This window comes from Eublepharis macularius, chromosome 6, assembly GCF_028583425.1.
Source record: "Eublepharis macularius isolate TG4126 chromosome 6, MPM_Emac_v1.0, whole genome shotgun sequence".
Classification (NCBI taxonomy): Eukaryota; Metazoa; Chordata; class Lepidosauria; order Squamata; family Eublepharidae; genus Eublepharis; species Eublepharis macularius.
In genome coordinates, this window is record NC_072795.1 from 2,141,182 (window position 1) to 2,199,250 (window position 58,069).

Genomic DNA, 58,069 nt, shown 5'->3' on the forward strand with positions numbered 1-58,069 from the left:
GGCCTGAAAAATACTGACAAGCTTTACCACTTGTTAGCTAAACAGTTATAAAAAACCGTCGCCCTGAATTTCATATTTGACAGATACACGTTTGTGGCCCACGCCTTATAGAATGGCCAGTCTGAGGTCCCGCTCTCCGGGATTTCTGCAAACTGTGCAGGAGGGCTTTGTTACTCAGGTAATAGGGCTGTTCTGCAAGGAAATGGTTCAGAGAGATGTGCTGATACAGGGATAGGGACTGTAGACTATTCTACTGTGTACTGTCTGTTGATGTAGATATGCGCCTATTGGGTAGTTTCCATGTTTTTAAAGATGTCTAATTTCTTATGCTTAGCTTCAGCAATGTTTCATGTTTGTGTTCAGATTTATGCTTGTTTTCACATTTCGGCAACCCATACTCTATTGTACTCGTTCATTGAATGCCCTTGCTATTGTTCATACAGACTTGCACTGTGTAATCCACCTTGGGTTTCAGTGAGAAAGGCAGATGATAAATAAATAAAAATAGTAAATTATGTTAACATAATTATTTGCAACTGGATTTTCTGTGTGCGCATGACAATCCAGTTGTCAGTGACTGCTGTTGTGTATTGATAGTGCAGTGTCTAATAATGTGTGGATGCAGCCCCAAATAGCTGAGTGTTTCTGTTGACACAGACTGCATTCCCCCCCTTACCAGATATTGCACTGTCTTTGACTCACAACACTCACTCACTCAGATTTACTTGCAGACGTGGGGAAATCCAGTCGTAAATGATGGCTATAGAGCAATATTGTTGGAAATTTCATTATGGCCATTATTTTCGACTAATTTTCCCCATGTCAACAAGCAAATCCCGGTGAATGACTGCTGTAACTCAAAGGCAGTGCAGTCTCCAAGGGTGAGGGAATGCAGCAATAGCCTTGTTGTTTATGTTGCAATTTTTGTGGGTGTATACACAACACTGAAGATTGTGTTGGGTAACCATAGATTTTTCCCTCTTGTCTGTTTCGTTCTGTACTGATGAGGTTATTGACCTTTATTAAGTATACAACATTCTATTTTTGGTTTTTGTTGATAGTGGTTGTATAAATTTTGTGGGGGGTCATTGCATTTTTAATTGATCTTTTTCTTGTATATGTAAAAATAAAACCTTTGGAAACTACAGGCTGGGAGCTTTCATGCAGGATATAAGCAATTTAACTAAATAACCGTGATTGTGCGTGCTCCAAGAACACGTCCTGAATTCTTCTAGCATCAGAGGCAAACGAGATGGAAAAATTGCCCTAATGAATGGAAAATCTGAATGTTCCTGCTCTGAAAAGGCCCCCCTTCTCTCTTTGCACAGATCTGGAAGAACTGTCTGTTCACCGCTAAGTTTCTGATGTTAACACTCGTTTCCAAAAATGTTTTCTTGGTCCTTTGTATGTTTATCATGAGTCCCCATCAACCATTAAGTATGAGAGACAATTTTTGTAAACCACACTTAAATTTCAAGATTTGTGATTTTTTTCCTATTAAGTATACATATAAGAAGAAAATATTAATAACAAGTTGTCACCTCCTCCTTCCCCTTTCAATGCTTTTATATGTAAGATATTTCTTTATAATTTCTTCCCCCCCTTAAAGAACTATAAACACTGCAAATGAATATATCCAAATAAAATTAGTTGCCAGTAACTCTCCACCTTATTGTGATAACCGCTTGTCTTTTGGTTGAGGCAAATTAAAATTACGGAAAGAAGTGCAAGAGTAATGATTTCCAAAAACGGAGTATTTAACCACTTGACCCGTGCAGCCCTCTATAACCTGGTGATGATGTAACTACACGCAGGTTACTGGCGTGTTTCCTTTGGGTAATCTCATTCCCCTTCCGTCCCCCAAACCTCAATCACTTGAATTTTATTTTTTTAAGTTTAACTGTATATATTTTAACCACAACTTTTCACATTTCTCTTATTTGCTCCATTCTTAATTTGTTGGCTGTAATGTTGCTTTAAAGAATGTTTTATGTCTCTGTGTATATGTTATGTGCTGTTAAGTTGCCTCTGACCTACGGCAACCCTATGAATGAAAGACCTCCAAAACGTCCTATCATTAACAGACCTGCTCAGATCCTGCAAACTGGAGGATGTGGCTTCTTTGATTGAGTCCAGCCATCTTGTTTTAGGTCTTCCTCTTTTCCTGCTGCCTTCCACTTTTCCCAGCATTATTGACTTTCCCAGAGAATCTTGTCTTCTCATGATGTGACCAAAGAACGATGACCTCAGTTTTGTCATTTTAAGGAGAATTCAGGCTTGATTTGATCTAGTACCCACTTATTTGTCTTTTTGGCCATCCATGGTATCCGCAAAACTCTCCTCCAGCACCGCATTTCAAATGAATCCGTTTTCGTCCTGTCAGCTTTCTTCACTGTCCAACTTTCACATCCATATGTAGTAACAAAACATTTTTTAAAAAAAGATTTGTGGCCCAAGAGTGGAGGCCGGAGTAGCTTCCGAGATTGCGGCAGGGCTGGGGCTCACTGCAAAAGGGCAGCCCTGCCTCCTAGTCCGAGGCGCCGAAAACTCCCCATTTGCTCATCCAACACTTTCTAACATCCTCTTCCCTCACCGTGAACTAGAAAGGCACGGCCATACATGGGCATATTCACAAACTGCAAGGCATAACAAGAGACACCCACCATTCGTAAAGAAATGCCAACACTTTATTTTTTTTGTTCCAGCGATGCAGTCTTAGAAAGAACACACACCCCGAAGCCTGTCCCAACAGAGCCCTCGCCAATCTCTCAGCACAGAATACAGCAAGATGAAGTCTACACGGCTACTTTGCTACGTTTAGTAGATTGGAAGAACAGAAGTTATTGGTGCAAAAAGCAAGACTCGAGGACCAAGCACAGGCCTTGGGGGGGGGGGGAGGGCCCTGCCGAGCCGGTCCCTGCATGGAGAGCCACCAGAGGGGCAAACCAAAAAGGAAGCTACATTCTTGATTCAGTGGAGGTGGGGGAGAATGTCAGCATTTTGCAGAGGGTGAGACTGGAACATCTTCTGTAACCAGGGCTTTTTTTCAGGGGGAACGCAGGGGAACGGAGTTCCGGAACCTCTTGAAAATGGTCACATGGCCGGTGGCCCCGCCCCCTGATCTCCAGACAGAGGGGAGTTGAGATTGCCCTCCGCGCCGCTGCAGCGGCGTGGAGGGCAATCTCAACTCCCCTCTGCCTGGAGATCAGGGGGCGGGGCCACCAACCATGTGACCACTTTCTCTGAGGGCAACCCACTGAGTCCCACCACCTCTTTCTGCAGAAAAAAAGCCCCGTCTGTAACTGGTTTCTTTGAAGCTAGAATGTTGATCTTTTCCAGATAACCCTGCTCAAGCTCAATTAAAGCGTGCACTGGTGGTACATGAGCAAGACGGGACATCTGCTTGGTGCTGCATTCATATCCTGGCTTTTCAGCGTCTAGACAACTCCGGTGTTTACAGACCACGCAGAAGTTATCCGGAGTGGGGGGGGGGGAAGAGGCTGCATCACAAAGCAACCCCCAACTTCAGTGTGCACATTTGCTTTGGCCCGCGTAACATGTTCCCATCCCAGAACCATACCGCTGAAGTTATTATCCTGGGGGAAATTGTAAATTAGAAGTTTTCCTCTCCCTCCAGGCTAAGTAGCAAACTTGCTTTAAGGCTAGGATGAGTTAAAAAGGATTCTCATGCCGGGAGAATCTTAAAGGCAAAATGGTCCGATGTTCCTTGCACAGCAAGGTGTCCTGCCCAAAGACTAACACAACTCATTCCAGCAGAGCCTCCAGGACTCTCTGTTCAAGCCATCAGATACCAGCAAGCTCTGACGGTCGAAGACGTTCACAGGAATAAATGTTGTTAGCCTTCAAGGTTCCCACTGGACCTCTGTTTAATTCTACTGCAACAGACTAACTAACAAAGCTACCCATCTGGAATTACTACCTATGGACTGTGTAGCATCCCCTTGGACATTTGTGAAAGATACCGCACTCTGTGAGGTAAGCTAAATCTGACCATTGCAGGAATTACGTTTTTTTTTAAAATTTTTGGGAAAACTTTGGTGAAATCAACTATCTGAAAGATCCTGTCAGGTTCGTGCTTCAAAGGCCTGCTTTAAATTTTGAGACGACGTTTCACAACTTTTTCCAACTTTTGCATGTTTACGTTATACTTCTCTCCCCTCTACTGTCACTTTCTGGGTTTCTTTAAACCTTGACTTTCAAAATCCTGCTTTAAGAATAAACTCACAAAACTTTTAGTCAGAGATGGATGTGGCAGACAACCCACTAGCAGGCCAAGATGGCATTCGCTTTAAAGAGTTTAGGACAGTTCAAGACTGTTAAAAAAAAAAGAGTTTAGGATGGGATGCTGAGGAGCAACCCAGGTGGGCCACTGTGAGAACAACAGCGAAGCCAGCTGACTGCATAGAGGGGCAGCTGCAAACACATGCAATTCACGCTCAGATGAGAGACTCTGGGCCAAGCTACACATGACAAATGACACTTGAACGGCAAGTGGATTGAGTGGAGGGCAAGTGAACAGGGAGAAATACACTTGCCGTTCAAGTGTCATTCGTCATGTGTAGCTTGGCCCTAAGTGGGGCAGAGAGCTCCAGAGAACTCTCAAAGGGTTCCAGAGAACTCCACAGAACTCTCAAAGAACTCTCAGTACCAGCCAAATCCCTACATGCTACACTTAGTAACAGCTTTCCCCGAAGAGAACATTAAGGCCTCCAAGGCTGCAGCTACACACAGGTGCTGCAACGCACCCATTCCAGAGGTAATCCCCATGGGATTTGCTGCCAGTCGACTTCAAAGCTGCCCTGAGACGGGACAGAGGATTTCGGTCACACCACCATTTGGCCACAACTGTGGAATGAAAGCTGCAGCTCTTAAGCTCAGGGAATGTTTTGATCAACAGGAGAAATGAAGACTTCTGTGCTTATAATGTGGGTGCAGCCCCCCCCCCCAAACTGGAACAGAGAAGCACACCACAAAGACTTCTATTGCCCTCCTGCAGCAGAGATTCAGAAATGCAGCACAGGGTTTCCCTGACACATTTGTAAAAGATACGGGCATCACTCCAGGTCTGGTGATGTCCCACGATGAAGGGGCCGAAACTCCCCTGTCTCTGCTACAGCACTGCAGTGACCCTACTGTGTGCAACAGAACACCAAAGCTACCCCAAGTGGGGTTTTACTGCACGCATTCATGCAAGCGCACGAGGGCTCCGTCCAGTGCCCACCCTGTGCCGACACAAGGTTGCCACGCCCAGCGGTGCATGCTGGTTGCAAGGTGTGGCACAGGATCTCTAGGAAACGACTGAAGGTGGGATTTATGTCTACTTGTTGAAACCAGTGGGGAAGGAGTCGTCTGTTAAAGACGCCTCAAGGGAGCCCAAAAATGGGCCAGCCAAAAGAAAGAGAGCATCTCAGGGAGGCGTTCTTACCCGTCTAATCCAGTTCAGAAGCCTCCTGCACAAAGACTGTCACAAGAAGAAACAGAAGAGCTCTGAGCTGCTGAGCACCCTGCTGTTGTCTGGCTGCATGGTGAACAACAGAGGCTAAAACATTTGCTCTGATCCAAAGCGAAACCATGCACAGAAATGCTCCCAGAACGAGCCCTACCCTTGGGTTGCAAGTCATGCCTTGCACGACGCTTGGGCAGGAGAGAGAGAAACTCCCTTTCTATACAAATCATCAACAGTCGATCAATCCAGGCTTTAAAAAATCCCAGCACTTAGTTCAGGCACCGCGAATGGCTTTTTCAAATCTTAACAATTCTGCCCCCATCGCTGGCCCTTATACAGTCCTTTGCAAAAGAGCAGCAGCTTCCTTCCCCTCCTCAGACTGTTTTGCGGGATTAAACTCCAGGGAATTCTCCCTCCTTGGCCCCTGAGAAGGGGTTTACCAGGAGAACAGAAGTGGCCAGAATCCTGGACCGTGTGCAGAGTCTTTTCCAAGCATCATTTGGGAAATCAGCAGTATCCTACCACTAGCGTCACTTAGCCCTGGTGCAAGGACAAAGGATGTGTGCGGCAGAATGTTCCCCACCCAGCAGCTTGCTCAGAAAGGAAGCTGACAAACTAGAAAGGGTTCCAAAGGAGAGCCAGAGACGAGAAAGCATGCAGAAGCTGAAGAGCAGCGAGGCTTGCCTGCAAATCTGGGTGGGTCAAGTGAGCAGATTGGTAATTTGCAAACATTTAAGAAAGAAGAGGGGCCACCCAAGGAATCCCTTTGAGCGGACCCAGATCGCGGCTCCTTGGAAGTGGGGCGTCTCCAATAGAAGCTGTTGAGAGACTTCCTAGCCAGAAGCAGACAGCAGGAGTTTTATCCAGGGCTTGCTAAGCGTGACCTGCAAGACACTGCTTTCTCCTTGCGATGTGATCAGTAGACATTGTCAGTTCTCATGATTGTTAATTGGTAAGATCTCATAGCCTGAATGGAGCTGCACAGAAAGGGAACCAACGGAGAAGGAACGAGCAAGCCTTTTTGGGTCAACTCTGCTCTCCGCCAGGAGGATTTGGGCCCCATGGGAAAGATCTCGGGCACTGCTGAAATCAAAAACAACAACTGGCATATTCTAGCTAGATCGCTCCATCCAGCTTCCCTCTTTGAAGAAGGGAGACAGCCGGAGTGCACACCAAACACAACCTCTTCAAAATGAAAACCAGCACACACACTCATCATATCCTGCCCAGAAAAGAAATAAAGTCTGATGAGGAAATGAAGATGCCGTTCTTTCAAAGGTATCGACATGGTGGTGGTGGGGGGGGGGTCCAGATTCCTCCTCTGCTCCCAAGACCACCACTGGAGAATATGGATTGGGCTACTTCGGGTGGCTGACTGCAGGCCTTTTTGGGGCAAGGGGCTCCTGACTAAACCGGAGTGGGGAAGGCAGGTCTGGGCTTAAGGCACAGTCATGTCCCCTTGCCCCACTCGGTCCTCCAAAGGCACCGGAAACATTGTGCTTTGAGGGGGGTGGCTCGCACCGCCCCAAGTAAGGACAGGAATTCAGCTATTTTGTTTCTTTCTAGTTCTAAGGCAGTGCTGTGGTGGTGGAGGGGGGCGTGAATTTAGGTAGACAGAACCAAAGGGAGTCCAGCAGCAGGGCTCTAATCTGGAGAGCCGGGATTGATTCCCCACTCCTCCACTTGAAGCTAGCTGGGCGACCTTGGGGCAGTTACAGCTCTCTCAGAGCTCTCTCAGCCCCACCCACCTCACAGGGTGATTGTTGTTGTGGGGATAATCATAACATACTTTGTAAATTGCTCTGAGGTGCAATCGCTGCCCCCTTTGTGCAAAAGGTCTCACGCGTTCTGGAGTTATTTCCAAACAAACAGCCACCCACTGCTCTTCAGCAAGGCACCCCTCCAGTTGGATCCTGTTCCTTGCTCTGAAACCGCAGGGCGCATTCTACTGAGCAAGACCTTTCTCTGGGAAGCACCAACTTTTATACTGGAAATCAAGTAGTTCTGGGTTGCCTGAAGGAGCGTTATCAGTGGAGGAGCCACCTTTTAACTGCTCTCCTAGTGAGCGTTGGCTGTGGTGCCTCCTACAAACTCTTTTCGCTGGACTCTCCCCAGGGACTAACAGTGACGTTGGTGAAAACTGGGCCTCTTTTATGGGGAAGTTCTCTTGCTTGAGCACCGGAGCGCACACAGTGGCCTCTCTCTGTACCCACCCATGAATGATTTCTGAGTCATAATTTAGACTAATCTACGCCTACAGTGAAGCACATGACAAGATACCAAGAGGGCTTTGTTCCAAAATCTTGTCTTCTATAGGAGTTTTTAAAGAGTTTCCTGGTCAGATCGGGGAACAGGCCAGTCACTGGGGGAGAGAGAACAAGAGCTTCCGGCTTCAACATCTCATGCCTGGCCACCAGAGGGCGCTTTTGCTCTGCCGTGACCCTCCTGGCCTACAGGGAGGGGAGACACTTGATATTTCTGCTAATTCCCCGTTCCTTCTCTGATCCTTCCCTTCCTGAGAGTAAACAGACCCGCAGTTTGCTCACCAGTGCAAAGCAAAACACGTAGAAAGTATTTGGATTCCCACCGGACCACTTTGCCCAGGGATGCGGCAAGACGGTGGCTGAACGCAAAGAGCGACAAGGCTCCAGGGTGCCGGGAGGCCTTCAGCACCCAAAACCACACGAGAACACCGAGCAAGAATAAATACAGTTTTGATGGGGGGCGGGCAACAGCAGAGGAGGGGAAATGGCAGCTTTGTTAATAAAAATAATTAACAACATTTGACTATTGCATGTCATATAAAAATAAACATATATAAAACCAAACTGTTAGATATGGCACCGCAGGAGATCTGAATAAGAGAGAAAGAAATGGGGGTGGTGAGAGAAGGGACATTGACACCGGGCATGTCGATTATTTTGTCAGAAAGAGAGAAAGGGAACACTTTAAAACATCGAAACAAGTAAAAAGAGCAAGAAGGCAGGGCAGTGAAATCTAGGCGAGGTTAAGGGCTGAAGTTTGAAAAAGGGGGATGTGAGAAATTCCTTTCTGGAGGTGCCATGGAAAGAGCCGTGCCGGCAGCATGAGTGAAAGGGGAGCCAGAGGGACTCTTTCCCACCCTGCTGGAGGCACTGCTGACCACTAGTCACCAACACGGCTCACAGAAAATATTTCTAGACCTCACGGTTTCAGAAACACACATGAAAAGATGAAGGCTCCTTCACCTCTAAAGGCAAGAAGCAGCAAACGTTAAACATGAATTCCGCCCTCGCCAGTTCCAAGATCCCCAGGCTGAGTTTAGCCTTTCCCAAAGAAGACTGACAGATGCCGCACAGCCACTGCGGAGGTCGGCAGCTCGACTGCAAATGACATGCTCATCCTGGTCAAGCTGGGATTGAATACAGACTATGAATGGTTATCTCATTATCAAAAGTAACTGACTTCCTTAACAGAAGCAAACTGATCTCCATATCAGAAGCTACTGTTTGCATCTACTCCGCCCTCCCCTCTCCACCTATATATCTGACCAGTTTCTGACAAAGAGAACTGTTATTCTCGAAAGCTTATGCTACAATAAAGTTGGTTAGTCTTAAAGGTGCTACTGGACTCTTTTTGATTTTGCTACTACAGACTAACACGGCTAACTCCTCTGCATCCTGGTGATTGTAAGTTCAGTTCCTTCATGTGCTGCTCGCCACTCTGGGCTGCTTTAGTTTACAAAGCTAGTTGAGTAGGATCCAAACCCACTTCCGGAGGGAACCTTCAATGAGATTTCAGCCGTGCAGGCGATTCACTCTACCGGAAGCACCTGCACCATTCAGCTCTATCTCGACAAAAGGCATGCACACGGGACCACCCAGGGCCATTTCCTATTCCACAGCAGCAGACTCCGGCTTTGCACTGCAGGTGAATCAGATCAGAAGCCACAGCTAACCTCAGCCGCTAGGTGAGTGTGCTGAGGCCAGGTGAAGCCGCCGTAGCCCAAGTCAGGCAGGGATTGCTTCGGCCCAGTACTCTGGCGGCAGCTCTCCACGCTCTTCCCAATTCCTGAAATTCTTTGACTGGAAATACCAGAGATTTCTCTGGTATCTCCAGATTCCTTCCGTGTGCAATGGCTGCAAGCGGCTGCTGCTTCAGGGCCCCTCCACGGCTCCTCCGATATGACACCATGTGTTGGCAAACACACCATACTCCACATACACTTCACTGGATGAACTGAAGCCACATTGCAAAATTCCTATGACAGCTCAGGTGATGAAAGCCCAGCAGGGAAGCCATTGGCTGATATGGGGGGGGGGAGGTTCCGGAGGCAAGTGGGGGCCACCCCGCCCCGGCTGCACCCAGTAAGAACATGCACAGGAAGTGGCTCCCCTCTTCCTCCTCCCCAGGTCTCCACCTGAAAAGAACTTGTGCTGATTGTTGCCCTAACCTGTTCTCACATATATTCGAAAAGCTAAAGGAGGCCTTTAGCAGCTGCCTGCATCTCGACACCAATCAAAGAGAGAAGTCCTATGCTACGCTTATGCAACCCAAGAAACGTACGGGGATGGGGGTGGGGGGGTGGGATAGCAAGATTTAACTGCCCTGCCCAGGAGAGGAGACACAACGGAGAAAAGAAATCCACAGGCGGAAGGACAGAGAGGCACTGTTCCTGCAAAGAGGCTGTCTGGCTGCCGCAACCCTCAGAAAAGGGCCTCCGAGGATCTCCCAGACGTATTCCAGTTACAGTTGCTACAGAAGAGAGTGAGTATCAACGCCAAGTCTAGCTCGTCTACTGCTTGTAGTGGTAACCTGTAAAAAGGACGAGGAATACTGAACAAACTGCCTGTGCTTCAGGCCCAGTTTCGTCACCCCAAACGAGAGATTCCTCCCCGCTCTACTTCCTGGGCTCAGCCCTCTGCCAGCCACGTTCAGGCCACGTCTTCTTGGATCCTGCTGGCGGTGGCGTGGGTGCGGGAAGAGAATCCAGCCATTCTGCATGCAGACTAATGGCCAGCTGAGCCCCTGCAGGGCATTAGCGGTGTTCTCAATGAACCACCTCGGACGGCTGCCTGGAGAACTGGCCTTGCCATCTTTACGGGCTGGAGACCCTCCGCAATACTCGGGCAGCTTTAACCTTCTCCCTACAAACTCCCACCCTGCTGGCAGCTGGTGGCAAAGAGGCCATAAAAGCAGAGGTGCGAGCCCTGCAGAGAGGCCAGCGCCAGCCCTCCGCTTGGTCCCTGCCCGGGCCGATTCCAGACGGCCCTCCCCATCCCGAAACGTCGCGCGGAAAATGCAAAATATTGCATTTTCCGCACGATGACACGCGGCATTTCGGGATGGGGAGGGCCGTCTGGAATCAGCCCTGCTTTAGAAAGCTGCACTTTCGGTACAAAACCCAGGACTTCTCCTCACCCTTATGAGAAGACTCCGGCTTGGATCTCTGATGGGCTGAGTTCTGCGGACTGAGATTATCCAGGTGACCAAGGTCCTCCGTGGTCGGCAGTGGCGGCCTGGCAGAGAGACCACGAGAACCGTCAGGGGAAACCATCAGACAAATGCTGCTCCTCCTCCCATGACGCATTTAGTAGATTACAGCTTCATTTTGTACGAAAACGGATTCGTGACATGCAACGTGGAACGCCTGGGGTCCCGCTTGGCAAAAGAGGCTGCAGCATCAGCAAGCCACGTTGCATGCACACTGTGGGCATGCAGAGGAGAGGGTGACCAGGGAGGAAGAGCCATCTGTTAAATAAGGCAACCTTTTGGGGTTTCTGCGGCAGTACAAATGGATTGGAGTCACCTTCGGTAACAGCAACTCACTGTAACTACGCCAGAGATCTTTGGCAAATCCTAACAAGAGCTTCTTTGCCAAAATCTCATTTCACCCTTTGAAATGCAAGGCACTGGCAAAGTTCCCAGTTCTGGCTGAAAGTTCACAAGCGAGGCCTAAAGGCCTTCCCCACTCTACTTCCTGGTGATTCTCTGGGGTGATAAGAAGCCTTTATAATCTACAGGACAGACTCAGACTTGGACATAAATTAGCCTCTGTCAGCCTCAGTTTCCGCATCTGTAAAATGGGTCCTACAACACAAGCAGTGGGCAGCGAGAATGAGACTGGGGCTGTGGAAAGAGTCTGAAATCAATGAGGATCTTGCAGGCAAGAGCAAAAGCTTCAAAAGCTGTGCAGAACGCAGCCAGGCAACTTTGGAAGGCAGACTGTACAGGCAAAGTGCCTGCAGGGGGTAGGTCCAGCTCTCACTGAGGTTTAGGTCTGAGCCTTAGCACTTACTAAAAGGAGGGTCAGCACAACGGAACGCTCCTCAGCACAAATAAAACCCTCAGCACATAGAAATTAAGCACGACAAGGAGAAGTTTAAACTGGGGCTGTTGTCCTGACACACTAGATTTCTACGTGCAGGGAACAGTTTCCACTACAAAGCAAGGCGTGAACCTCACCTGACAATTTGAAGTGAACAGACCCTAAAGGGTTTTCACCCCTGGAAGAACGACGAGCTGGTGCCAGCCACAAAGACAGACCCACCCAATGCTTCGCCCCAGCCCAGTCAGCCGGTGGCCTCAAGGGGGGGGTCCCCACATCTTACCGTGCTGGTTTGTCACTCCTGGGCCGCTGAGCTTCATGCCCTTCTCTGGACCGTGGACGCATCAATTCATGTGCATCGTGCTGGGAAGAGAGAAGGCTGTTTAGCTCCCTGTGATCAGGAGAAGGACCTGAAAGGTTCTCCGTGCCTTTGGGTCTAGAGCAGCATGAAGCCTGGCACCCGGCTCAGAGCTTGGCATCATTCATCCAGCCCTTCCCGTTGCAAAGAGAAGCCTGAAGCCTGGAGTCGTGCCGGAAGGAATCTCGGCAGAAATCCCCCTGAGCGTGCCAAGGGGAAAGCTCTTCTCAACAGGCCCTTGGGGGTTTCTGGGGACATGAGAGTGGCTCCCTACTGGAGATGGGATGGCAGAGCCTCCTGATGGGCTTTCGGTGTGATCCAGCAGGCCCTTAAGCTCTCTGCAGAAGCACAACATAAACTGCAAAATGGCCAGCATTCACATAATGTATTAAGGTGGCAAAATCAAATCTTTCACGGGGGAGAGGATGCCCCTCCCTGCTTTCCTTCAAAAGCATACAGTTTTGCAGGTTCCGTTTTCACACCGGTACACATAAAACTTTTCAAACAATTGTTAAGTTCCAGCCCCCTTTCCCACTCACTCAGTGTTCACGTTGGCTCCTGCCTCTCTTGACATAATCAGCACATTTAAAAACTGAGAGCCAGTTTGGTGTAGTGGTTAAGAGCAGCGGGACTCTAATCTGGAGAGCCGGGTTTGATTCCCCACTCCTCCGCTTGAAGCCAGCTGGGTGACCTTGGGTCAGTCACAGCTCTCTCAGAGCTCTCTCAGCCCCACCCACCTCACAGGGTGTTTGTTGTTGTGGGGATAATAATGGCATACTTTGTAAACCGCTCTGAGTGTGTGTTAAGTCATCCTGAAGGGCGGTATATAAATCGAATGTTATTATGTTTACTATTATTATAAAATAAATACCCTACACTAAAACCAACAACAACAACAAAAGCAAAAGCCCAGAAGTAGACGCAGCCAGCATAAGCCAAGCAATGGGTTGCTAATACCACACCTGACAGCACAGCATAAAAAGGGACCCCGAGGCCTCGCAAAGGAAAGTGGCATCCCTCCACCACAGATGCCAGCACCCCGGGGACTGGCAGAGGCAGGGAAAACTGGATCCGCACCAGGGCCATTTCAGGCAGAAGCCTCCTGGCGTGGCCCACGGGGAGCCAAGCCGCTCACCTCCCCAGCCTTGACACCTTCACCCACCTTCCAGTCTTGGTCCTGCCTCCTCTTTTCGGAAGACAATTTCTCTCGCTCCTTGGCTTTTCTGTAAGCCGCCTTCTCCTCCGCCATCAGCAGGCGAGCGATTTCCTAGCAGAAACACACAAGCAGGAGCTGCGGCTTCAAAGGAACGTGACGACGCCACACGCATGGCCTTCCGCCACGGGTGGCAAATTGCTGGCTGGCTGGGCGTAACGGACCCCCAAACCCCAAGCACAGGGGACCGAGGCAGGGTCTGGACTGGCTGGACCGCGGCACTGAAGGCATTGCAGGTTGGGGGCCAAAGCAGCCCTGACCTGCTCCCCGTGACTGCCTTCTCACCACCCAGCCACTCTGACCTCGTGACAACTCTCTCGGGCGTTTCCCATCTGCACACCAAGCCCCACGCAGAGCAAGATCCCTGGCCACTGCTCTGTGCCTCAAGAGCCGGGGCAAAGGGAAAGCCGGAGCCTCTCGCGGAAGCCCTGCCAGCCCTCTCCTCGCACCTGGGCACGCCCCCTGCCTTCGGGGTGTTCAGCTCAGAAGGAAGCTGTAGCATCCCTTTTATCCACCCCCATTCTTATTTTGGGCACCTTTTTCTGTAGTAACCCACCTGCAGGGCAGGCTGGATTTCTGCGTAAATAAAACAAGATTCACGTCCGGCAACACTTTAAAGACCCAAAACGTTTTCTAGGGCATAAGCTTGCGAGAGTCGAGCTCCCTTTGTGTGATACAGCATCTGAGGAAGAGAGCTTGACTCTTGAAAGCTTCTACACTGGAAAAACCTCGTTGGACTTAAATCTGCCCGAAACCGTAAATAAATTGGCCACTTGCACCCATACAGGAGCTTCCGGGGTCGTCCCTACAGCCACAAAGGCCAGAAGCCATGCTGGATAGACTAGTGTGCGGATGCACACACACAACAGGGAGACACACAGTGACACTCATGGAGATCAGCTCTCAGAAGCTCTGACTATTGCTTCTGCTGGGCAAGCGAAACTGGTTGCGTTTCAAGAGCTCCACCTTTGCCGCTGGTCCTGACAGGCACCAACTGGGAGGCAGAAGGTTCTTTGCACCGGAGAAGCAAGGCCCAACCCAACCCTCGCTTCTGCGTGGAAGGAGGAGCAACCGAAGGACTCCTCACTGGGGGTCAGACCCACAACCTCCCTTCCCTCCAATGCCTACCTCGTCCTGGGCAACCTGAGCCGCCCTCTTGTCCACGTGGCTGGCCTACAAACAAGCACACAGAGCAAGACCAGGGTTAAAACCAGAGAGGCAGCGGGCAGTGCCAGCTGGGGGTGGGTTGCCTGTTCACACCCATCAGCACTCAGTTCTGCTCTGTGCTTCAGGATCTTGACTACGAAAGACATGGCACGGCACAGCACAAAGACTTCCGGGGGGGGGGGCAAATCTGAAACATCCCAAATCTCATGGACCAAGAGAGCTGGCGAGCCACTGGAGGGTGCAGCAAAGGGAGTGGGGGGGCTGGTTCCACAGTCTTTGCGAAACACGACTAAGCTCTAACAAGAACTCAGCAAGGTTCCCATACAGAGAGAGATGCCCCAGAGGGCCTGGGCTGAGCTCAGGCCAAGCCGAGAACTGCATTTCCTTCTTTCTTAGGGGCCTTTGACTGTCCTGGAATAAAAGTCACATATTACATACTGACAACTGGGGTAGTATTTTTCCCCCTTATCGAATGCTCCACCTTAGGAACAGCTCTGGATCATTCAAAAGCTCCCATGCAACTTTGTGATGCACACAGGTGTGTGCTATTTCGGACTGTCTTCATAAAAGGCCTCCCCAGAGTTTCATGTGAAGGATTTGTTTGTGGACTGACTTGAATGCTCACAAGCGCTGACGCATTCCAGGTTTCTGTTAATAAATACCTCCCTGTGTAGAAGCTCACTAACGACAGGCAGGCAAGCTCAGGGTTCTAGCACAAATATGAAGCCCAACTCCAGCCTTGGAAGCAGCGCCACAGCCCAATTTGTAGGCTAAAAACCTGGGAGGACATCGTGCGCGGCCTGCGCCTGCCAGAGAGTCCAGCTGAAACATGTGCAGCTCATGGACGCATCAACAGCTCCCCGAGTCTCTCCCCGCCCCCCTTTCTGCAAACCTTCCCCCATCCTGCTCACCAACAACTCCTCCTCCTGCATCTTCCGGGCAATCTCCACGTCATAAAACTCCAGTTCTTGGCCAGCCACTCGGGGCTTCTGGTAAATGGCTTCTTTTGTTCCCTTTGATTTAGTTCCTAAAATAATAATAATAATAATAACAAGCAGATGGGTTCAGATTCCTCGTTCTAATGTCCATGTCACACCCCCAAAGAATCCAAATGAAGCATAAGCCATGAATTTGTCTGCACGGCATCCAATTCCTCATGCCTTCAACAGGCCAATTATGGAGCTGTGCAAAGCACTAAAGATGCCCACCTTGCACACGCGATGCTACCGCATGCCGAGCCCCGTAGTCCGTGCACTGCCTCTACCACTTGGCTTTTCCAGCCGCTGGCTGGCCTCCACTGAACCTTGGATCTGGTGCCTGCAGGTTTGCCACAGCACCACTGAACTCCATCTCAGCTCCTAACTACTGAAAGTGCAGCCACGCCACTCTGGAACCAGAGACTTCACCAGTTATCACCCACAAGAGCCGGTGTGGGGTAGTGGTTAGAGCATCAGACCAGCAACTGGGAGACCCCAGTTCAAAACCCCACTCTGCCATGGCAGCTTGATGGGTGGCCTTGGGCCACACAGAGTCAGTCTAACCTACCTCACAGGGCTGTTGTGAGGATAAAACGGAAGACAGGAAAACAGTGTAAGTCACACTGGGTCCCCACTGGGAAGAAAGGCGGGGTATACATGTAGTGAATAAACAAAACGATGAACTTGACTTTGTAATAATTTGGCTTTAAAAGAAAGCTAGAGGCCCGCGATTTGATGCATGAGGCAGAAGGGCTAAATGCACGAGCAGGTTAAATTCTGCCAGCCTCTTTTAAAAAATAGTTTTAAACTCCACAGCTAGCTTGGCCTGGAAATATTTGGAAAGGGCACACCGCAGAGCCATGGGGGCTCCAGGCTGGGCCAAACTTCACACACGCCTTCCAGGGCAAGAGCAGCTAACCAACCCTGCCAACGGAGAAACTTGGCATCACTTCCCCCCAACTCACTCTTACTTGGAGAGGAACCACAACCTTCGCCTCTTGCTCTTTCTGGAGCTCAGTAAGCCCAGACTGGCTCAGAGCCCCAAAAGATCAGCTTCCCCACCCCCACCCTCCAGAAGCCCCCTGCAAAGAATGGCTCCAAGATCACCCATTACTGAAAGCTGCCTCCTGTCCCCTGGCATCCTCCGGGGGCAAAGGAGAAATCCCCTCCCCTTGGATTTCAAAAGCACAAAACCCCCTGCAGATAGACCCATGCAGTTAATTAGCATTTATAACACCCTTTGCCAGATGACTCACTCCTTGCTCTCACAATCGCTCGATTGTGGTTATCCCCATTTTACAGATGGGCCACACAGAGTCAACGGCAGAGAAGTTTAGTGGGTCTTTAAGGTGCTGCAGGATCCAAATCAGCGGAGACGAGACGCAAAGGCAGGTCGCCTCGATACGCCAAACCACACATCAACCTGCAACGGGACAAAACCCGACTTCTGCCACGGGACAGGCAGGCACACAAAAAGCCCACGCTTGGCAACACCCTCAACCCTTTGTGATGGTGGGGAGAGCCTACGCAATGGGGCTTCCTTTTAGCATCCATAAGCTTCAATCCTTCCTCTCAGGCATGCAGCGCCTGCCTTTTATTTATTTATTTACGACATTTCTAGTCCGCCTTTCTCACTGAGACTCAAGGCGGATTACACAGTACGAGGTTAATACAATCAGTATCAAGTAAGTACATTTCAATACAATACCGTAAGGTAAACGACACAACTTTAAAAGACACAGCATTAGCAAGGATCCAAGACGGAGTAGAAAAAATACCGGAGCGGAACACAATCAGTTCTCGGACTAACATTAGACAACATGGAGCGCTGGTTGTACACAGGAGTACATACTTAAAGCAGCAGATCACATATAAGGTAAAAATGGTTCCAAGGACGAACCACAGGAAATGCTGTCAGCAAGGGGGAATGTCTCCCTCCCTCTGCCTGCACAGGCTTCCAGGAGCAGAGGGCCTGCATCCTTCCCCGTGCAGCTCACACTTGCTGCCATTGGCTGGACCATGGCCTGATGCTAGGCTGCCATCTTGCGTGCTTGGAAAGAAACTGCCCGTCCTCTGGGCAGAATCAAATCACCTCTCATCCAGCCACTTAACAAAGCAGCAAGCCCCAGGCAGTTCTCAGACACGGCAAGCAACCTTCCTGAAACACTCTTTCCCTCCTGCAGCCTTAGTGGTTCTGTCCTCCTTTGCACTCGAGACCTGATTCTTGCCCTGGCTGCAAGGAGAACAGCCTGGCGTCTGCTGCAAGGGACCCGAGAAGCACTGCAGAGTGCAGCTGCTTGATGCTGCAAGAGGCCCAGGCCAGCCCTGAACTTTTGCTCCCACGGCACCCGGACGCAGGCGAGAGAGCCCCATCGGGCAGCCACAGGGGGCACACGTGACGTAACACGTCTGCTCTGCACCCGAGAGACAGATCGGCAGAACTTCCCCTTCACTCCTACACGGTCTTGGCAAGAAGCTTCCACTGATGGAGAGCCAGCTATGATTAGCACCCACAGGAAAAGGATACAAGTGTCTGCTTATAGATCCTGGAGCTATTTCAAGCTTGGCCGTTGCTGCGAAACACAACAAAACTGGGGGGGGGGGGGAAACCAGGACTGAAGCTCTGAGCTTGATGTGACAAATGCAACCAAATTACAAAGAGCTTGCAGGAAGCCCGCCTGGAACGAGGAGAAAAGGGGACGAGACGCACCAATCCAGAACCCCCCGTTCCTTGGGGCAGGATCGCTCCCCCGGCCAGGAACTCCCTTGGGGGCCTTGGGCAAGCGGTCCCGATTTCAGTCTCAGCCCATATGCACCAACGGGCCCCGCTTGGCACGGAAGTGTGCGGCAGCTTATGGTGTGACACTTCTTAAAAAACAGCCAGGCTTCAGGGCCGCTCTGCACCACCTGTGCTGCGTGTCCGAGCTGAATTAACAAACTAGCCCTTATAAATCCAGAGGAGTCAGCCGTGTTAGTCTGTAGTAGCAAAATAGAAGAGAGTCCAGTGGCACCTTTAAGACTAAACAACTTTACTGTTGCATAAGCTTTCGAGAGCCACCGCTCTCTTCGTCAGATGCCAACGGTCAGGCTTGAAATAGCTCAAGGCATCGGATGAAGAGAGCTGTGATTCTCGAAACCTTATGCTACAGTAAAGTTGGTTAGTCTTAAAGGTGCTACCGGACTCTTTTCTATTTAGCCCTTATAAAGTGATTCTTGACAGACAGCAAGGCCGTTCCTAGAGCACAACACCTCGCTCTGCCAGCATTCCTGTTGCCCTGTCATTTTGAGCTTCTCCATTTTTATGAAAATGCCCTATACTGAGGCAGGGCACTGGTGCCCCCATGTTAAGTCCTAGGCAGTGTCTTATTACGGTCTTTCTCCACAACTGAGATCCTTTGACTGGAGATGTCCGGAACGGAACCCAGGCCCTTGTGGAACCAAAGCGGCTCCCCCCAAAGTATGGGCCCCTCCTCCAAAGGGAGGGGCCATGTCCCCACAGCTAAGTTATTCCCCCATGCCTAAAAACTGTGCTACACAATCCCTTGCAGCACACCAGAGGATCCTGGGCCACGGAGGTCACATCCGGCACTCCATCACGGCTGCCCCGGACAACCACATAGATTGCCTGCCATGTCAGGCCCGGCCTCTGCACATGCCCAGCGCACACCCTGGTGAGTTTTCAAGCACCACTTTGGCTTTCGAAAGATCATAAGTAACAGGCTGGAGCCTGTTACTTTATCATTACAGCACCCAAGGTGCATTTGTGGATTATATAAATTATAACAGCAGCACAAAGGTGTCAAAAATAGCACCAAACAATTTCAGGCTGCTGTTGGAAAGCCGTCAAAAGTGGAGTCATTTTCAAAACAAAGTGGCAATTAAAGTGTCATTTTACACATTAGGAGTAGGCATTTTGCTTAATATACCATTCCAAGTTGCAAGCCGTTCGCACTGGGGGTCCAAATTCTGGCATTCCACATCTAAGCCGATTGTTATCGTTCCCTCCCTTTAAATTAAGTCAGGCACATTGGAACACCCTGCTCTGTTTAAAATGGACCTTTTTCTTTCCAAACTCTGACAACTTGGAGGGAGCCTAACAGAGGAGAGCCAAAGAACGAGATTCCAAAAACCAAAATATTCCAAATGATGAAAAACTCACTTGTTCCAAAATTAGTACTTGCTTGCTCCAAAATCAGAAACTGCTGTTTTAGAAATTATATAGCTAACTAATAAATCTGCACAGAAGTTTCTAACATGTTTCACCTCCCTGGCTCAGGTGAAACTACCCTCTCCGTTTCATTCCAACGAAGCCTATAGCACTGGGAAGCCTACACAGCATGAGCCCCAGCACAGATGGAGATGCCTTTGCACACATCAGGCCCTCAGCCACTGGATGGCCTTTCCTTGGTTACCTGGACTACGACGGCGTCCTCTGCCCGTTTCCCAGTCCTCCCCGTGATGCAAGGAGGGAGACGCTCTGGGCCCGTAACCTGCTCCTTCGAAGTCTCTTTTTACATCCTTTCTGTGGCCGCGCTGGTGGGGTGATTCAGAGTCTTGGAGCCGGCAGTCACGGGAGCCCCTCGGTGAATGACGGTCTTCCTGTGGCAGCCTAAGATAGCCCGAGTTTGGCGAATGGCTCTTGCCATCCCTCCTTTCCAAACGCCTATCCTCCAGGTCAGCGTCCAGGTAGGATGATCTCAGAGATTTCTCTGAACTGGGCGACTGACTCTCCCGATGCTCACGACGCCGACCCCCACGATCCGCAGCTTCCCAGTCCAGGAGGAGAGGGGGCGGCCTTTGGGGTTTCTCTCGGCTTCGTGGCTGCCTCTCGCCCCTCCCCCTGCTGCCCTGGAAACCATGATCCTCCTCCCCATCCAGAATAAGGGAGGCTGGCCCCTGAGTCCTCTCCTGGCTGGCTGGCTTTCTTTCCCTGTATTCCCTGCTTCTGCTGTGGCCCCGGCCAACGTCTTCGTTTTCTTCTGCATCCGGAGGAGGTCTCCAAGGTTTCTCCTGGCAGCCTGCTTTCTTGTCCCGCCTCTCTCTGTTGCGCCTCTGGCCACCTCCAGCCTTGGCCACTTTCGAAGAGCTCCCCAGAACCTCCAAGTCAATGCCCTCCGACACAAGAGGAGGCCCCCTTCGGTGGTCCCTTGGCTGCTGGCATTGCTGTGGCTTAGTCAGCTCATTAGCCTGCTCCCTTGGGCTACAGCTTGCTTCTTCTAAGCAACAAACGGACAAACAATGGAGGGAGGGTTAGTGACACATGCAAATGGGGGTTAGAGGCTGACAGGACAACATGCAACGGGGTGTGGGGAGGCACAGCCACACAGAAGCAGCCCAGGAGGAAGACTGGAGAAAGGCAGGACAGGAGAGCAAAGAGATGGCCAAACAGGGAGCCAGTGGGAGCAGCACACTGCATGGGAGTAACTGGGAGATCAAGGCACTGGCTGTTTTGACAAGTTTCATTCATCAGGGGTAAATGAAAGATTACTTAGGCATGCAAGGAAAGCGGGGGGGGGGAGCACTAGAAATCTCTGCACAAGCCATTAAAATGCATGGGGAGGACAGCCCATAAAGCTGAGCGGCAGAACACAGGCCCTGCAGAAAGCTGCAGAGTTAGCCCCAGGAATCTCCCGTCCAGCCTTGGGGGGCTGCTGCCCATCCGAGTGACACAGCTGAGCAAGAGGGATCCGGACTGGGTCGGGTTGGGTTGCACTCAAGGCACCCTCCTTGGCCAGGGCTTGCACAAGAGCACATTTCTCTTCCCTGTGGCTTGTTCAGGAAAAAAACTCTCACGGACTGTAGCTATTTGTTAATACAACTCTGGAAAGCAGGACGGCTTCTCTCCACCCTTCCTTTGGCGGGAAAAGCGATGACCAGGCAGGGAATCAGGAAGCTGGACGGACTCTCAACAGACGCCAGGTACTTTCCCAACACTCCCAAGCGAAAGAGGAAAGGTACGGATCCAAAGAGGAGCATGCCAGAGAAACCACCACCAGAAGCCGCAGCTGCAGAGAAGCCCCCCAATTTCATAATCACGAAAAGTCCACGGGACGAGATCTCGTACGATCACAAAGCGATCTCAGAGAAGAAAAGGAGATCCAGCCAGTGGCACACCGCCCTGCCTCGAGAGACAATCTCGCCCAAGAGGACAGCCGATGGTGACTGGAAATGCATCTGGGCAGGAGTTGCCCCCCAGCCTCTTGTGCGCTGCCGGGCCGGTCTTGTGCTCTTCAGGCAGCCTCCAGGGAGCTGCAGTTCATTCCTTGTTATGCCACCACCAAATAGCCCCCACTGCTCTTGCAGCCCCGCAAGCACTCACAAGCAAACCATTCAATGTGCACCACTGACCAGCATCTATGGCCGCTTCACCCACCACCACATTATGCCCTCCTAAGCAAGGCCCCCATCCCACCAGCAACGCCACCTCCAGCAGCACTCAGTCCCAGATGCGAGTCACACAGAAAACTCAGGAAGAGGAAGAAGAAGGTGGGCAAGAGCCCCGTCCCATGCTGGTGCTGGGACCCAGCAGCTGAGCACTTGTTCTGCCAGGCACACTAGAGGCTTCCTTCTACACGCCCCCCCCCCTCCACCACTGAACTGCTTCTGACACCCTCCAAAGCTGCTCAGAGGTTTCGCAGAGAAGCCAGGAAAAGCCAGTGAAACCCAGAGAATCTGGGGTCAGAAGGCTGCTGTCCTCCTGCTGCCTGGATCGCACAAGTCAGGACTTCTGGGCCAGAAGCCAGACGGCAAAAAAGCAGGACCCACATTCCACACTACACTTTTTGCGGGTGGAGGTGCAGTACCTCTGCTTTCTGGATAATACCCCTCTTCGTAAGTGCCGTGCCTCAAAGGTTCGGACGGGGGAGGCTTTTTCCTCTTCTTTTCTTCCCGGAGCTCCTTCTGCTGCAGAATCCGAGCAATATCCTACCAAAACGAAGGGGGCCAATCAGGAAGTTGTCACATTTCCCCAAGTCCTTTCCCAAGCCCAAAGAGCAACCTGCAATAGGGGCGGAACCTGCAACAGCTCCAAGGCGGTGGGTCGCTGCAACCCTCCCCCCTTCCCCCAAATAGTCTCCTGCAACCCTTTTGAGACAAGTTCCGGAAGGTGCTTTTCCGACCTATGCCACGGCCTGACTGCACAGAGCAAAGCAGCCCGCTACCTTTGGGGGGAATGCATGCCGAGTGCCACCGGGGCACCTGGCACAGGAGAAGCCTCCTCCCTGTCCGCCCGCAGCCTCACCTCATCGTCCTCTTCCTGCCGCCGCCTCTGCTCTGCTTCAATGACCAGCTTGACTTGAATTTCCTGAGCGATCTCGCAGTCCTGCAGCTCTCTGAGGGGCACAAGCGGGTAGGGGTGGAGAGGAGGAAAAGCTCAGAAAGGGGCCCCCAGGCAGCCCCCCCCCAGCAGACAGACAGGCATGGATACAGACAGAGGCCGGAGGACCCAGAGAGGGAAGCCGCCTCTCCCAGGCGGGAAAACTGCCTTCCGCCCTTTCTACCAAGAGCAGCCGCTGTGAGAGTCTGTTCCAAACAACTCGGTGGTCCAACCACAACTGGAGGTAAGCCTAATAAAACTAAAGAGTATAAATAATTTATAAATATATTTGAAAGCACAAAAGTGACTAGTTCTCTAATAAATATTTATAACTACTTAAAACCTTAATCTTATTAATGGAGGACAATAAGTACCATACAACACAATAGTACAAATTCATATCAGAGTCGGCCACCTATTAAGGTAACAGTCTCTTCTAGCATTACGGCGTGTATATTGTTGCTCTTTTTTCTTTCTCTTTCAGATAGTGCCGAAAAACGATGCTCAGATGAAGACCGAAGTTCGACAGGTTAAGTATTTCAACCAATCCAAAAATTCATGGTTCCTTTTCTCTGTGTACTTCTAGGTGGAGCTGCAAAGATGGAGGAAGGACCCAACGGATCCCCCCTGCCCAAGAAGTGGCGGGCTATATAATTGAACTTGTTTCACAACAAACACTTCATCAAGGGCCAAATGAATCAGTCCACCAAAGTAATTGAAAATTCACAATCCCTGTCCAGGAAAATTCAAATGCATTCTCTCTGTGCACCACAAGGAAAAGGCCGTACACAGATGCCGGTGGGGTACCAGAGTCCGACTATCCCCCAATGGGGCTGCCCTGAGGTCACCACTGCCTTCCTCTGGAGGGGGGTGGTTAGTCGAGTTTGCAGCCTCCAGCGGGGGGTGGGGGTGGGGAGCTGCACAGGGTGGTGTGGGGCTGGCTCCAGCTCCTGGGGGAGCTCCGCCTCACCCACCTCAATAAAAAGTTCCTTCTAGCCCTTCTCTCACCGCCTCCGCCTGCAGCAGCGCCATGGAGCCTCTGGAGGGCTGTGTTGGCTGACTCACTTTTTATCCCCGCAAGTGCGCCTGCGCAGTGATAAACCAGTGAGTCATCTTGAACACGCTTACTCAATTATGAAGTAAGATTATTTATACTCTTTAGTACTATTAGTCTTACCTCCAGTTGCGGTTGCACCACCGAGTTGTTTGGCTCTTAGCACTGGGGGTGCCCCTTGAATTTCTGCTCTGAGAGAGTCTGTTCCAGCAAAAACCATCGGGGGCCTCGTGGCACCTTAAAGACTAGCGGCATTTTCTTTCATTCCATCAAGAGATTTTGTGAATCACCGTTCCTAGTGTAACAACATCACTTCTGGCACAAACCTAACTTTTTTCTTTAAAGGTAAAGGTAATAGGGCTATACTATAACAGAACAGTTCAGGAAGATTCTTTATAAAGAGAAAGGGACTGTAGAATTAGTGTGAGCGGGACATATGCTCTATTTACTACATGTTGTCATTTCATTGTTTTCTACTGATGCAATACCATTTTCTTCACTGTATCCTCACTCTGTGTCATGCCTACGCACATTCAGATTTCAGTCATTCTAGTCCTGGTACATTTGCTCTTCACGTTGACTGCACCCTGCTTATTAGATGTCTCTTCATATGGACTAATACTAACTTACAATGAATTATCTTCTTTGAGTTTCAGTGGCAAAGACAGAGTATAAATACAGTAAATAGATAAATGAATTCTCTCATTTAACAAAACAATAGCTACTTTGTGTTAGTGCCGTAGTTAAAACAAGGAAGCATTAATCAATGAGTGCTTCAATGGAAAAAGTGTACAAGCAATTTATTGGGGCCTCCAATGCCCGAGTTAGGGCCTTACGGTGTCAGATTAGGTGGTTAGGGAGTCAGATGACAACCTGGGAGACCCAGGTTCAAACACCCACTCTGCTACATAAGCTGGCTGACCAGTCACACACATTTAGCCCAACCTACCTCACAGGTTTGTTGTTAAAGTAAAATGGCAGAGGGGAAAATGATGTTGTAAGGTGCGTTGGGGGGAAAAGCAGGGTACAGATGAAGTAAATAAATAAATACAGACCCCAGAGAGCATCCCTGACTGCTTGAATGCCTGTACTGTAAACACTAAATATTATGACCCTTCATAGTTGTCCAAAGGATTCATTGTCAAGTACAGCCCAGTACTATTGTTTAAATTTACTGAGCTTTGAATATTCAGTCCTTCTAACTGACTACAAACCAACCAGCTAACAAACAAGACTTTTCTCAGAGCCTCTCTAAACGAGACGAAGTACACGCAAAGGCTCAAGTGAAGAGAGGCGCAATGCTACCCCGGAAAAGTAGGAGTTTAAAAGACAGATCGGAGTCAATTTCCCTCTCTACAGAAAGGCAAAGAAGATCTCGGCTCGGGGGGGGGGGGTTGCTTATTTCCGCCCTGCCTCCCGGAAGCCTCTCTCAGTTTCACTTCCCCTTCTGGGAGCCCGGGAGGAAACAAACAAGCCCCTTGAGCAGCCATCTTCTTGGCTCTGTAGAGAGGGAAATGGACAAAGCCTTCCGATCTGTCTTTTTAGACGTCATCTTCCCGGCTAGCACTGTGCCTCTCTTCACTTGAGCCTCTGCGTGTACTTCAACTAGTGTAGAGAGACTTAGTCTGAAGACTTTTACCCTGTTCAGAATTACACAGCCAATTTGCATGCTGGTGTTTCCATCAATCCTGGCCCCTCTGCCAGCCCGTTTTCTTCCACCACACATCACCCCCCGCCCCCACCAGTCCTTCACTACTCCCCCTGCCCCCCAACCAGGGCCATTTCCACATGACTTACTGGCCTCCAGAGTGTTGCACAAAAGACGTGGCAGAGAGCGTCTTCTCGCACGAAATCGTGCCAGGAAGACGCTATCGTCCGGGAGTTTTGCGCAACAGCACGTCTTCCTGGCGTGATTTCATGTGAGAAGACACTATCTTCCATGTGTTTTGCGCAACGCTCCGGAGGCCAGTAAGCCGTGTGGAAACGGCCCAGGGGTGAGTATTGAAGACAGGGACCAACTCCTGTGTTGTGTTCCAGATGCTGCCCAGGAGCCGCTTGTCACTGACTTCCATGACATTCAGGTGCTGCCTTCCCTCGATCCAGACCACAGCTCCGCCCGTCTCAGCGCTGCCTTCTCTGGCTGCCAGGGGCTCTCCAAGGATGGAGCACCTGCTTCCTTTTACTGGGATGTCAGGCTTGTGCCGAGGGACTTCCACATGGAAGGCACGTGTCCCACTACGGAGCCCTCCCCAACCCCACTCAATACTTTCCAAATGGGGCAAATGTGAACAATAACAGGGCATCCAAAGAGGCCAACCCAGAGGCAAAAGAGTCTTTTTAAACGAACCAAGGAGTTCAGCATAGCAGAGCTTGTGCAAAAAGGGCTGTGCACAGCCAGCAATTGTGCGGCCACACCAAGAGAAAGGGCATCCACACTCACAAGTTTTTGTGGCGCTCCTGGATGCGGCCGCGTGCCTTGCGGTCCTCTTCCTCCTGCAGCTGCTTGGCCACTTGCAAGTCATACTGGACCAGGCGGTTGCGCTGGACGTTTGTTGCCAAGTGGTGCTCAACTGCAAAGGGAGACAAACTCAAGCCGTTAGGCGGTGGATCCTGGAGGACCCCAGAACACCTTCAACTGTCCCGCCGGGGAGACCTGCCCAGCCTGCTGCTCCTTCCGTAGGGAACTGGGGGGAAATCTCTACTCAGAACTTCAGAGAGCTTTCCAGATTTTGGAGAAGGGGCAGAGCACTATCAAAGTTCACACCATTCCCCAGTTGCCTTTCGGTCTTAATAAATAAATAAACATTTTGACATGGCGTTACCTGGACAGTGTTTGACAGCACAACAGAAGATGCAACACATACACAACGCAGCAGCCAAGCCACTGGCCATGCCCCGGGGCCAAAGGAAAGTCCAAAAAAGGACCCGGGAGGAAATCAGCAGTTCCTCTGCATTCAGCTCTCTCCCTCTTTTCGGGTGGAAACCTGCACATGTATCGCAAGCAGTGCTGCAGCGTGTTCATGCAGCAGGCGGAGGCCTCCTCTTCTCCCACCTCGCCTTACAGACAGGGCAGAATGAAGATTCTTACATTTAAGATTTTTAACACTGAGCAGTCCTTTGGCCTGCAGAGCTCTGCTTTGGAAGGAGGAGGGCAACGCCTGCTGCGACGCCAGAGAGTGGCAGGAGCAGCTTCTGAGGGCACACGCATGAGGGATCGGGGCCCTATGTGCCTCTCCTCATGACGGGCAGAACCAGAATTCTGCAAGGCGAGAGGCATTCGGGCAGGGAGGGCCACTTGCAGCAGGGGGCAGGATCCAGCGGCACTCGCTCGGAGGGACTTACTTTCCTGTTCCTGTAGGTTGTGTGCCAAGGTGTGATCCTCCAGGACGGCAAAGTCCCGACAAACTGCAGGGGCAAAGCAAAGAGAGGGCGGCCGAGTCAGGCGGAGGGAGCACAAGCCAGACAGACACCACTGAGGGAGTCGGGAGCGAGCGAGCGAGCGTTTCCAAGGGCCCTCCTCCCCCGCCAGCACCACGGCGGCAGAAACAGCGGGCATGCAGCACCCTTCCACATCCATGGATCCTCGCCACTCCCTCCCTACAGACCTCAAGCAGAACACACAACGCCCAGTGCGACTGTGTAACTTGATTGCGCAAGTGAGTTCCAATTTCCTATTGGTGTGTCCTGGGAAGAACATTCAGCTCTTCCAAATCAGCAAAAGGTAAAAACTGGCACTGGGGCCCAGTTCTGTGTGCCCTGTCATCTGACGCAAGGCAGCCAGCAGCAGGGCCTGTCCCACAGTGGCCCCTCGGCTGCCCTCCCCAACAACGTTCTTGAAATATAAATGACATCCCACTTTCTCCGTAATTGGAGGAAGTGATATATGATATGATACGATAAGCCTAATTGGGAACCAAAGAGGCATATCATATCGCTTGCCCTTCCTCTCCTTTATCACCACAACACTCACCCTGTGAAGTAGGTTAAGCTGAGAGGCAGTGATGGGCCCAAGGCACCTGGCAAATTTCCAGGGCAGAGTTAGGATTCGAATCCTGGTGCGATGCTCTAATCTTCACACCACACCAGCAGTGGTTTGTCTGGCGCCCGGCGTGTTAAGCTCAAGGTGCTGGGAGAAAATGTTTTTACTGGGCCAGGTGTCTAGTTAACAGTGCACATGTTACCATTCTGTGCCTTCCTTTTTTACTGCTGCTTTTAATTGCATTTTAAATTCTGCTTCTGCTGTTACTTTGTTTTCACCGAAGCTTTGAGTGTCAGGAGAGGCACTTTTTGAAATGGTTTGCCTCCAGGGAACGAGGCAAGGAGGGGAACCAAGGTTCAGGTCCCGACTCTGCCATGAAGCCTGAGCAGACCTCGGACCCATCACACACACTCTGAGCATGACTCAGCTTGTACGGCTGCCATAAGAACGAAACGAGGGGAGAACCAGAGCATGGGTGGGATGAAAAGGCACAGACAGGTGTGCGTGCGCAGCTGGAGCAATACATTTTGTGTTCAGCTCAAAAGCATTTGCAAGAATGGGCTCCTGGGGTCAGAGGAGAGGGGAAGTACCAGTGGGCCACAGCTCCTCCAATGGGTTACAAGGGCAAACTGGTCTTTGAACTTAATGGGAAAGATCCTGTGGCGGCAGTGAAGTGGAGGGCTTTAGCAGCCCTGCAGGGCCCACTGGGCTCAGCTCCTGCCAGTGGTGAAAACAGGGCCTGGTGCCCCTCCCCTGTGGGTGACTCATGCACCAAGGGCACGCCAACACCTGCCACTGCTGCTGGCTGGGCCCCGGCCAAACAGACCCAGTTGCTCCTGCTCCAAGTTACTGTTGGTGCGTTCTGAGAAAGAGAGGTTGCAAACCATCCTTCAGGCCAGAAGTTCTGCCTACCAAACCAGAAGCAATCTCAATGACAAAGCCACGGAGGGGAACGGGGAGCAGGAGGCCTCTGCGGTCGATCCCGGTGCCTTGGAAGCCAGGCGGCCCCCCCTGCCCTTTCAGCTGAGCCAGGCCCTCCGGGGACAGAGACAGAAGGCAGCCTTGTCTGTGCTCACTAAGCGCCAGAAGAAATTTCCTTCGGCTGCCCACCCTTGCTGTGTACTCTCCGCTCCGCTGGGTCTCTGCTGGGGGAGCTCTGGCCTGGTGCCCCTGAAGTCACCCAGAGGACAGCGCTGGATTCCTGCACCCAGGAAAAGGGTACCTGGGCATCGCCTGCCCGGATCCCAGGGCAGGCGCTCACTGGGTGGCCTGGAGAGCGGCGCTGAAGGATGAGCCCACGATCAGGCGGAGAGCATCCGAGGCACGCCTGCATCCCCTGCAGCAGCAGCAGCAGCAGCAGCAGGACGAGCGGGGCCCCTGCAGAGCCGTGGGAAGGCACGGGCATCTGCACACCGGGCTGCATGGGGAGGGGGCTTCAGGTACCTGTTGATTTTATTTTACTGAAATTATTTCTAGTCTGCCTTCCTTGGTAGGACTCCTGGTGGATTACATAGAGTAAGTCAATACAATCAAAAGGACGGGGCATCCAAAAGATAACGAAAAAGGATTTGACTGGTAGCCCGCCACATCCCCCGGCAGCCGATCCCACTACTGAACTACTTTTAATGTGAAGTTTTTCCTGACATCCAGCCGGTACCTCCCCTCCAGTGGTTTAAGCCCCCTTGTTTCGAGTCCTGTCCTCTGCTGCCAACAGGAACAGCTCCCTTCCCTCTGCCTTTTAAATACTTAAAGAGAGCAATCATGTCTCCCCCTCCTTTGCCTCCTCTTCTCCAAACTGAACATTCCCAGGTCCCGCCTCGCAGGGCTTGGTCTCCAGGCCCCGGAGCATTCTGGCTGCTCTCCTCTGCACCTGTTCTAATCTGTCCACATCCCTTCTGAAGTGAGGCCTCCAGATCTGCACACAGAACTCCAGGTGAGGGCTGACCAACACAATATACAGTGGGACAATGACATCCTGTGATTTGGAGCTTCTGCCTTTGTTGATACACCCCTAGATTGTGTTTGCCCTTTTTGCTGCTGCACCACACTGATGGCTCCTATTTAGCTTCCCATCCACCCATATCCCAAGATCTTGTTCACAGACAATGCTGCCCAGAAGTGTGTCTCTCATCCAGTATGCATGCTTTGCATTTTTATTACCCAGTTGGAGAACCTGGCACTTATCCATGTTAAATCGTATCATATTCAATTCCGCCCACATTTTCAGTGTGTTCCGATCTCACTGAATTCTAGCTCTGTCTTCAAGGGTGTTTGCTGCTCCTCCCAGTTTGGGGTCATCTACAGATTTAAGGAGTAATCCGTTCACACCTTCATCCAGGTCATTTATAAAAATACTGAAAAGCATTGGGCCCAGAACCGAGCCCTGCAGCACTCCACATGGCACTTCCCTCCAATCACCTCCTGCCAGACGTGATGCCAGCCAGTTCACTACCCATGTAACTCTCCTAGAGCCTAGTCCACAGCCCACCAGTTTACCCCTCAGAACACCATGAGGAACCTTGTCCAAAGCTTTACTGAAACCCAGTTGCGGGGATAGTTTTCGGTGGGTAGCCGTGCTGGTCTGCAGTAGAACAGCAGAATATGAGTCCAGTGGCACTTTAGAGACCAAAAAGATTTTCAGAGTGTAAGCTTTTTACAGTTCTCTTCTTAAGACACCCTGAAAATCTTGTTGGTTTCTAAGGTGCCCCTGGACTCACATCCTGCGATTGTGCGGGCAATAACAACACTGGCTTTGTTCACTGCTCTGAGTGGGCACTCAGAAGAGCAGGATGCAAATGCGTGATTATTATTATAACAGCAGCTCTCTTTCTTGCACAGCTGCGTATGTGAGTGCCGTCAAGCGGTCTCGTGGCGACCCAGGAAGGGGTTCTCAAGGCAGAAGTGGTTCGCCGTTGCCTTCCTCCGCAGAGCCACCCCAGCCTTCCTTGGGGCTGGTCCTGCTTAGCTTCTGAGGCCTGACGAGGCTGGACCACACCATGCCACCTTTCCACCCTTCTGCACAACTACAACCTGAAAAAATAAGCTAAAAAGACACAATGCTTGCCTGAGCCCTTCCAGAGAGAATTAGGGCTGGCTGCAAGATGGGAGCGGCTGCCCTTCAGCCCACTCAACAAAGTACAGAACCACGACTTCGTGCACACTGCAGCTTCAGCGGAAGGGCTATTTTGAGACAGGGGCCCAGAGGAAAGAACAGCTTGAACAAATGGTGGCGGTGCTCCGAACAGGAAATGCAAATGAGTCAGCCCACATTTTTTGGCACGCTCCGGCTGCTTCCGCCGCTGCTTTCCACAGACATATGTCTGAAGACCTGCCGCCGCCTCCGGAGATGCCTGCCGCTAGGAGAGATGATGGAGGCGTCTTCTTCACTGGCAAAGCAGCCCGACTTCCTCTGCAGGCTCTCAAATCTCAAACGCTGCCTCTGGGCAGCAGATACGGGCTCAGCATCAGATGCGATCGTGGGGATCCTTACGCCACAGGCCTCTTCAGAAGGAAAAAGGGGCACTTAGGCCTTGCGGAGAAGGGCATCCTTCTTGAGGCACGAGACGGCACACTGTCCCTTCCCCTGCGCAAACCAAACATCACGGCACTGGCTGCCTCTGGCACAGCCTGGCGCCTGCTCGTCCCTAGAGAACGCAGCCACCTCGTCTCCCTAAAATGCACTCAAGGAAGTTCTAGTTCCCTTTGCCGCACTGAGATTCACTCTTGTGGGCTAGAAAGCAGAAGTCCCTTCCTCCACTGAAACGCACTCTGTCTGAGTGTGTTTGTTAAACCGCAACTGTAAGAAAGATGAACTGTACAAGTGACCAGGAGACCTGCAGGGGGCGTCTCATTTCTCTCCCCCTCACCACTTTCTCCTTCCCTTTCCTGAAAGCCCCCCCTAGCCTCCCCACTTGCCCTGCTTCCTTTTCTCCTTCCTACCCCCAAACCAACCAAGATTTTATCTGCCCTCCATCTTCAACTCTATTTGTGATTTATTTACTTCATTTATATCCCATCTCTCTCCCCAACGAGGGCCCATTCTCCTCTCCTCATTTTATCCTCACAACCACCCTGTGAGGTGGGTTAGGTTGAGAATGTGTGACTGGCCCAACGTCACCCAGTGAGCTTTTGTGGCAGACTGGGGATAAGAACCTTTGTCTCCCAGATCTTAGTCTAAAACTCTAACCACTACACACATCACTGTCTTTCACAAAGTGGCTGCTGTTGAACAGTAGCAAGCAGCTGGGCCTGGGTGATGCTTGTGGTATCCTCGCCCAGCGGCTGCTGGTGGACGCAGCCCAGACAAGTCCTCCCGCAAAGGCCAAAGCAGCCCTGGAAAGGGCCCTACCCTTCCCTCGACCTTTACGGACAGAAAAAAAAGCTTTGAATTCTTGCCATACTGTTTGGGTTGCCCAGCAATGACCACTGAGCACATCCATTTCCTACAGCTACAGGCACTCCTAAGTTTGGGGAAGGTTGCCCCTACGCCTTTTTTGAAAGATACCAGCTTTGTCTGCTTTTCTCTGGTTTGTAAGAAGATTTTTCATGTATGTTTATGGCTGTAATCTCTGGCTTTAAGTATCCACAGATTTGGCCACATGATGAATTTGATATTCTGATAAAAATACATGATGTATTTCTGGTTATTTCATTTATGTTTTTATTTTATGTTATTTATAGTCCGCCCAAGACGTACTACATAGGGTAAGTTCATGCGACCAACAGCTGGGTCATCCCCAAAAGCAATGCAATAGGGTTCAGACTGCAGAAGTTTGAAACCACTGGCAGCTTTGAGACCAAGAACATCTTCAGAGTTTTAAGTTTTTGAAAGTCAAAGCTCCCTTCTTCTTCCCTTCAGGTATCTGAAGAAAGCAGGTTTGACTCGCAAAAGCTTCCACCCTGAAAATCTTGCTGGTCTCTAAGGAGCCACTGCGCTCCAGTCCTGCTGTTCTACTACAGCTCAACATGGCTACCTTCCAGAAATTTGACAAAAAGAATTATAGAACTCAAATACAAGAATACGGGGATGAAACGCTGCTGAAACAAAACATAACTCTGACATGACACATGAAACAATACACTACCCGGTAGGATCATATCTACATCCGCAGACAGTACCCAGTAGTATAGTCTACAGTCCCTGTCCCCTTTCCCAAAGCATCGCTCTGAAAAATTTCCTTACAGCACAGCCCTACTGCCAGAGTAAAAAAGCCCTCCTGTATAATTCACTGGTGCATAGTTTGTAGAAAGTCAAAGAAGTGGGAGCTTCCCTGACCTCTTCAGGAAGCCCATTCCATAAGGCAGGGGCCACAAGGAAGAAAGCAAATATATGGGGAGTTGTTTTAGGCCAATTGCAGGGTGGCTTCTGCAGAAGACGCTGTTCAAAGGAGCAAAGCTGCCATTGCGGAGCATGGGGGGAGAGGCGGTTAAGAAACAATCCTCTCTTGAAAACTATCGTCAGTTCAAAAGTTTCCAAAATGAGCACCATACATGAACGACCGAGGGAAAGGTATTAATTTAGCAACGAAATCCATCTGTCTTGAATCACGAACAAGTCGCTTGTCGTGAATATTAATTGTTGTCTTATGTATGGATTTATTCCAAAGGTTACAATCCACTTTTGAAACAGAAAGCTCTCAAAGAGAAATATCCAGAAGCCATAAAAACACTGAGATCAGCCTGGAGACAGTTCAGATTAGATCATGTCCATACTAGACTGCTGCAGTCTTACACACTGGACACCGCCCACCCCTTGAAGACTATTTAGAAATATCAGCTACAGAACCACATGGCTACATGGGACTGACTAACCAGCTCATACTTCCTGGTGTTAGAGAACTTTTCAGCCTTTTGTTCTAGCCACAAGGCAAAGTCTCAGTTTTAAAGCTTTGCATAAACTGGACCATCCCTTCATTAAACTGCCCCTTCGGCATGGTCAGCCCCCAAGACCCTGCTCCAGGGTTCCCGCACTCTGGAACAAGGTTGTTTCTATGGTGGCACCCCAGCTATGGAACACCCTCTTCTAAAGCACGTGCTAGGAGCAATACTAGTGTTGCTTGGGTGCTAAGTTAAAACTGTGCGATTCTGGCGTGCATCTCGGGTTTGAACCTTGTTGCTATTTCTTATCTGAACATTCATAGTTCTGGAATGTTGTTCCAATTCTTTTTGTGAATGGTTTTGATTCGCTGTAAACCACCTTGCACATTTCATCACAGGAAGGGCAGGATATAAGTGTCACAAAGTTCTAAACAAATAAAAGCAATATATTAAAAGGTACAGCGTTTATTAAATCTTTCAATAATGCAGCAGCAGACATAAGACACAGCCCAGATTGTCCTAAGGTAATTAAAAGATCAAATGCTGGCCAAAACAGAAAGCTTTTAACTGCTTGCTTGAATGGAAAAGGCTCCCAGAACTGGTGGATATCCAACAGCAAGGAGTTCTATAAGTACAGGACCACTATTAATGACTGAGGATAAACCACATTTCTAATGGCAAGATCCAGAGGAGTTAGCCGTGTTAGTCTGCAGTAGCAAAATAGCAGAGAGTCCAGTAGCACCTTTAAGACTAACCAACTTTATTGTAGCAGAAGCTTTTGAGAGCCACAGCTCTCTTCATCAGATGCATCTGACGAAGAGAACTGTGGCTCTCAAAAGCTTATGCTACAATAAAGTTGATTAGTCTTAAAGGTGCTACTGGACTCTCTGCTATTTTGCTAATAGCAAGATGCTTCGCTACTCATTCAGTAGCTAAGTATACATACCGGGGGGGCGGAGGGGCTCTCACAGGCTTCCTGAGCCCAGGACCAGCACGTAAAACATCTTAAAATTAAGTCTGGAAACGGTGGACTAAATTATTCTAACACTGAAGACCAAATGAAAGTGTATTTAATTTCCTCTTGTAATAGGGGCCCGACGCAGGCCGATTTTCTCAAAGACTTTCAAGGCCCTGGGCCCCCAGGAAACCACACACTTGACAATCCACAGTGCAAGCCATGTTTCGATAGAGTATTTATAGACTTCATTTTACTTCCTTTCTGCTGCGGCTAATGGCCATTATCTGCGGCTCTTGTTGTCCCTTCTGGGGCCGGAGGCTCCTTCCTGGACAGCCACGTGGGTTTTCAAACTCTGAATGTAGGAATTTTTTGGGATGCTTCATTCATATCCAAACACACAAAAATCCTGCAACATTTCTGGAAGCAGGCAGGCATCTGACTACTTGTGAGCTGGGGGTCATACTTGCTTCCAGAGCTCCCCTCTTGCTGCACTTAAGAGGCAGGGTGGTGTGGTGGTTACAGTATCTAGAGATTCAGGTTTGATGGAAGATGATGGAAGGTTTTTTGCCTTCCTCTGGGCATAGTGGGAGTCACTAGGGAGTGAGGCAGGAGGTAGCTGTGAATTTCCTGCAATGTGCAGGGGTTGGACTAGATGCCCTTTGGGGTACCTTCCAGCTCTATGTTCCTATGAATCTCTGATTTGCTGATCTTGGGCCAGTCACATCCTCTTAGTCCAACATGCCTCAAAGGGCTGTTGTAAGGATAAAGTGGAAAAGAGAAAAACGAAGTGAACCACTTTAAGACCCATTAAGAAGAAAAGTACTTAAAGTAGGCTGTAAATATCAATGTAAATTGATTACACTATTAAAGTTCTATTGCCACAGATCAGTCACCAAAATGAGAACAGGGGGAAGAAAAGAAGAAAGCAAGAAGGGTTCATGAACCTTTTAGCAGAGGAAACGAAAGGCCGGCGATTGCCAGCCACTGCCTGAGACGACGCGGACCTTGGGTCCCATCCTGAAAGGCACTTCAGAGCGAGGCTATTTACTGCAGATAAAAGAAGCAGCATGTCTTTACATGGGCATCTCACTGCTTATCTTCAAAGGCTCCTCTCCAGAGCAGAAGTTTTCCTTTGTCTATTTTTAGTGTGTGTGTTTGTGTGTGTGAGAGAGAGAGTGAACAGCTCTTGCTTTTGAGATTATACAACGGAGTACAGTTTCGCTGTCTATTGCTGTAAGTACGATCCTACTGAGCAATGTCCACACCACATAATGTGTAACATTCATGCTTACACTGCATTCAGATTTCTGCAACCCAAATCCCATTGCGTTGATAACTGGATGCCCCATCTTGTTGATTGCATTGAGTTACTCCATGTAATCTGCCCTGAGTCTCAGTGAGAAAGATCAAAAAGAGTCCAGTAGCACCTTTAAGACTAACCAACTTTATTGTAGCATAAGCTTTCGAGAATCACAGTTCTCTTCGTCAGATGCATGGAGGGCAAGAAGAAACTGGTCAGATATAGAGGAGGAGAGGCGGACTATAAATAGCAGATATAAATAAAAGAAAAAGAAATAAACTCCTGTGGTCAAATTAGAGACAGCCTCCTCCGGTGAAGCGAGGTGCTAAAATTTCAGCCGAGTGCCCCTCTTAAGCGAAACATGCCGAGCTGCCTTGCGGTTGGGGAGAGGGGGCAGCTGCTCTCGGTCCCTGCTGTCTCTCTCCTAAAGGACTCAGGGCAGAGGTCTTGGCTTTCCCAGCCAGGAGAACAGAACAGAGTTCAATTCGAGGGGGCTTTTGCGCACAAAACATGCTACGCCACTGACTGCTAGGCCTCTATGGGGGTTTTGATCCTCCCATGTGCCACAAGTATAAACCCTCTTGCTTGCTCTCAAATAGCTCTCCATCACGCATTTGCAAAATGTTGGCAATTCAACCTGGGGCCATGTTCAGGTTCAAGAACGCTCTCAGCCGTCCCACCGGGATGGCCAAGGCAAGGAAGAATTTCAGCAGAGCCCCCCCAAATAAAGGAGAGGTTGACTGAACGAGAAACCCCCGCAAGGAAGCTCCCAATGCCTGCACAAAGGGCGGCCTGCCCCTCCTCTCAGCGGCAAATGAACAGGCCAGCTCTAGATGGAAGGAAGCCGCCAAGGGCCGCCTGGCCTCCCTGCCCCACTGAGGATGACTCAGGCAACCTTTGCCCCACACAAGCAAGGAGGGAGGGAGGGAGGGAGGGAGCCGGCTGCAGCAGCTGCCAGAGGGTTGCCCCGGTGATGGACGTCACACCACACCGTTTTGCTTCTTGTCCCTTTGTTTGGCAACAGGCTCAACCTCAGCCGAGAGCACAGGCCGGCGGGGGGCCGGGCCTCACTGCCTGCAAGTTTGCACAGCTTCAAGGCAGCGGCTCGCTTTAAAGCCACAAAAACGCTTTCCCGTTTTGCAAAGGGAGTGCACGCTGCTTGAGAAGCCAGAAGAGCAGGAGGTGCTTCTCTACATTCCCACAAGATAGTGTTCGGTGGGTAGCCGTGCTGGTCTGCAGTAGGACAGCAGGACTGGAGTCCAGCGGCACCTTGGAGGCCAACAAGGTTTTCAGGGTGGAAGCTTCCAAGAATCAGGGCTCTCGAAAATCAGATCTGACTCTCGTAAGCGTCTACCCTGAAAATCTTGTTGGTCTCCAAGGTGCCACTGGACTCTAATCCTACATTCCTACAGGCACAAAAGGAAATGGATTGCAAGGGGGGGATCTCCTAGCTTGATTCAGAGTTAAGAATTCACGCAAAGCTTCCCCCAAGAAGTTCTCCCAATTTTAGCAAAACCTTTGGCCTTCCTTCAAAAATTCAGTAACAACTCTTTGCCAAGATTGATCAGTTGTTGGCAGTAACTGCTTCTACACAATTTTCAAGTGCCCGGTTGTGCCTGCCCCGGAAGGAGCCGTGGGCGTGGCTGCTGCAGGCCACATCTTCCGGAGTCCCAATGCTGTGGACTTTGGGGAGGTGGCTCTGCTTTGGGGCGGGGCATTCTTAGAGCTTGTTTGTAGTCCCTATTCGTTCTCTTATTCCTCTACTCTCCAGAAACTCCAGGGGCATTCACATGATTTGAAACAGTATGGTGTAGGCTACTAGATCTTTCCTCATATGTGTTACGTGCTGTCAAGTTGCTTCCAACTTATGGTGACCCTACGAATAAATTCTCTCCCAAACGTCCTATCATTAACAGTCTTGCTCACATTTTTTATTACAGGCTGAGAATGGAGTGAATTCCCCCCCCCCCATCAAAAGATCCCCAGAATAAAAATATGACAGCTGTTTTTTAACCTGGTTCTCTCCGCCCCGCAAACAACAACAAAAGAACTTGAGTCAATTGACTAAGTACAAAGTCAAATAAGAGCAGGGTGGCGGGGAATGAAAGAGAAAGGGAAGGCAGTCCCAAAAGGTTGGGGCAATTATTAGTTTTGGAGGGCACTTGGGAAGGAGGCAACAGGAGTTTTCAGCTGAAGGGTATCTTGGACTGAACAACCCATGGGTATCCTCTAGGTGAAGAGCATGGGGCAGGTGTCTCCCTCCAAATATAGGAAGTCTGAATGGCTACTGGTTTTTTTTTTCCCAAGACCCTTAATCATAATGTGTTTCTGCAGTATTTTGGATGCAGTGCCGTGAGCTTGGTGTGCTTTTCACTGTAACTGACCAGACCCTTTGGACAACAGTGAAATAAAATCTTAAATAGACCAGCATGTCAAGAGCACAGTAGTTAGGTAGTTTGGCTGCAAATCAGCTCTCTTCTGGTTCAACTCTCACTCCTGCCCTGAGTTCAGCAGGTGGCCTTGGGTCAGCCACTCCTCTCAGCCCAGCTCCCCAGCTGCATTGCGGGGATAATAATAACACTAAATTGTTCACCGCTCTGGGTGGGGCACTAATCTGTCTAGAAGAGTGGTATGTAAGTGCCGTTATTTATTATTACGTGGGGTTGAGGGGTGATCAAGCTCTCCCAGAGCAGTCAACCTGGAGGTTTGGCCCTCGAACTCCACTGGGGCGCGTTAAAGCCAGGGCTAAGCAGGTGGGACAAGCAGTCACTTTGGGCTGTAGAATTTTCAGAAGCATCAAAGCAGCGGCCGGTGAGCCAAAATGGATCTCTTGCCCAAATGCAGAGGCTGGGCTTAATCACTCCCCAGTATCCATTCCGGAAGCTGTCGGGGAACAGCAACAAGATGGGCTATTTCTGGGGGCATTTTGCCAATTCAATATTGCTATAGAGCCCAGTGGCAGGGCACCATCTTAGCATCAGGAGATTCCAGAATCCATCCTTGGCATCTTTAGTGAAAAGGGCTTGCAGCACTCCCGCCGGAGGGGACACGACATGCTAGCTTGGTATATAAAGCCACTTCCCCTGTTCACACACACACTTCAAATCCAAGATGGCTTTCTGCTAAGCCGCAAGTTCTCCTAACATGGAAAGGCCCCCTTAGTTCTCTCCCCTGCCCCAGATTCCAGCTTAAAAAGCAGACTCCCCGCCCCTTTCCCTCCAGCTCAGCAGCAGCCTGAGAAGATGACTTCAGGCAAGACCCTCCTCACAGGGAAGTCCTGGCCCTTTTGTTGAGGAGCGGGCAGTTGTAAGATTAAAACCAGGGAGCAGCCAGAGCTTTGCAGAAGCCTCCAGGGTCTGTGCAGCCCCCCCTTCACAGGACACAACAAGGGGCTATTCAGATAGACAATAGCGCCGACCCTCCCGCCTTCCAAGAAAGAAAAGCCTTGCGGCACCCTTTGTGAGGGTAGGGCAAAGCCCGACTGAGGACGACACAGAATGCAACCCACAGCTTTTTCACAGCCCCGTGAAACGTGAGCAATAGGGGTTTTTAAAAGCTCGCTGTTTATAATAAGGATCTGCGAAAGAAACAAGAGTCGCTGATATTAAGAAAAGAGAAGCACGTCTTCCCTGAATGCCAGCGGGAGGCCTTCACTCCAACGGAGTCAGACCAGACTAGTCTGCCAAAGGGGGTATTGTCTACTCTGACTGGCAGCATCTCTCCTGGCTCTCAGGTGGAGGCCTTTTACATCGACTGCTGGCTGAGCCTTTCAACTGGAGATGCCGGGCACTGAACCCGGGAGCTTTGGAATGCAAAGGTGCTCTCCCACCAGGCCGCACTCTTCCAAGCCTGCCCCCCCGTTGCTGGAATTGCTATCAACCCACTTTGTGGCAGTGATGATACCCGTAGGCATGCCCAGTGGCATGTCCTCATCGCTGCTGAAGGGGCCGAGCCAACTGGCCCCTCCAGCCACAGCAACACCGCTGGACTCAGCTCATGCCTGCAGATTTGCTGTGCTCTCCTGCTACATGAAAGCACCAATCCATCTCAACGAGTCTCCCAAAACTTACGCCTTGCAGGCGCTCAGGTAGGGTGAGGTCCCTGTAGGCAGCATTACACCATCCTCCCAAGGCAGGGCTTTCATAACCCCAAGGAAAGCTGCCTCCTCCTCGCCTGGCACAGGGCAGATACGTGCAGAAAGTCTGGAGGAAACTTCTCCACTAGGACCGTCAGCCGTCGGCACCTGATGATCCTACAAAGCTAAACAGACCCCTTTCCATTCAAGTATAGATTGTCTCTCCTTGCATTACAAATAGTACATGCTGTATTCATAAATGCCGTGGATGGACTGACAGGCTGGAAAAGGAAGAGTGTTGTGTTAGAAATGCATACAGCGCCTCTTACCCAATAGACGGGACTGAAAAGAGGCCGGCGTACAACAGAGCTAGGGCTTAGTTTCATCCACAGAAACCAACCCCGGTGTTTTTTAGCAGCCTTCGGCTCGGAAAAGCTTCTCCGAGTTTTGGCCTTCAAAGTGCTGCAGGACTCTCTCACGTTATGCTGCCTTCGAATCTCCAAAATATTTATTTCATGCACCTTCTCTCAGTAAAGTTCACCACAATTCCGACACGCAGGTCAATGTGAATCTCCTGGTGTTGCAGATTTGGGGCTAAGGTTGTGACCTCTTGCTTGGGGCCCTCTAGAGAAATTGTGCATGAGGAGAGATGAGCCACTATCTCACGCAGCGGTTAAAGAGTCCAACGAGGACAGCCAGGTTTCAATTCCCATTCAAACATGAAGCTGGGCTAACAAAGCCCAGTCACTCTCGCTTTCAGCCGAACTTGCCTCACAGGGTGCTTTGAATTCCTTGGAGAAAGAGTGGGATTAAAAAGAGACAGATGCCTGTAGGAAAGACAGAGCTCTCGCACTCCCGCAGGATACTAACAATGCAATTCTAAGTAGAGTTACACCCTAAACAGCCCACTGACTTCAATAGACTTAGAAGAGTGGACTGCCCTGGAAAATGTCCTTGGAGCAATTTCTTATATTATGGGAAGAGATCACCTTCCCCTTGAGATTCTGCTGTCCTGCTCAACTAAGCACCTCCCTTTTCAGAAATAGAAAAGAGTCCAGTAGCACTTTTACGACTAACCAACTTTATTGTCGCATAAGCTTTCAAGAATCACGGCTCTCTTCGTCAGATGCATCATAAGCTTTCGAGAATCACAGCTCTCTTCGTCAGATGCATCATAAGCTTTCGAGAATCACAGCTCTCTTCGTCAGATCCATCATAAGCTTCCGAGAACCACAGCTCTCTTCATCAGATGCATCTGACGATGCATTTGATGAAGAGAGCTGTGGCTCTCGAAAGATTATGTGACAATAAAGTTGGTTAGTCTTAAAGGTACTACTGGACTCTACTATTTTGCTACTACAGACTAACACGGCTAACTCCTTTGGATCCCTTTCGAGAGGCACTCAAGTCCCCCTTCAGCCGTTCTCCACACAGCACCAGAATATGATCCATCCTGCTTCCTCTAACAACTCTGTCATTTGTGAAAGCAGACCTGGTTGCCTATCAAGGGTGCCAAAACCAAATCTGAAGGTCAGATGGGAGAAGGATTACAATGTCTCAAGACAGATGTTGGGGGTTGCCCCCTTGGGCAGCTGCCCTGGCCCAGCGCCCTAGCAGAGCCCACCGAGGGCCCCCAGCCCACCGCGTCTGTGGCACAGCTGCTGCTGCTGCTGCCGCCACCACCTCTTCAAAGGGCAGGGCTGGGCTCTGGTGCGGGAGTCAGAAACAACTGGCTGCGGTTGCCAGCATCCTTGCCCACCCTCACCCACTGCCAGCTGGGCAGCAGCGGCCTGCCTACCTAGTGTGCTTGGGAGAAGGAGAGGAAAGAGCCAGGAGTGTGTGCAGAAGAGGGCCCCAAAAGATGGTGCCAAAGGCCCCGAGCTGACCCAGTTTCAAAGGCTTCCTGTTCCACCTCAACTCTGGCCTGTCTGGACTTGAAATACAAAAATAATACAACAACAAAGTCTGCTCAAGAAAAGGATGAGACTGGGAGTGCCAAAAGTCAGAGAGAAACTACCTGCGTTCACACAAGGTTGGCACAAAAACAGCCTGGCCAACTGGAGAGGAAGCTACCACCCATCTGGTTCTCCTCGGATCCCACCGTAATGCCCAGGGGGTTATCGACTGCAAGGCCTGGAGATCCCTCCCACAGTGCCGGCGCTCGCAAGAGTTGAGGCAGCCCATCCGAAGCAAACCTGAAAGCGGCCAAAGCGGTTACCAAACAACACAAGAAACCCGATTCCGAGAAAAGCAAAACAACCGGATTCGGGGAGCAAGAGCCGCCCCTGCATCGGAAGGCTGGACCGTGTTTTTCTGGAATGGTCTGCTCGCGCTCCTCCTTCCACGCATCACAAACTTAGACAGCTGCGCCTTTGCATCCTTCCTCTGCTCTCCTCCTTAACCTCCTTCTGTGAACATTTTGCAAAGAGCATGTTTTCAAAAGAAAGTTAAATCAGGCTCCGCGTCCCCCTGGGAAGGCCCCCGGGGGCCAGGCGCGGCCGGCCTTCCATTCTACCACCAGCAAGAGCCGGGAAGAAAGGAGCCGAGCGGCCCGTCCCTCCCAGCGCGCTTCCACGGGGCAGTTCCGGGCCCGGCCGCAGGCTCTGGGCCGCTTCGCAGATGACAGTTCTTTTGAAAGCGCAGCAACGGTCTGGCCAAGCGGGTCGGGGGCTGCGGCGCCAGTCCCGGCCTCGGAGCCCAGAGCGGCCCCGCGGGGGCCCGAGGCGCCCCTCCCCGGCCCCGCGGCGGGCGAACGCGCCAGATTCGGGTCCAGCAGCCCCGCCAGGCCAGCCCGCTTTCCAGGGGGCGGCACTGAGCAGCGGGAGCGCGCAGGCTTCTCTCCGGCTAGCACCAAACACCCCCGGCAGCGCGGCCATCCCTCGGCCCAGGAACACGCAGCGAGCCGCCCCCGGCGGACCCAGGGCCACGTTCACACGTGCCTCTGGCCGCTGACGCGTGCCGGGCAGAGAGGCGGCTCTCCCCGCCCCGCGGGCTCCCGGCTGCGCCCTGCGCGCTCCGCGGGGGCTTCGGCCGCGGGCGAACAAAGGCGCCGCTCGCCCACCAGCTGCAGCCGGCCGCCCTGCCCACGACGGCGCCCCGAGCCGAGCCGAGCCGAGCCGCGGAGGGCAGGGCAGGGCAGGGCGAGGGGGCCAGCCGGGAGGCCTCCCCCCGCCGAAGGCGCGCCTCTCCCGGGCTGCGGCCGCCCCGCCCGCCCGCGCGGTGCCAGCCGGAGACGGGCGCGCCGGTGTGGCTCCCGGGCGGGCCGCCTGGCCCCGTGGCCCGCCCCCCCCCTCGCCGCCTTACCCTCCTTGACGCCGGGCAGCTTGGACTGGTCGATGCCGATCTCGGCCATGGCGCCGCCGGAGCTCCGCGCGCCCCAGCCTGGAGCAGGAGCCGCCCGGCGGCCGGAGCGCAGCAGCCCTCGGGGGCTCCTCGCGAGCAAGCCTCGGGCCGGCGGCGGGCTCGGGCGGCGGCGCGCGTCTGCGGGCGGGCGGCTGGCGACTCCCTCCGCTCCGCTCCGCTCCGCCCCGCCCCCTCCCCGGGCAGGGGGGCGCGGCCCTCCGGCTGCCTGTCCTCGCCCGCCCCCTCCACTCCCCGCAAAGGTGAGCGCGGGGGGGGGGAGGGGGCTGGAGCGGCATTCTGGGACTTGTAGTTCGGGCGCCTCCTCCTGGGCTGCCTCCTTGCTCCCGAGTAGGTCCCCCGAGCGCAGGGGCTTGGCTCGGAGGGCGGCCCCCAAGTCACGATCCCGAACGGTAGCGAGGAAATGGGGTGGGGTCTGTGATTAGAGACTCGTTTTCACTAAACGGGCCGACTAGACAGGAGGGGAGTCCTGCCTGTTCAATGGACGGGTGAGATGCAGAAATAAACCACGTAGAGCTGGAAGGGACTCCAAGGGTCATCTAGTCCAACCCCTCCCCCCACCCCACCCCCAGTGCAGGAAATCCTGCCCCTTTGACCCCAGAGGTTCTCCGGTCGGAGCGCTTCGTGGCATGAAGTGAAATTCCTCCACCTGAACAGAGCCAAGCGGTAGTAAAAGGACCCGCTTGACAGTTAGCAACCCGAACTTTGCAGGGGTGCCAAAGGCCGGTCTGCGGAGGAAGAGGCAGTGCTCCCTTCCGGCATTGCTAATCAGGATCCAGCTCAACAGACAACCTGTTTGTAAATACAGGAAATTCTCCGAATTGCTTTTGACATTTGCTTGCCCTTGGAAGCCTTCTGACTGTTGCAAACTCGCTTCATTTTCCCAAGCAGAGCCCACGCCAGAGTGAGAGCAACTTGTAGCAGCAGGACGCTGTGAATGACAGGGGCATTATCCCGCCAGAAGAGTCCCCACCGAAGAGGATTCTGCTGAGCAGCTTTTTTTCTGCTCAGCATTTGGACTTGCCCCCATGAAGCTTTGAGAGCTTGCAGAGTGGTATAGAACCCAGAACAGCTACACGGTTTCCCTCCTGCGCCAACCCACCCCCCCCCACACACACAAGTACAAACTGACTGTGCATTTGGTTCAGATTCTGGCCTCTGGCGCTGGGGGCAATTGCTAATGAACCAACAGTCTGCGTGTGATTGATGGCTCCCTTGGCCAGCTGGACTGGGACCTTCCGGAGGGCGGGGGTTGGTGGTCTTTGTCTTTGTCATGTTGAGCCTTGGGGTCATTCGGAAAGCTTAGGAGGTTGTGGAGGGCCCCTGCTGGTCCCCCGGCTCCAGGGAAGGGCCAAGGCTCCATCAGACTAAAACAATATGCTTGCCAGTGGAGAAGTGGGAATTGCTCTGGGGAGCTATTTGCTAGCAAGGAGGGCTGTGGAATGAGCCGTTCCTGCCTCCCACTGATTTAAGCCTGTACAATCCGGGACGACCTGCCAGCCAGGCACTGCCATAGAATCGTAGAGTTGGAAGGGCCCCCAGGCTCTTCTATCGATTGCCCTGTACGTGCCATGCATACCCACCCCTTTGCTGGCAGCACAACCAGGAGGGTTCTGGTGCTCCTTGTGGGTTGGTGTGGCGGAGGCCACAAGTGGAGCTGGCCGTTTGTGGCAGCTGCTCCCAGCGGTCCAGGGAGCGGATGCCGTTTGCACACACCTGTCTTCCCTTTCCTGAAATGCACGGGGGGCGAGCCCAGTGGCTCCGTTCTTGTGTTTGCAGAAGAAACTTTTCAAAGCTAAACAGTTTAAAACACGCTCTAAAAGTCATCAGGACCAAGACTAACAACCCCCTAGAGAAGATGCCCCCTCCTCACGGCTGCCTCGTCCACCTCCCTGAAGACCCTCCCCCAACCTCTGCCTCCCGTGAGCTGGCATGAGGGTGAAGATCTGGAGCTCAGGCTGTCTGTGGGATGGAATTTGTGTGGGCAACCCCTTGGCATAAGACGTTCTCCCCCACAAATCCAGAAGCTGCCCTGCATGACTGCAGGCAGCTTCCGAAGCACCGGTTTGGAAGCGCTGAGCCCAAAGAGACCAGTTCTGCCCAGGAGTCACCTCTTGAGGTTCTGCTGTCCTCCTCAACCCATCATCAGTCAAGCAAAGGGAGTGATTATGCGGTCTGCCAAATGACAGGGGACTGCGTCTTATGGTTTCTTGGGCTGCTCTTAGCAATCTTGGGATAGTAGGTTAGGCCTCCAGGGCCTGCGAGCAGCTGCGCCTTGAATCCACCAGCCAGAACTAGGACAGGATGGAACGAAAGCCTGGGGGTTCTGCCGGGAACTGACACCTTTCCTGCCAGCTGGGGCTCTTAAAGAAACATCTGGCCACATCTGGCTTGGCAGAACGCCAAAGGCCCTGAGCTCATTGGCTCTCTCTGGAGGGACTTTACATCCTTTTGTATTTTCCACTTCCCCCAAAGGGAGGACTAGGTTGGGGGGGGGGGGAGAGAGCTTCGTTAGCCCCTTCCCTTCCTTCATGAGGAGACAGTAATGGAGACTTGGGGCCTTTTTATAGAATCTTTTGATTGATACAAGTGCAGCAGGAGGTGGGAGGATGCAGGTCATCTTGTCCACCGGAAAGATTACCTTCTCCTTGCTGCAAAAAGTCTTGCTAAACTCCGCCTGGCTCTCTCCAGCCCTTATTCAAACAGACAGGTCATGCCTCCAGTTGCAGGAGCTCAAGGCTGTGATTCATAAAAGCCCTTATCGAAAAAAATATTCTTACCCACTAGGTGCCCTGACCTGGATAACTCAGGAGACCCCAATCCACTCAGAAGCTAAGCAGGGTTGGCCTTGGTTCGTAATTTGATGGGAGATCTCCAAGAAAGACCAGAGTTGCAGAGGCAGGCCATGGCAAGCCACCTCTGTTAGTCTCTTACCTTGGAAACCTCAGCAGGAGTCACCATAAATCAGCTTTGACTTGACAGCACTTTCCACCATCACCCACGATGAACATCCTTTGGCCTCTAGTGGCTTACTGGGCATTTATTGGTGAAACGAAAGACTGGCAAAAGGCTCAACTGGACAGATGGAGCACAACGTCCAGGGAAGGTTGTCTTCCATTCTAAGGTCACCGGTCTCCGCCTGGCTTCTGAAGCTGCAAGGATGGTTACAAGGGAAGGGCATTTCCCGTTCTTTCCCAAAGTTTTGCACAGTTTGTGGGAAGCCAGAAGGGTGGGAGCCGACTCAGGAAGGCTGTTTTATGTGGGGGGGTGGGGGGGCAACACAGAGTGTGCACATCTACAGATTGTTGTTGATGTTGCCTGCTCTTCTTCTTTTTTTAATTAAACAAAAATTTATTAATAAAAAGCATACAATAAATTACAAGATAGCACAGATTAACAAGTAACAATTGGTAACTAAAACACAACCAATAACCAAATAACAATACTATATACAATGCAAAGTGACAGCGATAAGGCTTACATTCTAAGAACTACATTATAGCAATTCAAAGACAGATTTGTGGAACTTTGATACAGTCCAGATATTATTGTTTTCCAGATATTATGGAGACCATTTCTCCTGAAAATTAGTGCTTTTGGGAAAGAGCTCGGCTTGATAAATTTTGTCACTCAATTTTTCCGTAATGAAATGATCCCAGATTTTGTTAATGCCAGACAGATAATGTTGGAACACTATTACTTTTCCAATAAGTTGCAATAACGCTCTTTGCAGCTGTTAGCAGGCTTGTTATAAGGTCCTTTCTTATTTTGGGAATGAGTCGGTCGTCCCATTGATCCAAAAAGATTAATTCAGGCTTTAGAGGGATTGTGTAGTTAGTGATGTCTTTAATCGAAGTGAGGATTTTCTTCCAAAAATTAACGACATGTTGGCATTCCCACCAACAGTGAGAGAATGTTCCAACCTCCCCACAGTCTTTCCAACACTGAGGGGACAAAGCGGAGTAAATTTGTGATAGTTTTTTAGGCGTCAAATACCACCTGTTTATGATCGTAAAAGTTTGTAATTTGGTAACAACTACTGGGGAGTTGTTTAAATCTGAAGACCATATTTTGCACCATTGTTCAGATGATAAATTAGTTTTGCAATCATCTGACCCTTTAGTTGGATGACTTAGAGTCTTTTGGTTATATGTATTTAATATAATATTGTAAACTTTGGATATTAGGCCTTTGCGAGACAATTGTTGAGAATCTAATATTCCTTCAAAATCAGTTTTAGGGGTTTTCATTATTTGATTAACGTTGATTTTGCCTGTTAAGCATTGAAGTTGCAAATAGAGGAGCCACTGAATCGATGTTGCCTGTTCTCAAGGTGGCACTTGCCAAAGGTCATTCCCAGATGAGCGATGCTGCTGTGGTGGGAGAAAGGCGGTCCCGCAGATAAGATCCAGGCCATGAAGGGCTTTGTATGCGATAGCCGAACCCTTAGACTGAACCCAGTAACTAATGGGCAGCCCGTGGAGTGACTGCAGACCAGAAGTCATCATGCGCATGCTCTGCCCAGTGTCAGACTATGGATGACAGGTCATGGCCGACAGATCCCTGGATCACTTCAGCAAGACGCATGTCCTTGGCTATATGACTTTTATTCAGGAAATCAAGCCTGTTACATATACACAGGTCCATAGGAGTACATGAAGTTTAAGGCAGGTAAGCGTGGTAACTTCTCATTGAAAGGAATAAAGCCTCAGGCTGTTACAGGATAATATAATCAACCAACCTCCTGCTGCCTAGATCACAAGTACAGAAGCAGTCTGGGAAACATTTCTAAAGTTCAGACGCTAGACAGACAAGATACTAAGCAATGCAATGCCTCAGACACTCAAGGTCAGATCAAACAATATCAATGGGGAAAGAATGCCTGCAGCTGTACCAGCTGCCAGCTAGTCTGTGAAAGTGTGAGGAAACGAAAGTGGTTATTAAGCAATGAACTTATCAGTTACAACACGAGACCAGTTCCAAGACTGAGATGACACGGGACTATCAGTTTAACACTGGTCTGAATGAATGGCAGTGGACCACGAGCACGGCTTACAAGCATGGATCGCCCTGGCATAGATGGACAGGTGCACTCAGACATGGTATGACAGAACATAGACTTGATACCAGGAACATTGGCATGGATGAATGGGCACAGTCAGACATGACACCCAGCTCCTGATCATAACTGAGCCGTGGCTTTCTGCACCGACTGGAATCTCTGAGCTGACCCTGAGGGAAGACCCCTGTAGAGTGCATTACAGTAGTCTAGTCTCAATGTTACCATGGCGTGGATCCAGGTGGCCAGATCAACCGTGGCAAGCTAGGGGGCCCTCTTCCAGGCTAGGCTGAGTTGGAAGAAAGAATTTTTGCAGCTGCATTTACTCGCTTTTTAAGCAGCAATGCTGGATCCGATCTGCAGATCTGTGTGGGTGGGGGAGGAACGGAAAGAACAGCTGGGTGTAAAGGATGCCAATCTCCAGGTGGGGCCTGGAGATCTCCCAGAATTATAACTGATCTCCAGATGACAAAGACCGGTTCCCCTGACGGCGTCTGAAAGTGGATTCTACGGCATCACGTCCCCATTGAGGCTCCTCTTCTCCCCAAACCCTGCCCCTCCGCAGGTTCTACCCCCAAATCTCCAGAAATTTCCTGACTCAGAGTTGGCAACCACCTCACACACAGTGAGCCCTGACGTGTGAGTGATACTCCTCGAGTGCATGGTTTCCAAAGTTTATCAGACAAAAAATCCTTAAGGTGATGCATTCTTGCCCTTAAAAAAAAGCTCTCAAAGAAAGGAGGGCTTTGAAGAGTTCTAGAAGGAGGCCCTGAAATTTGTTGAAAGTCTCAGAAGTTCCATTCCAAGTTTCGGGGCTGGGCCTCGATCTACCTTTGTTAGCCAAACTACCCTAAAGATGGGGAATTAATAAACAGAAGGCTTCTATTAAGGGATCAGGACCTTTGTATACCAGGGTCAGTTCTTGGATCACGCCCAATAAGAGAGGAGACAAATACTTCAATGAATCAAGGATTTTACTTAATAACTTCTGAGCATGCAGAGAACAAGAGTCATACACACATTCAATGCAAGGCTGGGAAAGAAAAGGGCGGAAAGCATATAGAGACAGTCGCGTTAGCAGGGAGATTGTTCTTTGGGCGATACACACTTGGTAGCAAGGAGGGAAAAGTCTAACGTTGTGCAACGTGTAAACAGTTCGTGACAGCAACACTGGCGGGCTCCCGCTTTCCATTTTCAGCAGGAACAACGGCTCCTTTCTCTGCTGCCTCTGATTTTAGAGAGTTATTAAGAAGTCAAAAATAAAGTAGAGGAAGGAGGTGTGGCTGGAAAGAGGCTTGTATAAAACTGACAAAGCTGCCGGGTTTAATGGCTTAATTGGTGTGAGTAATCGCCTAAAGCCTTTCTCCCAGATTAAGGTTCCCCCACCCCAGAAGGCTGCCACCATTTTCACTGGTCCTGGCTTCCCCTGTGCTTTCAGCAGGACTGAATTTTTTTTGGGGGGGAATGAAACATTCTAAAATCTGCACAGGGAAATTCTGGGATTCCCAGATGAAGGGGCTCGATGCTGCACCAAACACAGTTCTTTCCTCGCATTGGGACTGGATGGGCAACCGCCAGGGGGAGTGCCGGGGGGGGGGCAGTGCCAGGCGCCCTGGTGAGCTCATGTGCGCAGCAGCCACCCATTCCAGCCCCTAAAGTTGACAACCCAACTTCCCAACCTCAAGGTGGTGGCTGGAGATCTCCTGGAATTACAACTGGTCTCCAGCTGACAGAGATCACTTCCTCTGGAGGAGAGGGCTGCTCTGCCGGGGGAGTCGCTGCCAGGACAATGGCAAGGGGGGAGGTGGGCCGGCCAGCTGGCCGGTGAGAGAGCGAGAGAGCCATGCGGCGCCCGCCTGCCTTGAGCAGCTGGGAGGCAGCAGAGGGAGCCGGGTGCCTTTCTGCCCGCCTGCCTGCCTGGGCAGACACTGGGACGTGGCGGTGGCGGCTTCTCCCGTGCCACTTTCTGCGAGAGAAGCACTGCCAACAAGTTCAGGGGTTGCCTCGGGGTGCTTCTCGGGGCACCTTCGTGCCCCTGAGCCGGGGGCTCCCTCCATGCAGGAGAGAGTTGTGCTGCCTCCGCCTGCAGCCACTGAAGGGGCAGCCGGCTTGGCTCTGGCTGCAGCCGCTGGTGGGGAGGAAGGGGGCAGTGCCAGGAAGCCTCATGTGCCAGGAAGTGGCTTTTCTGGCCTCGTTGCTGCCGGGTCAGCCTGGCATACAGCACAGCCGGGAGCAGCTCCCCCTTATCCCCGCTAGGGGCGCACTCTTGCGCCTGTGCTCTGGGAACCTTCGTGAGTCATTTGAAACGCGTTTAAGGAATTATGTAGTAAGATTATTCCTTCCGTTCACTGTATATTTGCCTGTGTATAGTTAGAAGTTAAATAAATGAGTTTTGGAATTTCTGAAGGAAGAAAGGTCTTCTGTTCCACATAGTCTCCCAACCGCTTGGGCCCACTAGCAGAGGAGGGGGGTTAGGAGGCTAACCAGGACCCCCTACATGGACAGTGGTGGCAGTGAATACCCGGAGACAGGGAAGGGAGACAGCCCCTTCAGGTGCCTGGCCAGAGGAGAGAAGGGAGGGGTAGGCAGAGCGGGGTCTCCAAGTGGGAGACCCCACAGCACCTCAAAAATGGGCCGGATCCACAGCACCTCAAAAATGGGGCCGATCTACGGCAGAATGGCCCATTTCTAGCGCTGCGGAGCGCAAGAACGCTGCACAGTGCCCAAAAACGGGCCTGCCCAGGAGGCGCGCAATGATGTCACTCCTGAAGTGACGTCATCATGTCTGTGGGGGCACATGCGTGTGCTACACACGCGCGCACCCCCCTCTCCCCAAAGGTAAGTGCCAGGTCCCTGTCCCCCACCGGGAGATTGAAGGGTCCTGGCAACCCTACCATCGAGGCATTCCTTGGTGGCAGTGGCAGACTGGCTTCACCAGTGGTGGAGCAGTCCACTGAGCAAGGTGGGGGACGTGCCCAGCACAGGAGAGCCCCTGGTGGTGCCTCCCTGAGGACAGCCAGCACATGGTCCATGGGTCCTCCTGACATGACAGTAGCAGGTGCCCCTCCGGACAAGGATGGCAAGGGTCTGGGGTGGGGGGGTCTCAGGGCCCGGAAGAGACTGTGGAGACTCTTGGCCTGGACAGCGTCTGGGATGAATGAGCAGAGTGTGGCAGATCCAGCGACAGGATGGAGTAACCACGATGGTGCACACAGCGATCGAACGAAGAACTCACAGCTGTGACTTGTCATCTTCACAGCGGTCACCTGGTGAGTCTTCCTTGGATGAGGATTGGGAGCACTAGCCACGGGACTGTTGGGAGGCCGGGGCTTATTGTCCTACATCTGCCCAATTGGACTTGATGGTGAAGGCACAGGGGTCTTGCTTGGGAAGAACAGCGTTCCAGCCGACAGGGTAGATCACCCCCCTCTGTCGGTGCAAGGGAGACACCGCTGTGGAACCATCTGTCCCGGAAGGTCAGGGAGCACATACTGAATGGGTATTACATGGACATGTTTCCCTTGCTGCCCTCAGAAAAGACAATGGGAGAATTGCGGTTGCTCGCAGAAGTGCAAGAGGGGTGAGAGAGCGCGACCAGCCAAGTGCACCTTTCCCCACTGGGTGATAGGATACTCTGTGTACATGGGGGTGGTTGCTGTGGCATACCCGAGAGAGGGTGGCATCTTTGCAGCCACGTGCATCAAGTGTTGCGTGCCAACACACTAGCAGGCTTTGGGGCAGCCTTAGAGTATGTGTCAGGCTCTGGATGACAGGATATGGTAGACAGGTCCCTGATACCATTGCACTGACTAGAACAGAGGCTCTTAAAGAGAAACTTTTTCTCTAAGTAGGCAATTAAAGCCACTCTTATCTCAATTCAATATACGTAATAAACAAAAGCATGCAATTTCAATGTGTGATAAATAAATTGATTACATCATATCCATTACTGATTACATCACATCCATTATACAATGTCACTTTATTTATTGTTTTAGCCCTGTGCTCTTGAGAAAGCTGAGGCACATGTGTGTCCGTGCGAAACAATCCTGCAAGCTGGCTGGTTGTCGAGCTAAAGGGACTTAAATTATTTCTGTGGCGTGGAGAAAGCTGGAAGACAACTGCTGTTTGTTACCCAGCACTTTGGAATTGTATAACTGCAATTTGCTACACAGCACCTTTGGAAATTACAACCTTTCACGAGAGACTTCCACACAGTTGCTAATTGAAAGAAGACTAGAATCGAAGCATATATGACCTGTAATTAATCAGTCTGAGCCAAACAGTTTATTTGAGTTCATGTGTTGTGGTGTGTATATGTTCAGTTCAGATGAATGACAATGTATAATGGATGTGATGTAATCAATAATGGGTATGATGTAATCAATTTATTTATCACACATTGAAATGGCATACTTTTGTTTATTACTTATATTGAATTGAGATAAGAGTGGCTTTAATTGCATACTTAGAGAGCCTGTGTTTTTTTCCCTGATACCATTGCAACAAGAAGTCCAAGCCCTTGGTTAAATGGTTTTATTCAGAAATCCAATCTTTTCCATATATATTTCTATAGAGTTACTCAGAGGCAAGAAAGCATCTAAGCAGTACATGCTTCCTTGATAGGAATAGGAACTTGAAGAAAGCACAGCTCTAAATATTCAATCATTTTCCCCCTCCCAGCTAGACCACAGGTTTGCGCCGGAAAGGGTCTGGGAACTTCTTCTGGAGTTTATACATCAGCCTAGACAGGACAAAGAGGCATAAGAGAGTACAAGGTCACTTCTGTGAGCTTCAAAGGAAAAAAGGATAAGACAGAGCTGCATTCTCGGGCTGCTAGAGGGAGAAACGAAAGTGATGGTTAGAGCATTCACAAAATGAAATCAAGGCACAGCATTAGCAATGGTTCAACACCTAGAACAATGGCATGGATGTAGGGGTACAGACATGACAGTATGATGAGGAATTCCGGCAGAGGGCATCCAAAAATGAGCACACTGGGTGGGATCGGAAGGACATTGATGTTTGGCTAGAGATAGTCTGTGCGCCGGGGCGGGGCAGGGCTGAGCAGATCTCAGCTCCCAACGGGAGCACACAAAGGCCCCCTTGCTGGGAGTTCATTGCCGGCCGGTGCCAGAGAACTTGCTGCACGTTCAGCCGCATGTGTGAGGGCTGCTACGGGCCTCATCCTCGGCACACCTGTTTGCAGGGAGCTGGGACACAGAGATCAGTTCACCTGGAGAAAATGGCTACTTTGGGGGGTGGACTCTATGGAATTATGCCATGCCAAGGTCCTTTCCCTCCCCAAACCCCGCTTTCTCCAGGTTTCTCCAGGTTTCATCCCCCAGATCTCCAGGAATTTCCCAGCTTGGAGCTGGCAACCCCAGTGGGAGCATTGGTGGGAGTTGGGCCTTCAGCCTTCCTCCTGTGGCGGTTTTGAGGCATTGCACCAGATCCCAAAGGGGTGAACAGTGCATAACGGGCCCACCCCTGCGGTCAAAAGAGGGGTGGCAAGGGCCGTCCAGCAGCTGTTGGTGGCAGAACATCACTTGCCATCCTGTGGTTGCCTTTTGATGCCAGGGATATGCTGCCCCATGTCTGCCAATGCTCCAAAGGGCTATAACCAATAGTGGCCATTTCTTTCAAATGAGAAGTATCTGTGTATCATTTGATGGGACCACAGCCAGCACATAGCACATACTTACAAAATCCATTCCCTATAAGACACCACCACCCCTTTGTGTTATGTGTGCAAAAGGTTCCTGTGACAGTTGTGTTCCACGTGGGCTGGTTCCACGTGGGCTGGTTCCACGTGGGCTGGTAAGATGTAGCCTTCCTTCCTTCCTTCCTTCCTCCCTTCCTCCCTCCCTTCCTTCCTTCCTTCCTTCCTTCCTTCCTTCCTCCTTCCTTCCTTCTGCAGGGGATTTGTTTGAGCTTGCAAGAGGTTCTCCGGTGCACAAGCACTGCCATACACCCAGGAGATGTGCAGTTTAGCCCTGCAGTCTAGAGCAGATTAAGAAATTCGGCAGCCGAGCTGACTCCCGTCTTTGCCCCCCCCTCCCTGCACTGGGACCCAGTTGGCCCTTCCAGTGCTGCCCATGTACCCCAGGGGCTCAGTGCTGCTTTGCTTTTGCCTGCCAGTGGCCCCTCAAGTAGGGTTCCCAAGTGCCCACCGGTGGTGGGTAATTTCCCAGTGGTTTGCCACCCCCAAGGGTACAAGTTGCCTGGCAATTGCCCGCCACTGCCAGGCAACCTGGACAAGGGCAGCAGGTGCAGTCCTGGTGGGGCGTGACAATGTCACTTCCCAAAGTGGCATCATCACCATTCACACAGGAGTGCGCCCGCACTTTGAGGGACCCAGTTCTGGACCCAAATGGACGATTCTAAAAGAATGGGACCCACATGGAGCATTCCCACACAAAGCGGAATGGTGCCACTTTTGGAAATGACATCATTGTGTTGGGAGTGCCTGTGTGCTTCGTGTGCGCACAAAGATCTCCATATTTGGTGAGTCCAGGTCCTCCACCTCCTGCTGGGAGGGCATGGGGACCTGGCAACCCTATCTTCAAGGGAAGAAGCTCATTCTACATTTTCCAGGGAAGTTAAAGGGCTGGTCCACATTTCCCCATCAAATGAATTGTTTCACTGTAAATAGAAATGGGCATGAACTGGGAAAAAAACGAACCATGCGGTTCGTGGTTCATCAAATTTCACAAACCACAAACTTTCATGAACCTGCCCCTGGTTCGCGAACTGGTTCATTTGGTTCGTGAAAACATCACATCTGGGTCAGAAAATCATCACTTCCGGGCCAGAAGAAGGTCACTTCCAGGTCAGCAGAAGGTCTGCAGGAAGTCCATCCCCTGTTGCCTGGGAAACTGATTGGCACCAGGCTGTCTGCAGTCACGAACCGAAAAACAAACCAAATGAACCAGCCTAAAGTTCGTGGCAGTTCGTCAGAAATGGGATCTGACCAACTGCAGTTCGCGAACCATGAACCAGCCTGGTTCGTGCTTAATTTTGGTTCATATTTCAGTTCGTGCCCATCTCTAGTTGTAAACGCACTCTCTCATTACAGCTGTTCCTCAGTTCACCTCTAGACCACAACTTTCTGATGGGATCTGCTTTTCATGTTTTCTCCTGCACTTTCCTGCACGTTTTCTATCAGTCCTCTTTGCCTGTCTATCGACAGTTGGGAGTGGCTCACAACCACATCCAGTGGATGGCCGAGGTGGGGAGGTAGTTGCGAATTTCCTGCATTGTGCAGGGGGTTGGGCTAGATGACCCTGAAGGTCCCTTCCAGCTCTATGATTCTACGACTCCTCTTTGTGCTGCGTCTTATTTTAAGCTGGCTTCTCTTCTTCCCCCTCTCCAGCTTCCTGTCGCCTGCAGCCTCCTCATATACATTCTTCGGCCTTATGGACATGTCAGGCATCCGATAAAGCAAGTTCAGACTCATCATGACATCTGCTGAAATAAAACCTGTTTGTCTCAAAAATAATGCTGAATTTCAGTTGTATGTTTTGGCCCCCTTTTCTTTCTTCAGCTTTCTCATGCCCTTGAAGGCGGTTGAGTGGCTGTTTGTCCTGTCCTGGCCGTGAGCACAAGTTTCCCTTTACCCAGTTGCGGCCTGGTGGTGTGTGGTGTGTCTCCTTCCTACTTCTCTCGAGCTTCGAGGGGCAGGGCATGGTATGCAACAGAAGGATCTCATGTGAGGTTAAAATGAGAGCAAAATGCAACAGGAGATTACACGTGACCTGCTCCACAAACAAGCAACTCCCTCCTCCACGTGGTGTACGGGAACCATCAGTGCATCAGGAGCCAAGCTACAAGTGACGCCTGGCACAGGTTGGACACTTGTCAGCTTCCCTCAAGTTTTGATGGGAAATGTAGGCGTCCTGGTTTTACAGCTTGGCTCTCCATTACAGCTGCAAGACCAGGATGCCTACATTTCCCATCAAAACTTGAGGGAAGCTGACTAGTGTCCAACCTGTGTCAGGCGTCATGTGAAGCTTGGCTCTCAGTGTTCAGCAGTTTCCATTTGTGGAAGGGTGGGTGGGAGAGAGATGTCAGGGAGAAAGTGGTTTTGTTCCTGATGGACGCAAACCTGTTTTATTGACAGGCTCTTCCCTTACGCTGAGACTGAAGGGGGAAGGCTCCAGTTCTCGGGGCATCTCAGTTTGTCCACCTTATGAAACAGAGTTTCTTTCTTTCTTTCTTTCTTTCTTTCTTTCTTTCTTTCTTTCTTTCTTTCTTTCTTTCTTTCTTTCTTTCTTTCTTTCTTTCTTTCTTTCTTTCTTTCTCTCTCTCTTTCTCTCTCTCTTTCTTTCTCTCTTTCTTTCTTTCTTTCTTTCTTTCTTTCTTTCTTTCTTTCTTTCTTTCTTTCTTTCTTTCTTTCAGCACAGACCTACTGATCACTCCAGTGGCTCTGGCTCTAACCCTGGGCAACCTCAGGAAACTTCTTAAGCGAGGCAGGATGGAAATGGCCCCCCAGCTGTTCATCCCATCCCCACATCTGGTACTCAGAAGGCTTCATCCAGTTCCCATCACATTTGAAATGTTTCTCAGCCAGCTCATGGACTGCCGGAAGACATGCTTTAGTTTATCTTTGCCTTGAAAGCTCAGCTCTGGCACAGTGCCTCATATGTGAGGACAAAATGCATTTCTTGCATTTTCCTACCAAGGCGAATCAAGCTACAGAACTCAGCTGCCTTCCTTCAGGTGCAACTTCCTTCCCTGTTTCACTCAGGAGGTCATTTTTTAAAAAATCAGAAAATTGGGAGAATGCTAGGAACGGCGCTAAATCTCCCGGCCGGGACCCAAAGGGTGCCTGAGATATCGGTGGCCTACATTCTCACACATGCCGTTCAGATGGCAGTTAATTGCAGCAACACCAAATCGATCTGATTAGAATAATCTCTATCCTACAAGATATCCCTTAGCAAAGTAAAATAAAATGTAACAAAAGTGCTCTCAGTGTGTAAAAAATCTTGGGATTTGAGTTCCGTGGCACCATCGAGACCGGCAAGATTTTCAGGGTGTAAGCTTTCGAGAGTCAAGATCTTTTTGGTCTCAAAGGTGCCACCGGACCCAAATCTCACTGTTCTACTACAGACCAACAAAGGTACCCACCTAAAAAAATCTTGGAATCCAGGAGGGAACCAGATGGTGTTATGTACCCCTTAAAGCCCAGGTTTGCAGCTCGGGTGTGCTTGTTGCAGCGCTGTCTCTGGGTGTCCACTCTTGCAAGCAGTGCCTTTTACAACGTGCAAAGCATCCCGGAGAAGTCAGGCTTGGCTGCGACTCGATGGCACGTGATTTAGCGGTTTCTAGGCTGCAGTATTAAAATGGACTTAGCGTGGGGCTGACTTTTAAAAACCTGCAGGAAATGTCAGCCGGCCTAAAATGTGGGCAGCAATTACTGATAGGAAGGTTCCAGCATGCAACTGTTGAATTCATTCAAAATGTGACCTTTGTGGAACTTGTTCTCCATCGGGATTGGGAGGACTCAGTTCACCAGGCGTTCCTTTGCACTATGGACCATGCCATGCTAGCCCATCACCAGCAGTGTGGGAATGAATCACACTTGCTCGATTGGCTCACTGTGTGCTTTGCAGTAGTATGACACCCTCCCGAGGTCTTTCACTTCGCTCCCTGTTCATT

The 58,069-nt window shown here is 50.9% G+C and overlaps 1 protein-coding gene across 2 annotated transcripts; it reads right to left on the reverse strand.

The window, feature by feature from the left end:
• Window positions 1–2,669: 2,669 nt before the first annotated feature.
• CCDC50 (coiled-coil domain containing 50) lies at window positions 2,670–43,481 on the reverse strand. Of its 2 annotated transcripts, XM_054982362.1 has the most exons (12): window positions 43,291–43,481; window positions 27,201–27,263; window positions 26,299–26,428; window positions 22,730–22,820; window positions 22,293–22,413; window positions 19,902–20,705; window positions 15,424–15,539; window positions 14,474–14,518; window positions 13,295–13,399; window positions 12,058–12,137; window positions 10,868–10,965; window positions 2,670–10,261 (listed from the first exon to the last, which is right to left on the reverse strand). In XM_054982362.1, the coding sequence occupies exons 1-12, from the start codon at window positions 43,337–43,339 to the stop codon at window positions 10,242–10,244; spliced, it is 1,722 nt and encodes a 573-aa protein (XP_054838337.1). In that variant the 5' UTR covers window positions 43,340–43,481; the 3' UTR covers window positions 2,670–10,241. The 2 variants fall into 2 exon arrangements, with proteins under 2 accessions (XP_054838337.1, XP_054838338.1); XM_054982363.1 differs by lacking the exon at window positions 19,902–20,705.
• Between the last annotated feature and the right edge of the window lie 14,588 nt (window positions 43,482–58,069).

What these genes read in the sequence shown, in the direction of transcription:
- CCDC50 (XM_054982362.1), bottom strand. Translation starts at nt 43,339, where the DNA reads ATGGCCGAGATCGGCATCGACCAGTCCAAGCTGCCCGGCGTCAAGGAG. An exon ending in CAGGAGCGCCACAAAAACTT is followed by an intron (nt 22,821 to 26,298) that starts GTGAGTGTGGAT and finishes TGTGCCCCTCAG; the next exon opens with AGAGCTGCAGGACTGCGAGA. An exon ending in AGGACGCCGTCGTAGTCCAG is followed by an intron (nt 15,540 to 19,901) that starts GTAACCAAGGAA and finishes TTATTATTTTAG; the next exon opens with GAACTAAATCAAAGGGAACA.